At 38.5% G+C, this 72,089-nt stretch overlaps 1 pseudogene; it reads right to left on the minus strand.

Moving 5' to 3' along the window:
• Positions 1-13,843: 13,843 nt before the first annotated feature.
• On the minus strand, positions 13,844-54,309 carry LOC128578979 (N-lysine methyltransferase KMT5A-like; annotated as a pseudogene).
• Positions 54,310-72,089: the final 17,780 nt, after the last annotated feature.

Consider the following 72,089-nt stretch of genomic DNA (forward strand, 5'->3'; position numbering starts at 1 on the left):
CCATGTAAGGGGGGATGGGTGGAGTGTGAGTTCAGAATTGCAAGAAAAATATTTGCTCAATTTTATGCTGGGCTGGGTGGTGTCTAGGTTCCCAGGTGGGACTTCCCTGAAGAAGGAGACTGCTGTATAGCAGCTCTTTTCAGTGAGGTAAAATGGGAGGTCTTTTGTCCTCTGCTTGCTTCCAGAAAGCCTGCAGCAAGCCTCCTGCTTGGGGGAGGGCTCTCCCATTCTCTAGGTGATAGGCTTTGTGCTTGTAATTTGATTCCTTCCTTCCTTCCTTTCCTTCCTTCCGTTCCCTCCCTCCCTTCCTTCCTTCCTTTTTGAGAAAGAATCTCACTTTATTGGCCTTGGTAAAGGGCTCTGTCATCAGCAACCTCCAACTCCTGGGCTTAGGCAATTCTCTTGCCTCAGCCTCCTGGGTAGCTGGGATTACAGGAATCAACCACAATGCCTGGCTTTTTTTTTTTTGCAGTTTGACTAGGGCCAGAATCGAACATGCCACCCTCGGTGTATTTGTTTTTTTTTTTTTTTAATTTTTTTATTAAATCATAACTGTATACAATGATATGATTATGGGGCATCATACACTCACTTCATAAACCATTTGACACATTTTTATCACAGTGGTTGACATAGCCTTTCCGGCGTTATCTCAGTTACTGTGCCAAAACATTTATATTCTACATTTACCAAGTTTCGCAAATACCCCTGTAATATGCACCACAGGTGTGATCCCACCGATTCCCCTCCCTCTACCCACCCCCCCTTCCCACTTCCCCCTATTGTTAAGTTGTAGCTGGGTTATAGCTTTCATGTGAGAGTCCCAAATTAGTTTCATAGTAGGGCTGTGTACATTGGGTATTTTTTCTTCCATTCTTGGGATACTTTACTAAGAAGAATATGTTCCAGCTCCATCCATGTAAACATGAAAGAGGTAAAGTCTCCATCTTTCTTTAAGGCTGCATAGTATTCCATGGTATACATATACCACAATTTATTAATCCATTCGTGGATCGATGGGCACTTGGGCTTTTTCCATGACTTAGCAATTATGAATTGGGCTGCAGTAAACATTCTGGTACAAATATCTTTGTTATGTTGTGATTTTTGGTCTTCTGGGTATATGCCCAGCAGAGGAATTACAGGATTGAATGGCAGATCTATTTTTAGATCTCTGAGTGTTCTCCATATATCTTTCCAAAAGGAATGTAGGTAAGCAGAGCAAGCAGACAGCCCTCAGAATGGGAGAAGATATTTGCAGGGTATAACTCTGACAAAGGTTTAATAACCAGAATCCACAGAGAACTCAAACGCATCAGCAAGAAAAAAACAAGGGATCCCATCGCAGGCTGGGCAAGGGATTTGAAGAGAAACTTCTCTGAAGAAGACAGGAGCACGGCCTTCAGACATATGAAAAAATGCTCATCATCTTTAATCATCAGAGAAATGCAAATCAAAACTACTTTGAGATATCATCTAACTCCAATGAGACTAGCCTATATCACAAAATCTCAAGACCAGAGATGTTGGCGTGGATGCGGAGAAAAGGGAACACATCTGCACTGCTGGTGGGAATGCAAATTAATACATCCCTCGGTGTATTTGGTCGGTGCTCTACTCACTGAGCTACAGGCGCCACACTATAATTTGTTTTCTTAAGTGTTCTTCTTTGTAATCACAGCTTTCCAAACTTCTTTCTTGGCTCAGATCCACAGCTTTGGTTTCATAGAGTCTGATTCTGTCCAATTTTTCTCCATCTGGTGAGGAGCCTTGGCCATACATCCCTACCTTGTGCCCTTTAAGTGGGAGTCCCCATCGTTCTCCCCCATTTCCTTTACCAGGAAGTGAATGGAATTAATTTTTTTCTCCTAGATGGTATGTGTTAGATCATCTGCTGGCTTCATAATAAAATTAAGTACATTGGATACTTGTTTGTCCATTCCTGAGATACTGTACTAAGAAGAATGTAACTTCCTCCAGATTAATAGAAAAGATGTAAAAGCACTATCTTTTCTTACAGCTGAATAGTAATCCATGATTGATACACACACACACACATAAACTCACATATCAATCACAGTATTTCAATCCATTCCTGAGTTGCTGGGCATTTAGGTTGCTTCTAAATCATCTTGTAAATTGTAAATTGAGCTGTGTTAAACAATTTAGTGCAAATGTCTTTATGATAAAATGATTTCTTTTCTTCTGGGTAGATGCCGCATAGTGGGATTTGGGGGTCAAATGGTAGGTCTAATTTGTGTATTTTGAGGATTCTCCATAGGTTTTCCAAAGCAGTTAGCTTGCAGTCCTACCAACAGTATAAAAGTGTCCCTCTCTCCATCCATGCCAGCATCTGCAACTCCTGGACTTTGTGACATAGGTTGTTGTGGTAAGGGTTATGTGTTATCTCAGGGTGGTTTTGATTAGCATTTCTTTGATGATTATGAACAATGAGCATTTTTTCATATTTTTTAGCCATTTATCTGTCTTCCTCAGAGAAGGTTCTGTTCATGTCCTTTGCCCAGTGATAAACAAGATTGTTATCTCTTTTTTAGTTGATTAATAGGGGTTCTGTATCCATCCTGGTTATCAAGCTTTTGTCAGATTCATAATATTCAAGTATCTTTTCCCATTCTGAAAATTGTCTATTTCCTTTAATTCTTGTGTCCTAGGCTGTGCAAAAGCTTTTCAGTTTAATCAAGTCCCATTTGTGTAGTTTTTTTGCTGTGATTGCCACTAAAATCTTCCTCATAAAAAAATCTTTCCCCCGGCCAACATCCCTAAGAGGTTTCCCCACAATTTCCTTAGAGTTTATGTAACTTCATGTCTTAGATTTGAATCCTTTTTTTTTTTTTGGTTTTGTTTTTGACTTGTTTCTTTTTTTTTTTTATTGAATCATAACTGTATACATTGATATGATCATTGGGCATCATACACTCGCTTCATAGACCATTTGACACATATTATCACATAACATAGCTTTTCCGGCATTATCTCAGTTACTGTGCCAAAACATTTACATTACACATTTACCAAGTTTCACAAATACCATGCAAGATACACCACAGGTATAATCCCACCGATCCCGCTCCCTCTACCTGCCCCACCTTTCCAACTTCCCCCTATTATTAGGTGGTAACTTTGTTATAGCTTTCATGTGAGTGCCCCAAATTAGTTTCATAGTACGGCTGAGTACATTGGGTAATTTTTCTTCCATTCTTGAGATACTTTACTAAGAAGAATATGCTCCAGCTCCATCCATGTAAACATGAAAGAGGTAAAGTCTCCATCTTTCTTTAAGGCTGCATAGTATTCCATGGTGTACATATACCACAATTTATTAATCCATTCGTAGATCGATGGGCACTTGGGCTTTTCCATGACTTAGCTATTATGAATTGGGCTGCAATAAACATTCTGGTACAAATATCTTTGTTATGTTGTGATTTTTGGTCTTCTGGGTTTATGCCCAGCAGAGGAATTACAGGATTGAATGGCAGATCTATTTTTAGATCTCTGAGTGTTCTCCATATATCTTTCCAAAAGGAATGTATTAATTTGCATTCCCACCAGCAGTGCAGAAGTGTTCCCTTTTCTCCACATACACACCAACATCTCTGGTCTTGAGATTTTGTGATATAGCCTAGTCTCCCTGGAGTTGGATCATATCTCAAAGTAGTTTTGATTTGCATTTCTCTGATGATTAAAGATGATGAGCATTTTTTGATATGTCTGAAGGCCGTGCTCCTGTCTTCTTCAGAGAAGTTTCTCTTCAAATCCCTTGCCCAGCCTGCGATGGGATCCCTTGTTTTTTTCTTGCTGATGCGTTTGAGTTCTCTGTGGATACTGGTTATTAAACCTTTGTCAGAGATATACTCTGCAAATATCTTTTCCCATTCTGAGGGCTGTTTGTTTACTTTACTTAAAGTGTTCTTAGCTGTGCAGAAGCTTTTTAGGTTTATCAAGTCCCAGTAGTGTATTTTTGAAGCTGCTTCAATTGCCTGGGGGGTTCTCCTCATGAAATACTCACCCAGACCAATTTCTTCAAGGGTTTTCCCTGCATTCTCCTCTAGTATTTTTATAGTTTCATGTCTTAAGTTTAAATCTTTAATCCAATGAGAGTCTATCTTAGTTAATGGTGAAAGGTATGGGTCCAATTTCAGTCTTCTGCAGGTTGCCAGTCAGTTCTCCCAGCACCATTTGTTAAATAGGGAATCTTTTCCCCACTGAATGTTTTTAATTGGCTTGTCAAAGATCAAATAGCGGTAAGTAGCTGGATTCATCTTTTGGTTCTCTATTCTGTTCCAGATATCTACTTCTCAGTTTTTGTGCCAATACCATGCTGTTTTGATCACTATCGATTTGTAGTAAAGTCTGAAGTCTGGTAGTGTGATTCCTCATGTTTTGTTTTTATTTCTCAGTAATGTCTTGGCTATTCGAGTTTTTTTCTGATTCCATATAAAACGAAGTATTATTTTTTCAAGATCTTTAAAATATGACAGTGGAACTTTAATAGGGAGTGCGTTGAAATTATATATTGCTTTGGGTAGTATGGACATTTTGATAATGTTGATTCTTCCCAGCCATGAGCATGGTATATTTTTCTATTTGTTAACATTTTCAGCTATTTCATTTCTTAGAGTTTCATAGTTCTCTTTATAGAGATCTTTCACGTCTTTTGTCAGATAAATTCCCAAATATTTCATCTTCTTTGGCACTACTGTGAATGGGATAGAGTCCTTAACTGCTTTTTCAACTTGATTGTTGTTGGTGTATATAAAGGCTACCAATTTATGGATGTTGATTTGGTAACCTGAGACGCTGCTATATTCCTTGATCACTTCTAGGAGTTTTGTAGTAGAGTCCCTAGTGTTTTCCAGATACACAATCATATCATCTGTGAAGAGCGAATGTTTGATCTCTTCTGACCCTATATGCATACACTGGATCGCCTTTTCTTCCCTAATTGCGGTGGCTACAACTTCCATTACAATGTTGAAAAGCAATGAAGACAATGGGCAGCTTTGTCTGGTTCCTGATCTGAGTGGAAATGATTCCAATTTAACTCCATTCAATGTGATATTGGCTGTGGGTTTGCAGTAGATGGCCTCAATCAGTTTAAGAAAAGTCCTTTCTAGACCAATTATCTTGAGTGTTCTGATTATGAAGGGATGCTGGATGTTATGAAAAGCTTTTTCTGCGTCAATTGAGAGAATCATATGGTCTTTGTTTTTTACTTTGTTTATGTGCTGAATTACATTTATAGATTTACGTATATTGAACCAACCTTGAGACCCTGGGATACAACCGACTTGGTCATGATGTATAACTTGTTTGATGTGTTGCTGGATTCTGTTTGTTAGGATCTTGTTGAATACTTTTCCATCTATATTCATTAGTGATATTGGTCTATAATTTTCTTTTCTTGTTGGGTCTTATCCTGGTTTGGGGATCAGGGTGATGTTTGCTTTATAGAACGTGTTGGGTAGTCTTGCTTCTTTTTCTACATTTTGGAACAGGTTGAGTAATATAGGTACTAATTCCTCTTTAAATGTTTGGTAGAATTCAGACGTGAAACCATCTGGTCCAAGGCTTTTCTTTTTAGGGAGGTTTTGTACAGTTGATGCTATTTCTGAACTTGATATGGGTCTGTTCAACATTTCTACTTGATTCTGGTTAAGTCTTGGAAGGTGGCGTGCTTCCAAGTATCGGTCTATTTCCTTCAGATTTTCATATTTCTGAGAATAAAGTTTCTTGTAATATTCATTAAGGATTTTTTGGATTTCTGATGAATCTGTTGTTATTTTGTCTTTGCTGTTTCTGATTGATGATATTAGAGATTTTACTCTTTTTTTTCTGATTAGGTTGGCCAGAGGTTTATCTATTTTATTGATCTTTTCGAAAAACCAGCTTTTTGATTTATTGATCTGTTGTATTATTCTTTTTTTTAAAATTTCATTTAATTCTGCTCTACTTTTGGTGATTTCTTTCCTTCTACTGGGTTTGGAGTTGGAATGTTCTTCCTTTTCCGCTTGCTTGAGATGTCTCATTAAGTTTTTAGCTTCCTCTCTTTCAGTTCTCTTGAGGAAGGCTTGCATTACTATAAATTTCCCTCTAAGAACTGCCTTTGCTGTGTCCCAGAGGTTCTGATAGTTTGTGTCTTCATTGTCGTTTTGTTCCAAAAAATTGGCGATTTCTTTCTTAATCTCATCTCTGACCCAGCTATCAATCAGCGTAAGGTTATTTAACTTCCATGTTTTTGTATGAGTATGCAGATTCCTGTTGTTACTCAATTCAAGTTTTATTCCATGATGGTCCGAGAAGATGCATGGAATAATTTCTATTCCTTTAAATTTACTGAGGTTAGACTTGTGACCTAAAATGTGGTCAATTTTGGAATAAGTTCCATGGGCTGATGAGAAGTATGTGTATTCAGTTTTGTTGGGATGAAATGTTCTGTAGATGTCTGCTAAATCTAAATATTGGATGGTTAGGTTTAAATCTAAGATTTCTTTGCTCAGCTTCTTGCTGGAGGATCAATCCAACACTGCCAAATGAGTGTTGAAATCTCCGACGATTATGGAGCTGGAGGAAATAAAGTTGCTCGTGTCTGTTAGAGTTTCTCTTATACATTGAGGTACATTCTGGTTGTGTGCATAGATATTAATAATTGAGATCTCATCATAGTGAGTATTACCCTTAACAAATATGAAGTGACCATTCTTGTCCTTCCTTACTTTTGATGGTTTAAAGCCTACCGTATTTGAAAATAAAATTGCAACACCTGCTTTTTCTCATTACCATTTACCTGAAATATGGATGACCATCCTTTCACCCTGAGTCTGTATTTGTCTTTTAAGTTAAGATGAGACTCTTTTATCCAACAAATATCTGGCTTGAGTTTTTGTATCCAGTCAGCTAACCTATGCCTCTTTATAGGACAGTTTAAGCCATTCACATTCATGGGTAGTATTGATAAGTCTGGTGGAATTTTGGCTATTGAGTTTTTCAAAGGTCCAGTGGACATTTTTAATCCTTTCGCCAGTGTGGAAGTTGTAGTTTGAACCGAAATTTCTGAGTGAGTTTACTTTTATGGTGTAGGATTGGGTTGGTCATTGTGGAAGGTAGGTCTGAGAATATCCTGAGGAGCTGGTTTACTTATGGCAAATTTTTTCAACATATGAATGTCATTGAATTATTTAATTTCTCCATCATAGATGAAACTCAGTTTAGCTGGATACAAGATCCTGGGTTGAAAGTTATTTTGCTTTAGAAGACTAAATTTTGATGACCACCCTCTTCTGGCTTGAAAAATTTCAGCAGAGATATCTGCAGTTATTCTAATTTGTTTCCTTTGTACATAATAGTTTTCTTTTGCCACGCTGCTTTGAGAATCTTCTCTTTCATGTTAACATTAGTGAACTAATTATGATATGTCTTTGGGATGACTTATTGGGGTTGAATCGTGCTGGGGTTCTGAAGCTGTCTGCTATCTGAATTTCAGATTCTCTATGCATGTCTGGAAAATTTTCTTTCATAAATTCATTTAGAAGGGCCTCTGTGCCCTTCGAGGCCACTTCATCATTCTCAGAAATCCCAATAATTCATATATTGCTTTTTTTTAAAATTATCTGAGAGTTCTGTGAGTGAGTGATGAGCGTTTGTGCTCTCCATTTTTTTTCCTCTTTGAGAGATTGGGAGCATTCAAAGACTTTATCTTCAGTGTCAGAAATCCTTTCTTCTGCTTGCTCCATTCTGTTGCGGACGGATTCTACTGTATTTTTCACATCTTTCAGGGCTGTAAATTCTTGCTTCAGTGTGTCTAAGTCTTTGGTGTTTTTATCTTTAAATTCGTTAAATTATTGAGACAACTTTTGAATTTCTCCTCGAATTCCTAATGCCATTTTATTAATCTTGTCCGCAATCCAATTCTGAATTTGATTTCTGACATCTCAGCCAGTCGTTTATGAATGGGATCTTCAATCACATCTGCCGTATTTTTCTTGGGGGGGGGGGGTTGATCTATTCTGGTTATTCATGTTACCAGAGTTTTTCTGCTGATTCCGCCCCATGGTTATTTTACTCCCTTTGATTTTTCCCCTGGGGCTTTATCAATGGACCGTACAGTGTTGTGGCCTGAGAAACTGGGGCCTTGTCTTGTTTGGTGGGGCTAATTGGTTCTGTCTTGTTTTTAGCTGGTTTGTGTTCGATCCTATTGCAACGTCTTCTCTGGCTTGAAGTCTCGGCTCTGTGGAAAAATCAGCAATTAAATCACACCGCCCGCCCACCTCTGGCACCAGTTGGAAAAGGAGAATCAAACATTCCTACAACCGCACACCCAGGGCCCCGCCAGAAAAGTCCTTAGTCTATTAGCCCAGTTCAAAAGGTCAAAATCAACTGTCTCAATCGGCAGCTGTATCGGGTTGGATAGTTCAGGAGGTCTCTGGGAACTGGATCACAGGGGCCTGCTGACTCCTCTGACATTTTTCACCCCAGTGCAGCGTGGAGTCTGGAGGAGCCACCCAGCAAACAGAGCAGTCTCGGAAGGTTGACGTCTCCTTCACCACTTTGCCCCTCCATCAGACCCAGTCACTAGTATCTCTGCAGATGTCTAACCCAGTTGCCTGCAGTGAACAGACACTCCAGATGTTTGCACCTGCCTGAAATGCAAGGAAGTCTGCCAGGCCCCCGCAGTCTGCTGCTATCTAGCAGGAGGAGATGGGGCCTGACATCCTTGAGTGCTTGATGCAGGTGATGGGTAGGAGGTGTTCACTCAGGCTTAGCCCTGACCCTGATTGATGCTGCTAACAAAACAGAACAGACAACTTTGCTGGGTTCTGTCTCTGTTCCTGCCAAAATCACCTACAGAAGGCAGGCTGTTCTGAGTTCAAACGTCTTTGCTGCTGGAGGTTTGTGTCCTCTTTGCTGCTGGAGGTTTGCGTCCGATCACCTCTGTGGGTTGGCCCTGCCCTGTAAGCTTCCCTGGTTTGTGAGCAATGTCAGTAAACCCCCGCTCACCGGTGGCCTCCTCTGTTTGCCCAGGTAGACAGGGGATGTGGCCTCAGAATATCCAGAAGTGAACAGTTCTTCCTTTAAAGAAAAAACGGCTGTTGATCTGCCTCCGGGGAATTTCCGCTCTGGTGTGGGCACTCAACTGACCCTTTTCTCCTCTGTCTTGCCCCCCAGAGTCAGCACTGAGTGGGTGCAGTTTATGCTTTTTCCACACCCCTCAAGAGATCTCCCAAGAATCCGAACTCTTGGAGGACTGGCCCCCAGACCAGTTTTTTGCCTGGCCTTATTGTTGCCCAGGGAGGGCTGCTGCACCTCACTGCAGGGAAGTGCCGCCAAGGCTTGATTCCCCCTCAGCAGAGTGACCTCTCCTCGCTCACGTGTCTCAGAGTCAGGGCTGACCTGACGCAGCTCGGGCACTGTGCACTCCCCTCGAGAAATCATCCAAGTATCCGAACTCCTGGGGGATAGGCCTCCAGACCCTGAGTGAGAGTGGGGGGGAGTGCTGGGTGCTCAGTGAGGAAGCTAGAATTTTGTTCAGTTATGTGCCCGGCCGTATTGTTGCCCGGGGAGGGTTCCTGCTCCCCACAACAGGGAAGTGCCACCAAGGCTTGACTCCCCCTCAGCAGAGTGCCCTCTCCTCGCTCGCGTATCTCAGAGTCAGCTGTAACCTGACGCAGCTTGGGCACTGTGCACTCCCTTTGAGAAATCACCCAGGGATTCGAACTTCTGGGGGACAGGCTTCCAGACCCTGAGTGAGAGTGGTGGGGAGTGCTGGGTAATGAGCGGGGAACCTAGAGTTTTGTTCAGTTTTGTGCCCAGCCGTATTGTTGACCAGGGAGGGCTGTTGCACCCCACAGCAGGGAAGTGCCGCCAAGGCTTGACTCCCCTTCAGCAGAGTGCCCTCTCCTTGCTCACGTGTCTCAGAGTTGGCACTGACCTGACGCAGCTCGGGCACTGTGCACTCCCCTCGAGAAATTACCCAAGCATCCAAACTCCTGGGGGACAGGCCTCCAGACCCCAAGTGAGAGTGGGGAGTGCTGGGTGCTCAGCGGGGAAGCTAGAGTTTTATTCAGTTTTATGCCCAGCAGGAGAATGTCATGGCACCCCAGTAGGTGAGGTAGGTCCAGTTTTTAGAAGGTCTCTCCCATGGAGTGTAGAGGGAGGGCCTTTAATTTCTGTCCATTTGTTTAATTGTGGGGCTCTTGAGCCGGTCTCATGGGGAGGGTGACTCCCGTCCGCTTGTTGGTTGATTTTGTACCTTTTGTTTGCATCCTTGTGATCACAGCTTGCCTCAGCGGTGTTGATGTGCATTCTTCAACCTTCTCTCTTGGTGTGGCTCAAGTCCACCAGGATACTTAATAAATTCCTGTCCCTTAACTCTCCTTCTGGACGGGACCCTCTGTTGAAAGCTGGCTTCAGTCCGCCATCTTGTCTCTCCCCCTAGATTTGAATCTTTTATCCATCTTGAATCAATTTTTGTATATGGTGGAAGATGTTGGTCCAGTTTCAATCTTTTACATGTGATTATCCAGTTCTACCATCAACATTTGTTGAATGTCAGCTTTTTGCATTTGTTTGGTTTGTTAAAGATCAGATGGGTCTAAGAGATTGGTTTCATGTGTTTATCATTTTCTATTCTCATCCAAATGTCTATGTTCATATTTTTGTTCCAATACCACGCTGTTTTGATCACTGTCGACTTCTAATGTAATCTAAAGCAGTGTTTTTATGACTAAAAATTGCCTTGGCTATATGCTTTTATTTCTGGTTCTGTACAAAACAAACAGTTATTTTTTCTAGTTACACAAAGTATGATGTTGTTATTTTAATCAGGATTGCATTGAATCTGTAAATTGATTCGGGTGGTATAAACATTTTAACAATGTTGATTCTTCCAAGCCAAGATCATTGTATGTTCTTCCATTTGTTAGGTTTTATGAATTACTTAAGGTTTCATAAGTCTCCTTGTAGAGATCCTTCATCTTTTTTAAGGTATATTCACAGGTATTTCATTTTCTTTGAGTGTACTGTGATAGCAATTGAATCTTTGATTAGCTTCTTGACTAGGCTGTTATTGGCATATACAAAGGCTACAGATTTGTGAACACCGTTTTTATACCCTGAGTTGTTACTATATTTCTTGATTACTTCCATGAGTCTTGTTGTTGAGTCTCTGGGGTTTTCTAAGTATAAGATAATATTCTGGTCAATGAACAAGAATGTGATGTCCTCTTCCCTCAGTTGGGTACCCTTTATAACCTTCTCTTGCTGATTGAATTAGCTACAACTTCCTGCAGCAGTATGTTGAATTGTAGTGGCAATAGTAGTGAACAGAGGACATACTTGTTTGGTTCCTTTTCTAAGTAAAAAGGCTTTCAGTTTTACTCCATTTAGTAAATTAGTTGTGGGTTTGTCTTACATGTCATATTCAGCATAGCGTTGTTCTCCAATCAGTTTAAGAAATGTGCCACCTATACCTACATTCTTAAGTGTTCTTTTTTCCCCACTACAAAACTTTATTTCTAATTAGAATAGAATACCATCTCAGATCTCTTCTACAAAAATGAAAACAGCCCCCAATATAACACAGCCTCTTCACTCACTTCAAGACCTATATACATGGAAGTTGTTTTCTGTTTTTTTTCTTTCGTTCTTTTTAATTTTTTAGGTTTTTTTATTTATTACTATTATTTTTTAAAAAGAAATTCAGTGTTATTAAACCTTTGTCAGAGATATACCCTGCAAATATCTTCAGAATCCACAGAGAACTCAAACGCATCAGCAAGAAAAAAACAAGGGATCCCATCGCAGGCTGGGCAAGGGATTTGAAGAGAAACTTCTCTGAAGAAGACAGGCGCACGACCTTCAGACATATGAAAAAATGCTCATCATCTTTAATCATCAGAGAAATGCAAATCAAAACTACTTTGAGATATCATCTAACTCCAATGAGACTAGCCTATATCACAAAATCTCAAGACCAGAGATGTTGGCGTGGATGCGGAGAAAAGGGAACACTTCTGCACTGCTGGTGGGACTGCAAATTAATACATTCCTTTTGGAAAGATATATGGAGAACACTCAGAGATCTAAAAATAGATCTGCCATTCAATCCTGTAATTCCTCTGCTGGGCATATACCCAGAAGACCAAAAATCACAACATAACAAAGATATTTGTACCAGAATGTTTATTGCAGCCCAATTCATAATAGCTAAGTCATGGAAAAAGCCCAAGTGCCCATCGATCCACGAATGGATTAATAAATTGTGGTATATGTATACCATGGAATACTATGCAGCCTTAAAGAAAGATGGAGACTTTACCTCTTTCATGTTTACATGGATGGAGCTGGAACATATTCTTCTTAGTAAAGTATCCCAAGAATGGAAGAAAAAGTACCCAATGTACACAGCCCTACTATGAAACTAATTTGGGACTCTCACATGAAAACTATAACCCAGCTACAACTTAACAATAGGGGGAACTGGGAAAGGGGGGGTGGGTAGAGGGAGGGGAATCGGTGGGATCACACCTGTGGTGCATATTACAGGGGTATTTGCGAAACTTGGTAAATGTAGAATGTAAATGTTTTGGCAGAGTAACTGAGATAATGCCGGAAAGGCTATGTTAACCACTGTGATAAAAATGTGTCAAATGGTTTATGAAGTGAGTTTATGATGCCCCATAATCATATCATTGTATACAGTTATGATTTAATAAAAAAAAATAAAAATAAATAAATAAATATAAAAAAATAAATTGCAGCTGCTGCCGTCACCAAAAAAAAAAAAAAAAAAAGAAATTCAGTGTTCACAGTTCTATAAAGAATTAACCCAGTTTCAGGAAACCCTGCCCTGGCAAGGTAGGTAAGCAGTGCTTTCCCTGCCCACATCTGGTTTGATTTCCTCCCCTGATGCTTCAAGGTGCCCAGAAAGGCAGTAGCCTCTGGAAGAGTAAATCTCTGCATGGAAGATGCTTCAAGGCCACGTGGTCAGTAAGCTTTCAAGAAAGCAGAGGGGAAGACTAGCTTACTGTGAAACCTTAAAAATTATTTATTCATATACTTCAATGTGTGCCTGATGAGATATCAGGAGAACAATAGCTTGAAAACATGTTGTCCAGGCTTCAGGAGGCAGCGTCTTCCTCACACCCACCAATCATAGACGTTGGGAGTGTGGGGACAAAGTCCCGGCTCTTCCACTGGAGGCGTGAGACTTGCCCAGCCTCCTAGTTCATGTTTGACTCTTTCCTCTAAAACCTGTGCTGAGTCCTTGACTGCACACAGGGTTGCACAAATGTTCAACTTGTACACAAGAAAAGTACAAAAGCAACTGGAATATAGAAGTTTTCTTACTATATGGCCATCGGTTCAAGTCTACCTTGGAAACCTGTAACAGATATTTAAGTACTACAGTGAAAAGGCATCTTCATATGCTTTTGAAAAAACATCTGAAGTCATCTGTTAAGATTAAGTGTGTAAAAAAAAAACTCCCTGCACCCTGAGTTCCCCCCTCCCTTCTGTAATGGGTGGGGCCACACCCACGGTGCATCTTAGAATGGATAGAGGAGAAAGCTACTAAACACAGAATACAAATGTCTACATACAATAACTAAGAAAATCCCACGAAGGCTATGTTGACCAGTTTGATGAAAATATTTCAGATTGCATGTGAAACCAGCACATTGTACCCCTTGATTGCACAAATGCAAACAGCTAGGATTTAACAATAAAAAAAGAAAAGAAAAGAAAAGAGAAAAAATCAATTCCCTTTGAGGGCACTTTGTCCTTTGAAGAAGTGCTGAGGGAAGAAGGGCGATGGGCCAATCAGCTAATTCTGCAGCCACGGGTAGGCTTTGATGGAAGCCTTGCTGCAGTCGGCATAGTCATACAAGAGCTCCGGTCCAGCCTCGATGTTTCAGGTGGCGATGAGGATGAGGTGAGTTAACGCCTTCCCTGTTGTGCAGTTTGGTTTGTCAATTCCCACACTTGCTAGAATTGATCAGCCTTCCCAGGCGATTTGTCTCTCCAGTTACATCCACACAGTAGGTTTTGCTCAGATACTGGAAATAGTACATTTAACAGCCTATGGAGGGGTCTTGCACATACAGAGCCTCCCACTTCTTGGCATCAGTGATTTTGATGGGGTCCCCATGGTATTCTACCACAAAGTCACGCTAGGAGAAATGCTCGGTGGCTATCACACCCCTGCCTTTGCCATCAATGAGGTCAATCTTTATGCCTTCTTCTTTCTCACTTTTGATCAATTCATCTATTCTTTTTCTTTCTTCTGACTGCAGCTCAGCTTTGCTCTTCCTGGAGCTCCTTCAGACAGCTTAGAAATCTGTGAGCTTGCATTTCTGTTGTGTCTTTCCTTGAGCTTTCTCCCGAGGGGTCTGTTTGCCCTTGGTGGGCTTTTTCAGAGCTTGACTGGTAACTGCTGCATTGGTAGAATCACCAGACCAGGTTGGAGTTTTTGGAGGCTCTGCTGCTTCAGACTTTTGGTTTGACAAAGGTGCCAGGGGACCTTTTCTGACATCTTTGATCTGTTCTTCACACTTCGCAATATTCCATATTGCATTTCCAGGATTTATTTTCTCTTCTTGTCGCCTGTAGATTCCATCTAATGTTTTCCCCGGGCATTTGACATTGTGATGTGCAACTGAGTTTTCTTCCTGAAGGGGGTAAAGAACTCAAGAGAATTTGTTTGGTCTCCTGTAGGAATAGATCTTTGATTGCCCAGGAAATGCATTCTCCCTGTGGCTGTGGAGCCTGCACAGCCCCTCCGCTCCACCATCTCTAGGCCCCGGGTGGTCGCTGCCACCGCTGCAGCCTACACTGCACTGGGCTTCAACATCTTCCTGCCTGCAGCCCAGCTCGGACCATGAAGGCACACCCTGCGCCTTTGCCACTGCAGCCAAGCCACCACCGCTGCAGCTGCCACTGCAGAAGCCACCAGTGGCACCGCGGTGCCCTGGGAATGCAGGCGGCACCGCAAGGCACCCCCTTCCCTCAAGGCCTGCAAGGCAGGCCCTGACTCCCGTGCTCTGTGGCATCCCTTGGCCGCCTGGAACAGGCTCACAGGAATGGAGGCACTGGCGATGTGTCCTCAGTGGCCCTCCCGCCGGCTATCCGGCTCCCACCCCAGGACGATCTTAACTGTTCTACAGGGGTATTTGCAAAACTTGGTAAATGTGGAATGTAAAGGTTTTGGCACAGTAACTGAGATAACGCCGGAAAGGCTATGTTAACCACTGTGATAAAAATGTGTCAAATGGGCTATGAAGCGAGTGTATGATGCCCCATGATCATATCAATGTATACAGTTATGATTTAATAAAAAAAAAGAAAGAAAGAAAATGCTACTGAGTGTTTTCAAATTGGTTTTTTTTTTGCAGTTTTTGGCCAAGGCTCGGTTTGAACCTGCCACCTCTGGAATATGGGCCTGGCACCCTACTACTTTGAGCCACAGGCTCTGACCTATTATCCAATGTTTTTTTCTACATTTATTGGAAGAATCATGCGGGCTTTTTTTTAATTATTAAATCATAGCTGTGAACATTAATGTGGCCTTTGTTTTTGCTTCTGTTAATATTGTGAATTACATTTATGAATTTCCATATGTTAAACCAGCTTTACATACCTGGAATGAAACCTACTTGATTGTGGTATATAATTTTTTTAATGTGTTACTGTAATCTATTGGGTAAGAATTTACTGAGTAGTTTTGAATCAATATTCATTAGTGAAATGGGTCTGTAATTCTCCTTTTTAGTTGGGTCGTTTTCTGATTTTGGTATCAGGTTGATATTTGGTTCATAGAACATGTTAGGGAAAGTTCCTTTCTTCTCAATGTTTTGAAAAGGGTTCTGTAGCATAGGTACAAGTTTATCTTTGAGGGTTTTATATAGTTGTTGTGTGAAATCACCTAGTCTAGGACTTTTTTGTGTTGGAATATTTTTTATTGTTTCTTTATTGTTAGTGCTTGATCTGTTCAAGAGATCTATTTCTTCTTTGTTAAGTCTAGGGAGACAGTATGATTCCATTTTTTGGTCCATTTCCTTCTCATTGTCAAATCTGGGCATATAGTTTCTTGTACTATTCAGGGATAATTTTCTTATATCTCATTGGTATCTGGTGTTATTCCTCCTTTTTCACTTCTGATTGAGGTTACTAGAGCTTTTACTTTTCTATTTCTAGTAAATCTGACCAAACGTTTTTCTATTTTATTTATTTGCTCAAAAAAAATCAACTTTTTTTTTTGTTAATTTTCTGAGTGATTATTTTTTTTTTTAAGTTTCATTTCTGATCTAACTTTGGTTATTCTGGTAGATTTGGGATTGAATTGCTCTTCATTTTCCATTTCTAAGATGATTCATTAGATTGTTGATTTGCTCTTTTTCTGTGTTTTGGACGTATGCATTGAATATGACAAATGTCTCTCTTAGGACTGTTTTTGCAGTATCTCACAAGTTTTGGTAACTTGTAGCTCCATAGCTGTTATGTTTCAGGAGTTTATAATTTCCTCCTGTATTTCTTCCAGATGTTATTCAGCATAGGGTTGTTTAGTTTCTATGTCTTTGTGTGGGTATGATAATTTTTTTGGAGTTAAGTTTTATCTTTATTGCCCCGTGGTCTGAGAAGATACAAGGTACAATTTCAATTTCTAAAGTTTTGTTGAGGTTTGATGTGTGACCTACATTATGATGTATTTTACAATATGTTCCATGGGCTGATAAGAAGAATGTATATTCATTTGTTTGGAGATGGTGTGTTCTGTATATGTCTATTAAGCCCATTTGTTCTATGATTGCATTTAAGTGCCTTGTTTAGTTTCTGTTTAGATGATCTGTCCAGTTCAACCAGAGGGGTATTATAGTCACCAGCTATTATGGTGTTGTAGTGTATCATATAGCTCAGACCAATCAATGCCTGCTTCATAAATCTGGGAGCATTTAACTTGAGTGTGTAACTATTTAGAATTCGAAATGTCCTCTGGAGGTATTGTTCCCTTGATCAGCATGAAGTGACCATCTTTATCTTTCTTAATTTTAGTTGCTTTAAAGCCTTTGTATCTGAAAATATGGTTGTGACCCATCCTTTCTTCTGGTTTCCATTGGCCTAAAATATTGTTTTCCAACCCTTTACCTTGAGTCTTGTTTTGTTGTTCAAGGTTATATGTACCTCCTGGAGACAGCATATGGATGATTTGTGCTTTTCAATCCAATCATGTAGCCTGTGCCCCTTCAGTGGGAAATTTAATCCATTTACATTTATTGAGAAATTGGTAAGTGTGGTCGAGTTCTTTCATCTTATTTTGTGAAGGTCCATTGTTTAGTTTTATCCTTTGTGCCATTGTGGAAGCCAGGCTTTGTCTAGTTTGTGCTTGTTTGCTTTGATGATCCATTGTGAAGTTCGGTGTGCAGAATAAGCCTAAGTATTTCCTCTATAGCTGGTCTTGTTGTGGTGAATTTCCTCAGTATTTGCATATCAGTAAAATATTTTATTTCTCCATTAATTTGGAAGCTTAGTTTAGCAAGATACAGAATTCTGGGCTGAAGATTATTTTGTTTAAAACGAATAAATGTGGCTGACCATTCTCTTCTGGCTTAGAAAGTTTCAGCTGAAAAATCAACTATCACCCTGCTGGATCTTGCCCTTTAGGTCAATTGGCACTTAATCTGGATGCTTGCAGAATTTTCTCTTCTGTCTTGACTTTGGACAGGTTCATTGCAATGTTTCTTGGAGATACTCTCTTTGTGTTGAGATTGAGCAGAGTTTGATATCCCTCATAAAGGACTGTTTCAGAATCTTTAGTGATACTTGGAAAGTTTTCATTTATGATATCCTCCACACATAAGGCTTCCATTCCTTTGGAACATTTTTGTCCTCTGCAGGAATACTTGTAACTTGTATGTTTGAATGCTTCATGAAGTCTATAATTCTCTGAGCAAATATTCTGCTTTCTCTGTCTTCTTTTGTGCCTCTTTAACTGGATGGGTTAGCTCAAGAGCTGTATCCTATAGCTCTCACATTCTTTCTCCTCCATGGTCTAATGTGTTATTGGTACTTTCTACTTCATCTTTAAGTTCCATGATTGATTCCTTTAAGTCCTTAAGCTTTGCCATATCCTTTCTATATTCTTTATATCTTTTGTCCTTTTTTTTGGTTCTGTTTTTCCACGTGCTCATCAATTCTTTTTTATTTTTGCCATTCATATTTTAACTTCCCTTTCTTTCATTTCCATTAATTCTTTCTTTGTGGAATGCCCTGTGTTTTCTACCTCATGTTCCTTTGGATGATGCAGTTGCTGTATTCTGGTTTTTTGTGTTGACAAAATTTTCCTGTTTGTTCCTCCTAATGTTTTCTTCTCATTCACTTCTTCCTCCTAATTTTTTTCCTGTTATCTGTCTCTTTCACTTTAAATTCCTTGTCTAGGCTCAGCACCTGTGGCTTAAGTGGCTAAGGCTTCAGCCACAGTTGCTAGCTAAGAAAAGAAATGAGCTGGTGGGTTTGAATTCAGTCCGGGCTCACCAAAAAACAATGATGGCTGCAATTCAAAAAATAGCCAGGCACTGTGGCAGGCACCTGTAGTCCCAGCTACTTCGGAGGCAGAGGCAGGAGAATCGCTTGAGCCCAGGAGTTGGAGATTGCTGTGAGCTGTGATGCCACAACACTCTACCCAGGACAAAATATTGAGGCTCTGTCTCAATAAATAAATAAATAAATAAATAAATAAATAAATAAATAAATAACTTGTCCCAGAGTTTAGATGTTGAAGTGGCCTTTGGTATAAGGACAAGAGGAACATGAGGAAAAATGTAAGAGGGAGAAAGGAAAGAAAAAGAAAAAAATAAAGAAGGGGGAATGGAAGAAAAAAATTAAAGAAAAGGAGAGAAAAAGGACAGTAAGAGATTCAGAGAGTGACAGGAGAAATCATGGTGGTTGTTGGAGTCCTTTAACCATACCTACAGCTCCAAGAACGTGGTGGGCTGGTCTGTGTGGGTTACTTGAAGTCAAGAGCTCCTTACCAGTCTGCACAAAAGCAAGACCCCCCACCTGTGCTAAATATAAAGAAACCCAGAGTATGTTACAAGAAGGACTTACGAATACCTTCTTTCCAAAGGCTGAAGCTGGAACAGTACTCAAGGCTATGAGTTAGTGGCCTCCTTGAGTCAGATAAATACCACGACCCCCCCTCCCCCGGGAAGACCAATGCCATAATCTTGTGCGAACATACTGACTTGCCCCTGTCCATTTGCCACAAGTCCAATCAATCACTGTCTCCGAACCAGCTGCTGCCACCACCCCAAAAATCCTGTTTTCTTTCTTTTGATCATTATTTTTGAGACAGAATCTTACTCTGTTACCTGGGCTAGAGTGCAGTGGCATCATCATAGCTCACTGCAGCCTCAAGTTCCTGGGCTCAAACAATCCTGCCTGAGCATACTGACAGGTGCACACCAACATTTTCAGTAGAGTTTTTTTCTTTTCTTCTTTTACTTCTTCTTATTTTACTTTGTTTCATTTTAGTAGAGATAGGGTCTCTCTGTGTTGCTCAGGCAGGCCTCAAACTCCTGGTTTCAAGTGTTAAAGATAGCTGACCATTCTCCTCTGCTACCCGAAATGATAGGATTAGTGTCATGGACCACCAAATTCCTTCCTACCCTCCAAAAGTGAGAGGATTATAGGCATGGACCAGCATTCTTAGCTAATAAATTTTTAATTTAAATGTTATTCATGAACAAATAAGTGTAAAAATGAAAATAAACATTACAAATTAAAATGAGATCCCACTTCATACCCATTAGGATGGGTATTTAAGAAAACAACAACAACAACAACAAAAAATATATGGGCAGGTGTAGTGGCTCACACGTGAAATCCTACTGAGGTGGGAGGATCCCTTGAGCTCACACATTAAAGTCCAGTATGGGAAATAGTGAGACCATATCTGTACAATAACTAAAAAAATTAGCCACATATGGTGATACACGCCTGTAGTTTCAGCTACTTGGAAATCTCAGGCAGGATGATCATTTGAGCCCTAGAGTTGGAGGCTTCAATGAACTATGATGATGCCACTACACTCTACCCCAGGCAACAGAGTGAGATCTTATCTCATAGAACTGACCAAACAAACAAAAACAGAAAGTAATTTTTAGCAAGGGTGTAGAGATATTGGAACCTTAGTACATTGCCAATAGGGATGTAAACGGTGCAGCAGCTATAGAAAAAAAAGTTTGGCAGTCTCTCAGAAGTTAACATAGACTTATCTTATGACCCCGCAATTCTACTCCTAGGCATTTTCCCAGAAGAATTGAAAGCAGGGACTCAAATAGGTACTTGTCCAACAATCTTCATAGCAGCATTATGTATAATATAATAGCCAAAAGGCAGAAACAACTGAAGTTTTCACCAGCAGATGTATGGATTAAAAAATGTGCTACATACATACAATACATGAATCAGCCATTAAAAAGAAATTCTGATACATACCATAATATGGATGAATTCTGAGGACATTATGCTAAGAGAAATCAGGCTGACACAAAAGGAAAAATGTTATATCCTTCCATTTAAAATAGGGAACTCCATAGAAACAGAAAATAGAGCTTGTCAGGGCTGGAGAAGGGGAACACGGGGAGTTATTGTTTAAGGGGTATAGAGTTTCTGCTTGGGACAATAAAACATTTTGGAAATGAATAATGTGGTCATGGCTGCACAACACCTTGAATAAATTAATACCACTGAATTATGCATTTAAAATAGTTGTGATACATTTTATGTTATGTTTATTTTACTATAATAAAAACATGTGCAAATACTTTTCTTTTATAAATATGAAAAATTTTATGGGCAAGGCTAAAGGCCCCTTTGACCACTTCCACTACCTTAATCCCCAGTTCCCTTTCTTCAGTGCTTATGTGTTTATTTCTCTTGAACTTTTTACTCTGTATTTACCTGAATTCATGTATGCTTCTTAAAATGACATGTACCTCAGCTACATCCAAGAGCATATGTCTTTTAGTATGGAGATTTGAAACCATCATTTGAGTAAAAATGTTGTAATCAAAAAAATTCCTGCCTTATTAATGGACTTCTGGGGGGGTGTGTGGACGTTGATAGACAGGCTGTTTAAAAGGCTGTTTTTTCTTTCCTTTTTCCATTTTTCTTACATGGTATGGTCAGGGCCTGCAGACCTGCTTTTGTTTATGCTAAAGCTAGCCAGCTCAAGTTTCTCCCCAGACCTAGGGAACAATTGGGTCCTCCTGCTAGATTTCAGGTATAATCTCCCAGTTTCAGGGCACATCTGTCTTTTCTGCTAGATTGCTTTAGCAGGCAGTCCCTTAGTTTAGATAACAGTTTATAAATCATTTTCTCATCCTTTTTACTGTTTCCATCTAAGCTTCTAACTTGTCGAGCTGTCAGGTAGATATCTAAATGTTTGCAAAAACTTTGTTTTATCCCCTATGTTCAGAGATAACACATCCTGCTTTGAGAAAATTAAAGCAGTTCAGAATGGTTGCAAAGCAGAATGTATAACCTTTTCACACTTTGATAGCATCTTTCTAGACAGCTCTGAAGGGTTAATCACAATTGTGCAAAAGTATAATTTTACGCAAATGGGATTATACTATGCATCATAATTGGCTTTATTAATATGTCCTTATAGTTTTCTGTGTCAGTGAATATGCATCTATATTACCAATTTTATCTGCGCACAGTGGCTCTGCCTATAATCCTAGTACTCTGGGAGGCTGAGGCTGGTGGATTGCTTGAACTCAGGAATTCAAGAACAGCCTGAGCAAGAGTGAGAACCCATCTCTACCAGTTATTTAACTGCTTTTGTATGATGGATATTTGTTTGTTTATAAGGTTTTATTTGTGGCATACAGAAAACAGAAAATAGAAAAACTAGCTGGGTGTTGTGGCAGCCACTTATAGTCCCAGATGCTTGGGAGGCTGAGGAAAGAGTATTGCTTGAGCCCAGGAGTTTGAGGGTGCTGTGAGCTATGATTACACCACAGCAATCTACCCAGGTGACAGAGTGAGACTGTCTTAAATATATATCTATATAAAATCAATTTTACTGGCTCATGTTTTTAAAATAGTATGAAATTTTCTCTTCTTATTATGTAGAAAAGTATAAAGAACGAAACAAAATATTGTACCACATTCTCCCATTCCTGATACCCCTAATCGAGCAATTTATACAATTAAAAGCAACACATCTGTGAAATTAGAAAATTCTTGCTACAAAAAAGTTAGAAACTGAAAAGTTGAAAGCCACTCTCCCTTAGCTAGTTCTTCTCAAGGCTGAATACCTTTATTTGTTTCCTGGAAATGTTTGAAAATATATAAAACTATGGCATATACTTATTGCTTTTCAATTTCTGTTTCTCGCTTGAAAAGATTACAATTATTACAATTGTAATAATTAATTAATTACAATTAATTACTATATACAATTATTTACTTTGCTTTTCTCATTTTATGTATCTTGGGGATCATTCTCTAAATGCAGTATAAATATATCTTTTTCTTTTTAACAGCTTGGATTAAAAAATCACTTGTGAGGATGTACCACCAGTTATTTAACTGCTTTTCTACAATGGATGTTTGGTTGTTTATAAGATTTTATTTGTAGCATATTTTCTTTTTACTATTACCAATTATGTTATTGCCTGCATGTCTATAGGGAAATCTTTAAGCACTGGGAACTGGTTTAAAGGACATATGTGTTTTATATATTGATAGAAACACTAAATTGTCATCCAGAAATGTTGCACTAAAAAACATTTGAACAAAAGTTTTTGAGAATGCTTGTTTGCCAGAATTCCTCAAGCACTGGTCATCAAGCTTTTTAGTAATTACTAATCAAATAATTTGAGATTGTATTTTGTCTTGATTTGCATTTGCTTCATTATGTGTGGAGTTACTTTTAAAATGTCCGTTGGCCATTTGAGTTTTTTTCTCTAAACTATCTGTTCATATACAATGACTTTTCCGCCTCCTCTGCTGTTCATCTTTTCCAATAGCTAACAGTAGAATGTCTATGGATAATTAACACTGATTAATTAAAGTATTACATTGCTTGGTTAGTTTATTACAGTAGGCATTAAATAATGAACATATTTACAGTATTATCCTATACCTGTAGGCATATATCTTTGTACTCTGGACTGAATGCCTCTTTAAAATTTGAATTCTAGAAGTGGAATTGCTTATTTAAAGTTCAATTTTTTGTCCAAATATTCAAAATGGCATTTTTTGATGGGGAAATTATTCAAGTGTGGGAGCAGGAGAAAAAAAAAAAAGAGGAACTAAAGAGTTAATCTTAATTACAACATCAATCAGTTCTTAAGTAGAATTCAACTAGCAGGCTAATTGATGATGTTATTATCCTAATGGCTTTCATCAATAAGCTTATTAAAATCCTAACTCTCCTTCTCTATTTGAGTACCCAGAACTTCTGGGAATCTGCAAATTCTAGGGTGAAAAAAATGAAATTTATCATTTTTGAGTGAATAGGGGTATTAAAAATGATTATAAGCACATTCTGTAATATTTTATAGTCACAGAGTTTCAGCATTGGATTTATATTTCTGTTTACAGTTGTCTGAGTTGGTGCACAGCATTTGAAGGAACATTTGGCACTATGGTAATTCACAAATTTTAATTAAATGAGGACAAGTAGTAGGAGAATTGAGTCAAATTCCTCTGGGGGCCAATGGACTCCTGGTCAAGTGGTGCTCCAAAGAGACTGTTCAAAGCAATTCATCACATTAGAACAATGTATGAAATAATTTAGGAAGGGAGGAATTGCACAAATCCTGTCTTTATCTCAAACAACTTGTTTATTTGCAGTAAGTATAGTAGGAAATATAGAGTGCCATACTTTTACATGTTTTTTATTTGAGTTATGGTTGGGATAGGATACTAATTGAGGCCAAACTGCATTAATGGCCATAATGCATAACTTAGTTTTTTAGAAATTATCAGCTGACACTGTATTAAAATAGGCATTCCAGGATTTCTTGGGGGGAGTAGTTTTATCTGCTACAAGTACAAGTAGTATGTTGTCTGCCTTGAGTTAGCAAAGTACTGAGGTTACTTAACATCAGTTTTCTACACAATTATCTGAATATTTTTTGCATTCATATTATTGATAAACAAAGTCAAACACACAAAATTGATGTGCTCTTATTTTTGTTATAATAGGCATTTGAGTAATGATATATAGAACATTAATCTTGTGAAAACAGACATCCAAGTCAAAAATGTAAAACTCAAATCTTCTGTTGTCCTAGGTATCATTGTACGCATATGCTGCTTTACATACTTGTAACAATATTGTGGCTAGAGTATTGTGGTTTATACATTTCACTTAATGTATAACGTAAATACTTTCTGATTTTTATAATCTGTTTTTATTTTTGTGTCCCTTTGTGCTTTTGACTTATACATTTTTCCTTGACCAAACAGGTTTGTCCAATCTGCTGCCTGTAGGCTGCATGTTAATTTTGTGAGGACTTTTTTTGCTTGTATGTGGTGTCTGATGTCATGAAAAGTATGCACAGATTATTTATTTATTTATTTATTTATTTTTTTGCTAATCAGCTTTTGTTAGTGTTTGTGTATTTACTGTATGGCCCAAGACAACTCTTAGTTTTAGTTATGTGCAACAGGAAACAAAAAGGGTTGGGCACCCAGAAATGTTGTTTGCCTAGTCATGTAAGCCATTCTTTCTCCATATAAGCATTTCCAATGATAAATAGATACATGCCTACATGCACGCACGCACACACACACAAAAACACACACATAAAGATATATAAAAGATTGTGAATTTGTCATTTGCTTTTACTAAAGTGAGATAACGAACTATATATATATATTTCTCAGCTATAGTAATTTTGCTTAAGTCACCATGGCAGCCACCAGATCAATACCCTCAGATTTTTAAATGTAATTTTTTGATAACCTAATTTTTAGGTGACAGTTATTTCTACCATATTGGTACATATTTATTTACCCTTCCTCCAATTCCGCATATTCAAGTTGCTTTCAAGTTTTTTGTCATTACAAATAGTGTCACAATATGTATTCTCATACATTCATCCATAGATTGTTAAAATAAAACTCACTAGATCAAAGGATATGTGTATTTTTGTTTTTAGTGTATAAGGCCATATTACTTTAAAAGGTTGTGGGTCATATCACCTAATATAAATGAGTGGATTTTATTTGAATCATGATTCAAACAAAATATACAAATGTGTATGGAATTTATAAGACAATTGGGCATTTGAACACTAAGTAGACCTTTCACTAAATTAAAGAATTTTTATGGTTTTGTAGATGAAGTAATGGTAAATATACATACTAAAATATCTATGGATAAAATAATTTGCTTCTAATTTGCTTCAGAAAGATACTCAAGGGAAAGAAGTGGATGCAAACATGGATGAAATGAGAATGGCTATGAATTCATTGTTGTTGAAACTATTATGGAAGTCCAATTGTGTATCCATTGTCTTATACTATTTTTTTTCTTTTTTGAGACGAAGTCCCACTATGGCATCCTCCAGAGAGTGCTGTGAAATCACAGCTCACAGCAACCTCCAGCTCTTGGGCTTAGGGGATTCTCTTGTCTCAGCCTCCCAAATAGGTGGGACTACAGGCACCCACCACAAGGCCTGGCTATATTTAGTTGCAATTGTCCTTCTTTAACTAGCCTAGGCTTGGTTAGAACCTGCCACTCTTGGGTTACATAGCTGGCACCGTAATCACTGTGCTATGGGTGCTGAGCCAGTCTTCTTTCACATATGTTGGAAATACTCCATAATAATAACATTAAAAACTTGTAACAATTCATTCTCTGTCTTCAGTGTATGAGAAACATCATTTCCTTACATTTCCCTTAGCAATGGGTATTACCATTTTTTAAATTTTTGCCAATCTACTGTAAGTCGAAGGGTATTTATTGCTGGAATTTGCATTTTCCTTACTGCTATGGTGGTAAATCATCTTGAGATAGAATGAAGCTTCCTTTTTAGCAGGTAGCAACCAGTTCATGGTATTCTCAAATGGACATAAAGAATACTTTCTAGAATATAAATAAGATGCAGACAAGGCCACTTTGTGACTATGTTTGAAATAAGATAGAGATAAAACCATTTTGCAACCATGGAAATAATAAAACATCCCTAACTTCTGAGTAACCTGAGTGACTACTGTTCCTTTACCAATGACAACTTTAGTCTTTGTTTAATCCTATATTTGATATAAAAGTTGATAGGTTATGTAGCCATTTAATTTCCCCAATTTATTGAAAATCTCAGTCCTCAACTGATCCTCACTTGTTTAATTTTTTCTTGGGATAATCTAGCACAAGCCCAAATCCTGTGAGAAGCTCCTTTCAGCTTCTTTTTCCTGAGGGAGTTTCTCTAGAGTAGTCATTTTTAACTAGTGTGCCAGGAGATTATCTTCGGTATGCTGTGAAAATTTTAAAAAATCATTAATTAAATTATTTTTGAAAGAAGTTCAAAGCACAGTAAGTATAATCTTTCTTTCTTTCTTTCCTTTTTTTTTTGAGACAGAGTCTCACCATGTCACCCTTGGTAAAGTGCTCACAACAACCTCCAACTCTTGGGCTTAAGTGATTCTATTGCCTCAGCCTCCTATGTAGCTATGCCTACAGGCACCTGCCGCAATGCTTGGCTATTTTTTGTTGTAGTTTTCATTATTGTTTAGCAGCCCTGGGCCCGGTTTGAACCCACCAGCTCCAGTGTATGTGGCCAATGCCCTAACCACTGAACAACGGGCAACAAGCCCATAATCTTTTTTCTCCCTCTTGTTTTTCATCAACATAATTTAAGAATTTTAACTATCGGTTCAAGTGTGATGTGAGATAAAAAGTGTTGAAAAACACTGCTCTAGAGTATTTTCTACCTTGCTGCAGCAAGATAAATGAACCAACTTTTTTTATTATAGAAATGCTCCTGGTGGAATTTGGTCAGTGGACTTTAAAACAATCTTTTTAAAATGGATTGTCTGTTAGAGTTTCTTCTTATTTGGAACATTTTTCCAGTTCAGTGGGTAGTTCTGAAAATTACCCTTTTATCTGAGAGTTATTTTCATTTTTTACCACATCTATTCTTCTCTAGGAGCTATGTATACTGCGTAGTAAGAAGAACTAAAAGATAAAGATTCTCATTCAGTTTACATCACTTCAGGTTTGATGACATTAGCCAGCATTTTCAGGATTTTATCAATTCACCAAGGAGGCTTTAGGGCAGATAGGCTAGAGATAGATATTGAGCCAAGCTAGACCTCTCTATTTGCGTCAGACCTCTCTGGTTCTTTCTTGGCCACCATTCTAGTTTGGCTGATTTCAATAATATCTGTGGACACATGTGTGCACATGTATGTGTATGTATATGAATTTCAGTGTTTACAACTTATTGCTCGTTTCTTATGTATTGAGGGAGAAAATTGTTCTAATGTAATTTCATTTCATCATCTTACCTTTTAAGAAACAGAGGGACTTGTGACTGCTTCTTTCCTTCTACAATCCCTTGTATCCTTTCTTTCTAATTTGGGCCCAGCAAGCTGGCTCCCGCAAAGAAGGGTGATGAGAAGAAGGGCAGTTCTGCTATCAATGAGGTTGTGCTCTAGGAATACACAGTCAACATTTACAAGCACCTCTATGGAGTGGGCTTCAAGAAGTGTAGACCTCAGGCACTCAGAGAGATCCAGAAATTTGCCATGAAGAAGATGAAAACTCCAGATGTGTACATAGATACCAGGCTCAGCAAAACTGGGCCAAAGGAATAGCAATATCCCATACCACACCCATGTCCAGTTGTCCAATTAGTAATGAGGATGAAGATTCATCAAAGAAGCTCTACACTTTGGTTACGTATGTACCTGTTACCACTTTCGAAAATCTATAGATAGTCATGTGAATGAGAATTAACCAGTGATGGTCAGATACTATCAAATACATTTATAAAACCAGACAAAGAAATATAGTAACTCAGGCAAGATGTGGGGGGCTGTGTGCTCTATCCTGTTTTGTCTTCAAAGCATCCCTCGAGAGAGCTGCACATTGTTATAGAGACAGAGGCTTTGTGAAATTATGTAGGCAAACATAAATGAGCAAACATGACTTCTTACATTTGCTACCTTGTCTCACAACCATAATCTAGGTTTGAAATATTTTGATCACTCTTTTTTTTTTTTTTTTTGCAGTTTTTTGGCTGGAGCTGGGTTTGAACCTGCCACCTCCAGCATATGGGGCCGGCGCCCTACTCCTTTGAAAGATACCTTGTGTTCATTTGTCGTCAATCCCTGTTTCTACACTTACAATTTGGCAGCTACTAGTCTGCTTTCTGTCTCTAGATTTAAGGCCTTATCTGGACATTTCATATATATGAAATAATTCAATATTATTAATAATACACGATGTTTTGCATTGGGTTTCTTTCATTAAACAAAATGTTTTAGAAGTTCATCCATGTTATAGCATGTATAAGTAGTAAAAACTATTCCTTTGTATGGATAGACCATATTTTACTTCTCTGTTTAGCAGATGATGAATATTTTGTTCTTTCTATTTTTTGGCTGTACTGAATAGTGCTGCTGTGAACATTCCTATGTAAGTCTATCTGGACATGTCATCTCATTTCTCTTCATTACTTATGAATGGAATGGCTATATAATATGGTGAATTTATGATTAACCATTTAAGAAGCCACCAAACTGTCTTCCAAAGTGGCTATAGCATTTTATGTTTGCATCAGCAATGCTGAGGTGTAATTTACCTACCACGAACTCACAAACATGTTTATTTTTTCTGTAAAGGGCCAGATAGTAAATATTTTAGAATCTGTAGTCCACTACGGTCTCTGTAGCAACTCCCCAAATTTGCTATGATACTTTGAAAGCATAGACCGTACATAAACAAATGGGAGTGGCTGTGTTGTGGTAAAACTTTATTTATAAAAATAATGGCCCAGTAATCTGCCACCCCCTTAACTGCTTATAGCCATTCTAGTAGGTGTGTGATGGTATCTCATTATAGTTTTAATTTGCATGTCTCTGACAACTAATGATGTGAAGCATCTGCTAAGATGCTTATTAGACATTCATACATATTCCTTAGTGAAAGGAAGATATTTGTTCAAATATTTTTTTCACATTTTAATTGAATTATCTTCTTATCATTGAATTATGACAGCTCTTCATAGATCTAGATAGAAGTCATTTAACAGATATGCACATATGTGAGTTGTGTTTTTCCCCACAACCTGTGGCTTTTCTTTTCATTTCCTACATAGTGTCTTTGTAATAAACAATCTTTTTTAATGTTGATGCAGAATAATTTATGAAAGTTTTCTTTTATGGATTAGGGTTTTTGAATTCTATCTAAGGACTCTTTGTCTAATCCTAGGTCACATGAATTTTCTTCTAGGTTTTCTTTCAAAACATTTGTAGTTATCCCTTACTTATAGGTCTATGATTCATTTAGAGCAATTTTATTTATTTATTAAATTATAACCATGTGCATTTATGCAATTATGGGGCATCATACACTGGTTTTATATACAATTTGATATATTTTCATCACATTGGTTAACATAGCCTTCCTGGTTTTTTCTTAGGTATTGTGTTAAGACATTTATATTCTACATTTAGTAAGTTTTGCAAATACCCTTGTAACATGCACCGTAGGTGTGGTCCCACCAATTACCTTTCCACCACTCATCTCATCTTTCCCCTTTCCCCATATCCTGAGGCTATAATTGGGTTACAGTTTTCATATGAAAGCTATAAATTAGTTTCACAGTAGGGCTGAGTACACTGGATACATTTTTTTCCATTTTTGATTTACTTTGCTAAGAGTAATTTTCCTCTGAATTTCCCCTATGACCCAGGTATCATTCAGCATAAGATTATCTAGCTTCCAAGACTTTGTATGAGTATGGAGATTCCTGTTGTTGTTGAGTTCAACTTTAATTCTGTGATGGTCAGAGAAGGTATAAGGAATAATTTATATTCTTTTAAATTTTCTGAGGTTAGACTTGTGACCTAAGATGTGATCAATTTTGGAGGAAGTTCGATGGGCTGATGAGAAGAATGTGTATTCAGTTTTATTCATATGAAATGTTCTCTAGATGTCTCTTCAGTCAAGTTGTACTATGGTCAGGTTTAAGTCCAAAATATCTTTACTTAGTTTAATCATGGAGAATCTGTCCACCACTGCCAAAGTGGTATTAAAATCTCCAACTATTATGGTGCAGGAAGAGTCTGTTCGGGTCTGTTAGGGTCCTTTACAAATTGAGGAGCATTCTGGTTGGGTGCATAAGTGTTAATAGTTGAAATTTCTTATGTTGGGTGTTTCCCTTGAGAAATATGAAGTACCCATCCTTATCTTTCCTTACTATTGTTGGTTTAAGCCTATTGTATCTGTGAATAGAAATGCAGCCCCTGCTTTTTTACTGTTTTCCTTTTGCCTGAATTATAGATGTCCATCCCTTCTTCCTGAGTCTATTTTTATTTTTTATGGTAAGGTGCACCTCTTCTATGCAGCAAATATCTGGTCTGGGTTTATGTATCTAGTAAGCCAATCTATGCCTCTACAGAGGACAATTTAAGCAATTCACATTAATTGAGAGAACTAAAAAGCATGATAGTGTTTTTGGTGTGATGTTTATCAAATGTCTAGTGCTTATTTTTAGTCCTTACACTCCTGTGGAAAAGTTAGGTTTTATTCAAAATTTCTGGGTGAGTTTATTTTGCCCCAGGACCATTTGGCTGGTCATGATGGAAATGGGACTGAGAATATCCTGGAGAGCTTGTTTCATTGTGGCAAATTTCTTCAACATCTGTATGTCATCAAAGTATTTGATTTCTCCATCATAGTTGAAGCTTATTTATCTGGATACAGGATCCTGGACTGGAAGTTATTTTGTTTTAGGAGATTGAAGGTTAAAGACCAACTTCTTCTGACTTGGAAAATTTTGGCTGAGAGATCAGCAGTAATTCTGATATTTCTCCCTTTATATGTAATGCTTTTCTTATGCCTGGTTGCTTGCAGAATTTTCTCCTTAGTCGTAACTTTGGTGAAGTTAATTACAATGTGCCTAGAAATGCTTTTTTTTTTTTTTTGATCTATAAACTACATATATTATTTATACTTTTCTTTTTTGTTTTTTTGACACATTTTTATCACAGTGGTTAACATAGCCTTTCTGGCGTTATCTCAGTTACTGTGCCAAAACATTTACATTCTACATTTACCAAGTTTCACAAACACCCCTGTAAGATGCACCACAGGTGTGATCCCACCAATCCCCCTCCCTCTACCCACTCTCCCCTTTCCCACTTCCCCCTATTGTTAAGTTGTAGCTGGGTTATAGCTTTCATGTGAGAGTCCCAAATTAGTTTCATAGTTAGGGCTGTGTACATTGGGTACTTTTTCTTCCATTATTGGGATAATTTACTAAGAATATGTTCCAGCTCCATCCATGTAAACATGAAAGAGGTAAAGTCTCCATCTTTCTTTAAGGCTGCATAGTATTCCATGGTATAAATATACCACAATTTATTAATCCATTCGTGAATCGATGGGCACTTGGGCTTTTTCCATGACTTAGCTATTATGAATTGGGCTGCAATAAACATTCTGGTAGAAATATCTTTGTTATGTTGTGATTAAAAGCTTATGCACAGCTAAGAACACAGTAAGCAGAGCAAGCAGACAGCCCTCAGAATGGGAGAAGATATTTGCAGGGTATATCTCTGACAAAGGTTTAATAACCAGAATCCACAGAGAACTCAAATGCATCAGCAAGAAAAAAACAAGGGATCCCATCGCAGGCTGGGCAAGGGATTTGAAGAGAAACTTCTCTGAAGAAGACAGGCGCAAGGCCTTCAGACATATGAAAAAATGCTCATCATCTTTAATCATCCGAGAAATGCAAATCAAAACTACTTTGAGATATCATCTAACTCCAAAGAGACTAGCCTATATCACAAAATCTCAAGACCAGAGATGTTGGCGTGGATGTGGAGAAAAGGGAACACTTCTGCACTGCTGGTGGGAATGCAAATTAATACATTCCTTTTGGAAAGATATATGGAGAACACTCAGAGATCTAAAAATAGATCTGCCATTCAATCCTGTAATTCCTCTGCTTTTTCTTTTAATTGAGACATACTGGGGTTCTGAAACTCTCTGCAACCTGAATTTCAGTATCCCTTGCAATGCCTGGGAAATTCTCGTCCATAATCTCTTAGAGTAAAGCATCTGTGCTTTCTAGGACCATCCTATTCTCCTTAAGGAAATATTATAAAATGAATGTTTGTTCTTTGGAATATTCCACAACACTCTCAGGGAAAGATCAGTTTTGCTCTCCATCTGTCTGCATCTTTGAATGTTTGGGTTGGTTCAAAAGTTTTGTCTTTGATTTTAAAAAATCTTCTATTATGGAGGTATTCTACTGACTTTTGGAGCTCCTTGAATAACTTTTTCATTTCACTGAGGTCTGCTATCTGATTTCTCATTACATCCACATCCTTGATAAATTTGTCTTTGAATTCATTTACGTCTTGAGACAACTTTTGTACAACATTTTAGATTTCTATATCCATCTGTTCCTCCAATTTATTCATCTTATTTTCAATCCAAATTCTGAATTATACTTCTAAAATTTTGACCATTTGTTTATAAATAACATCTTCTGACGTATACCTTTTGTCATTCCTTCGGGGAGTTGATTTTCTCTGATTATTCATGTTGCCAGAGTTGTTCCTCTGGTCCTGCTTCATGCTTAATTTCTGTATTGGGGTATTAAAACTGGAAGGGTGTGATTGAATTTGGGGTTCCACGAATGTTGTTCACTAGCCCTTTACCAAAGAGCAGTGATTAGTGCCTGTGGTTTTTCCTTAGCTTTACAAACGTCCCTTTCAGACCTGAAGCTAGAGACACTGAGAAGCAAATTGGTGTGATAGAACTAGCCGGCTCCTACTTGTCATCTTCTATGCTACTGAGTCACAAGAGAAGGATAAAATCTCAGCTAGGGGGATGTACCAGAACCTAAGATCCCTCACCCCTCTCCAGCACGTATTGCAACCTATTTTAGGAGGGGTCAGTCCCTCTCAGTTCAACACAACCTCTGTTCAATTTTGGATGATCTCTGTGTGGACTGCCCAAGTCAATAGTTCCAAAAGCAATTATCCCAGGCAGTACAAAACACTACTGAACTGTGACAGTTCGATTAGTAATCAGTAACCTGGCGGTAGGGTTCCACAGGCAATTTGGACCCAGAAACCCAAAATGCTGGAGTTTGGCTCTCTCTGGTGGTCAAGGGGATGGGAAGGTTCACCCAGGCCAATAGTCAGGCCAGAGGAATTGGTGCCTCCTTCCCTGCCCTATGCTGTAGTCTTGCCCTGTCACTGGTAGCCCCACAGGACTATGGCTCTGGCCCCTTCAGTGGGTGGAAGCAACAGGGCTAATGGTCTGCCTGAGAAAAGGAAGATCAGTGTCTGCTCTGTGTAATCTGGTGTAATCTTCCACCAGAGTAACCTCATGGGTCTGAAGCCTGGTTCCCTGGTTCCCTCTAGTGTTAAGTAGCTTCTCTGCCCAAGGCTGGTGCCACTGCTGCAAGTAATCTCATGGATTTTCTGCCTCTGTCTCCACTGGGTTCTTTGGTGGGCTGGGTGTAACTAGAGCTCAGAGGAGGATACATCTCTGTCCCAGCCCCACTCTGGTCTGGTGCTGCTGTTGTGTGTATTCTCGCAGAGTTTGCAGTTTCTGTCTCCAGGGAACTCTGCAGTGGGCTGGGTGTAATTAGCGCTCAGAGAGGGTGTCTCTGTCCCAGTCCCACCCAAGGCTGGTGCTGCCACTGTGTATTCTAACAGAGTTTGGGACCCTGTCCCAGCTATGCTCCACTGTGGACCGGGTATATATTGATTTCACAAACCTGGGACTCTGCCTCAGCCCCAGCCCACTGCGTGGTGAGTACCAAAAATGCATGGGCACTCTCATTTTGGTCTGGCTTCATCCTGCCCAGGCAGGTACCACCGCAGGCATACACCCAGTTTACAGAGCTTGTGTTTTTGTGCCAGTTCTTCTCGACATGAGGCTCCCTTCAGGGTAGAGGCCTGGCTCCCTCTGATCGCAAAAAAAAAAAAAAAATAAGGAAGTGTTTCTCCAAAGTATGACCCAGGGTGTGAGCCCTGTTGTCACTGCCACTGCCACTGCCACTGCCAAAATATTCAATAATTTCCTAGCAAACAAAATCCAGCAACACATTGAAAAAAGGATACACCATAACCAAGTTGGATTTATCCCAAAGTCTCTAGTTTGGTTCAATATATATAAATCTATAAATATAATACATCACATAAACAGAATAAAAAATGAAGACCATATGATTCTCTCAAATGATCCAGAAAAAGCTTTTGATAATATCCAACTTCCTTTCATGATCAGAACACTTAAGAAAATAGGTACAGAATGGACATTTCATAAACCAATAGAGGCCATCTACAATGAACCCAAAGCCAATATCGCATTGAATGCAGTAAAATTGAAAACATTTCCACTCAGGTTAAGAACCAGGCAAGGATGCCCATTGTCTCCACTGCTATTTAACATTGTAATGGAAACCTGAGCCATCGCAATCATGCAAGAGAAGTCAATCAAGGGTATCCAGATAGGGTCAGAGGAGATCAAACTTTCACTCTTTGCAGATGATATGATTTTATACCTGGAAAACCCCAAGGATTCAACAACAAAACTCTTAGAAGTGATCAAGGAACACAGCAGCATCTCAGGATAAAAAATCAACACTCACAAATCAGTAGCTTATATATATGTCAACAATAGTCAAGCCGTAAAAACAGTCCCGGACTCTATCCCTTTTACAGTAGTGCCAAAGCAGATGAAATATCTGCGAATTTACCTAACAAAAGACATGAAATATCTCTATAAGTAGAATGGTGACATTATGAGAAAAGAAATAGCTGAAGATGTTAACAAATGGAAAAACATACCATACTCATGTCTGGGAAGAATCAACATTGTTAAAATGTTCATAGTACCCAAAGCAATATACAAATTCAATGCAATCCCTATTAAAGCAACTCTGTCACACTTTTAAGAACTGGAAAAAATAGTACTTTATTTTATGTGGTATAAAAAAACCCTCAAATAGCCAAGACACTATTCAGAAATAGAAACAAATCAGGAGGAATTGGGCTACGTAAATCTATAGTGATCAAAACAGCATGGTACTGGCACAAAAATAGAGAGGTAGATGTATGGAACAGAATTGAAGACCAAGAGGTGATCCCAGACATTGATCATCATTTGATCTTTGGTAAGCCTATCAAAAACATAAACTGGGGGAAAGATTCCCTGTTTAACAAATGGTGCTGGGTGAACTGGCTGGAGACTTGTAGAAGAATGAAACTGGACCCATACCATTTGCCGTTATAAAAAATTGATTCTCACTGGATAAGAGATTTAAACTTAATGAAGATTCTTGTAGAGAGTTCAGAGGAAACACTTGAAGAAAATGGCCTGGTAGAACACTTTATGAGGAGGACCCCCCTGGGCAATTGCAGCATCACCAAATATATATTACTGGGATCTGATCAAACTAAAAAGCTTCTTCACAGCCAAGAGCACAGTAAGTAAGGCAAGCAGACAGTCCTCAGAACGGGAGAAGATATTTGCAGGTTATGTCTCTGACAAAGGGTTGATAACCAGAATCCACAGAGAACTTAAACTTATGAATAAGAAAAGAACAAGTAATCCCATTTCATTGTGGGCAAGAGACTTCAACAGAAGCTTCTCTGCAGAAGACAGGTGCATGGCCTACAGACACATGAAAAAGTGCTCATCACTGTTAATCATCAGAGAAATGCAAATCAAAACCACTTTGAAATATCATCTAACTCCTGTAAGAGTTTCCCAAATAACAAAATCCCAAAACTACAGATGTTGGCATGGATATGGAGAGAATCGAACACTTCTGCATTGCTGCTTGGAATGCAAGCTAATATGTCCCTTCTGCAAAGAAGTTTGGAGAACACTTAGGAAACTCAATATAGACCTGCCATTCTATCATGTAATTCCTCTGTTAGGTATGTATCCAGATGTCCAAAGGTCACTTTTCAAAAAAGACATTTGCACAAGGATGTTTATTACAGCCAAATTGATAATCACCAACTTATGGAAACAGCCCAAGTGCCCACTGACCCATGAATGGATCAACAAATTGTGGTAAATGTATACCATGGAATATTATACATTTTACAGCCATAAAAATGGAGATTTAACCTCTTTTATGTTTACATGGATGGAGCTGGATCATATTTTTAATAAAGTATCTGAAGAGGGGACATTTCTAAAACTAATAGAGGACATCTACAGCAAACCCACAGACAACATCGTATTGAATGGAGTTAAACTTAAATCATTTCCACTTAGATCAGGAACCAGGCAAGGTTGTCCATTGTCTCCATTGCTCTTTAACATTGTAATGGAAGTTTTAGCCATTGCAAATAGGGAAGAAAAGGCGATCAAGGGTATCCACATAGGGTCAGAAGAGATCAAACTTTCACTCTTCACAGATGATATGATCGTATACCTGGAAAACACTAGGGATTCTACTACAAAACTTTTAGAAGTGATCAAGGAATACAGAATTGTCTCCGGCTACAAAATCAACACCCATAAATCTGTAGCCTTTATATATACCAACAATAACCAAGCCAAAAAAACAGTCAAGGAGTCTATTCCTTTCACAGTAGTGCCAAAGAAGATGAAATATTTGGGAGTATACCTGACAAAGGATGTGAAAGATCTCTACAAAGAGAACTATGAAACTCTAAGAAAAGAAATAGTTGAAGATGTTAACAGATGGAAAAACATACCATGCTCATGGCTGGGAAGAATCAACATTGTTAAAATGTCCCTACTCCCCAAAGCAATATATAATTTGAATGCAATTCCTATTAAAGCTCCATTGTCATATTTTAAAGATCTTGAAAAAATAATACTTCGTATTATATGGAATCAGAAAAAAACTAGAATAGACAAGATATTACTCAGAAACAAAAACAAAACAGGAGGAATCACGCTACCAGACCTGAGACTATACTATAAATCAATAGTGATCAAAACAGCATGGTACTGGCACAAAAACAGAGAAGTAGATGTCTGGAACAGAATAGAGAACCAAGAGGTGAATCCAGCTACTTACCGTTATTTGATTTTGACAAGCCAATTAAAAACATTCATTGGGTAAGATGCCGGCCCCATATACCAAGGGTGGCAGGTTCAAACCCGGCCCTGGCCAAACTGCAACCAAAAAATAGCCGGGCGTTGTGGTAGGCGCCTGTAGTCCCAGCTACTCGGGAGGTTGAGGCAAGAGAATCACTTGACCCCAGGAGTTGGAGGTTGCTGTGTGCTGTGTGATGCCACGGCACTCTACCAAGGGCCATAAAGTGAGTCTCTGTCTCTACAAAAAACAAACAAACAAACAGACAAACAAACAAAAAACAGTCAGTGGGGAAAAGATTCCCTATTTAACAAATGGTGCTGGGCGAACTGGTTGGCAACCTGTAGAAGATTGAAACTGGACACACACCTTTCACCATTAACTAATATAAACTCTCACTGGATTAAAGATTTAAAATTAAGACATGAAATTATAAAAATACTTGAAGAAAGTGCAGGGAAAACTCTTGAAGGAATTGGCCTAGGTGAATATTTTATGAGGAGGACTCCCCAGGCAATTGAAGCAGATTCAAAAATACACTACTGGGACCTGATCAAACTAAAAAGCTTCTGCACAGCCAAGAACATAGTAAGTATAGCAAGCAAACAGCCCTCAGAATGGGAGAAAATATTTGCAGGTTATACCTCCGATAAAGGTTTAATACCCATAATCCACAGAGAACTCAAACTTATTAGTAAGAAAAGAACACATGACCGCATCTCAGGGTGGGCAAAGGAATTGAAGAGAAACTTCTCCAAAGAAGAGAGACGCGCAATCTACAAACACATGAAAAAAAGCTCATCATCCTTAATCATCAGAGAAATGAAAATCAAAACTACCTTGAGATATCACCTAACCCCAGTAAGAGTAGCCCACATAACAAAATCCCAAAACCAGAGATGTTGGCGTGGATATGCAGGAAAGGGCACACTTCTACACTGCTAGTGGGAATGCACAATAATACGTCCCTTCTGGAAGGATGTTTGGAGAATACTTAGAGACCTAAAAATAGACATGCCATTCGATCCTATAATTCTTTTACTAGGTTTATACCCAGAAGACCAAAAGTCACAATATAACAAAGACATCTGTACCAGAATGTTTATTGTAGCCCAATTCATAATTGCTAAGTCATGGAAGAAGCCCAAGTGCCCATCCACCCACGAATGGACTAGCAAATTGTGGTACATGTATACCATGGAATATTATGCAGCCTTAAAGAAAGATGGAGATTTTACCTTTTTATGTTTACATGGATGGAGCTGGAACATATTCTTCTTAGCAAAGTATCTCAGAAATGGAAGAAAAAGTATCCAATGTACTCAGCCTTATTATGAAGCTAAATTATAGCTTTCGCTTGAAGGCTATAACCCAACTATAGCACAAGACTATGAGGAAAGGGCCAAGGAAGGGAAAGGGAGGGGGGAGGTTAGAATGAAAGGAGGTAATATGTGGGGCCACACCTATGGGGCATCTTAGAATGGGTACAGGCGAACCTTACTAAATGCAGAATACAAATGTCTACATACAATAACTAAGAAAATGCCATGAAGTCTACGTTGAATAGTTTGATGAGAGTATCTCAGATTGTATATGAAACCAGCACATTGTACCCCTTGATTGCACTAATGTACACAGCTGTGATTTAACAAAAAAAAATTTTTTAAAGGAAAAAAAATAGGGCCTTTTTCACTTGGACTGGTTTCTTTAAAAATAAGTAACATACAATTTAGCCTAAGTATATTTAATTGCTTAGATAATGGGAGTAGTTTTTACAGTGATACATAAAGTAAACGATACTGGGACAGATCATAATTTTTTTTAAAAAAACCATCATAGTTTATGACAGTCACTGCCTCTACAATAACTCTATGAGCTAAAAACTCAACCTAAACTCTTTAAATCAGATGAATTCAGTACCCTACAATAAAGCAATGCTAAAGAAAGTATTAAGCTATTTCTAACTTGTATACCACACCTTTTCCACCCTGACCCAACAATGTTGTGGTGTAAGTTATAACACTGCTTCAATTAGGGCTCACAATTAGAGTCACTACCATGACTTCCTACCAGGTCTTTAGGACATTTTTGATCTGCTGCCTCACTTTTTCTATCTCCATTCCCCAATGTAAACCTACGTTCTACTATACACATAAGATTTCATGACAACTGTATATTCCAAGGCATTCCATTCTAAAGAGGTTTTAAGCAGTATGTGCCACTGATAGCTTGTCTGCCACAGCAATTTAGAATTATAGACTGTTTTTCTGCCAAGGCAGAAATACGGTTAAGAGGTGAGGGACCAGAATAAAGCAGCACGAAAAAGGTCAGTATTCTGAAATCTCCAACACCAACTTAAAAGAGTTAAATGTATATTTGGTTTTATATTTAAAATAAAATATTTCCTGATTTATAAGCACAAAAATGTTTTTAATTAGGGGAAAGAAAAGCAAATCTCACTGAAGAGGCAAATACAAAACTGCTTAATCTATCTATGTTTTTCCCTTATATAAGATATGTAAAGGAAAATGACTGTTTCTGCTATAAGAAATTTAGGACTATTTTAAGATTGCAAGAATTCTACATCAAAAACTGAACTTAAATTTCCAAGTCAGTGGGTGATTCTTATCCTTTTTTGGGAAAGACCTATTTTTTAGAGCACAAAACGTGTAGGCCCTTTGCCCTGAATATATATTTACCCCCTAAAATCTGCAGTATTACTTCAAAATATTCACAGAACTTCTCCTAATCATGGATGTTTGTTTTAAGAAATGACCTCTTCAGTAGCACCCATAGCTCAGTTGTTAGGGTGCTAGCCACATACACTGAGGCTGGTGGGTTTGAACCCATCCTGGGCTTCCTAAACAACAATGACAACTGCAACAAAAAAATAGACAGGCATTGTGGAAGGTGCCTGTAGTCCCAGTTACTTGGGAGGCTGAGGCCAGAGAATAGCTTAAGCCCAAGAGCCTGAGGTTGCTGTGAGCTGTGATACCACAGCACTCTACCCAGGGTGACAGCCTGAGACTCAAAAAAAAATAAAAATAAATAAATAAAGTAAAATAAATAAATTACCTCTTTCTAACAGATTTTAAGCTGCATTCAAGAGCAAGTCTTCTTCAGAATGTGCTTAGAATTGGGAACTAGGGCTGCACACATGGCTTAGTGAATAGGGCACTGGCCCCATATATCGAGGGTGGTGGGTTCAAACCCAGCCCCTGCCAAACTGAAACAAAAAAAAAAAATAGCTTGTGTTGTGGTAGGCATCTGTACTTCCAGCTACTCGGGAGGCTGAGGCAAGAGAATCGCCCAAGCTCAAGAGGTGGAGGTTGCTGTGAGCTGCGATGTCAGGGCACTCTACCGAGGACAAAAAAGTAAGACTCTGTCTCAAAAAAAAAAAAAAAAAATAAATAAATAAATAAAAGAATTGGACACTAAAACCTTAAAATCGAAGAACCAATGATCTCACAATTTAAAGTCCATATAACTTCCAGAATTAATTTATAAGAAAATTTGTGAAACATGAGTTCCCACCTTCAAAATTCATTTACATCATAAGTCCCTCATCCTAGTAATTCTAGCCCTTCTCAACTGCTACCCTTCTCTTCTCTCAGTTCATCCTCTATGACAGACCATTCTCCTGTCATTGACATTGAGATGATTCTCATTTTCATTTAATAAATATGTGCTGACCATCCACATTGTTATGGAATAGAGAAAAAGACAGACATGATCCATGTCTTCACAGGGCTTACCATGTTGTTCCCTTCTATATCAACTAAAACGCAATTTGGATCATTAAAAAATACCATTACCCTCTTATACATCTGTATTTTGTACCCTGAGTGTGAAACCTTAATAAGACAAACTATAGTATTGTCTTTATTGATACCTTCCCGCATACCTGCCTCAACAAAACTAAATGCAGTGCTGGGCGCAAAACATTCCTTTAACAATGGCTAATTATGAGGTGTTTAAAACTTATTATATACATAATACTTGTGCATTGTGGCAAAACTGGAAAATTCAGAAATTAAAAGACAAAAAAATTCTAATTACTTTTGAATTCAAAAACCCATCAGTTTTTTTTTTTTTTTTTTTTTTTTTGAGACAGTCTTCTTATGTCGCCCTCGGTAGAGTGCCATGGTGTCACAGCTCCAGTAACCTCCAACTCGTGTCCTTAAGTGATTCTGTTGCCTTAGCCTTCCAAGTAGCTGGGACTACAAGTGCCCACCACAACGCCGGCTATTTTGTTGTTGTAGTTGTCATTGTTGTTTGGCAGCCCCAGGCCAGGTCTGAACCCGCCAGCTCCGGTGTATGTGGCTGGCGCCCTAGCCACCATCACATTTTCAGACTGGATAATTCAAGATATCTCATTTTCTATAAAAATTCTTAATCATAATGATTTATGTATTTGCTTTTGATTTAATCCTTTCTTCTCTTAATCACTTTTGAAGATTCAGTTTGGAAAGGACCCAAGTAACCACCACTCACTAGGTACGTGTAAATTTAAATGATTTAACTGGAATCTCACCTGCATAACAGGAATAAGGCAAACTTTACAAAGATAACTGCAAGGAGCCAAGGAAAATTTATGTAGAAAAACTATTAACTACTACAGAGTATTTGTAATTATGCCTCTACCATCTATTAGGACTTCATAATGACTAACTCAAAGTGTGAGACTACATGTTTCCTTCTATGCTCAAAGGATTTTCAGTGTTTTCTGCTGCCTCCTGGCTAATATCTAAGTATACAACAAAAGCAATAGGCAGGGGAAACTCTTGGACTGTAAGTGTGAATGGAATTATGAAAGAATTTAAAAGAACAATCCCCCAGTAGGGTAGTACATGGAGAGAGTCAAATCCTTCGAGGATTTCTGAAGGGGCAACAGTGCTATAAAAGTTGTCATTCAAAAGAAAAAGGAAAGAAAAAATATTTGCAACATGCAAACATTAATAATAGCTAAGGATTATGCAAAAAGAACTCGAACATTAAATTTATGTTTTTTTAACTAAATTTTTATTGTAACAATGGCATAATTAATTTTGCAATGTAAAAACCATAAAATGTTATTTGTGCAAATTCTTTTTTTTTTTTTTATTGTTGGGGATTCATTGAGGGTACAATAAGCCAGTTACACTGATTGCAATTGTTAGGTAAAGTCCCTCTTGCAATCATGTCTTGCCCCCATAAAGTGTGACACACACTAAGGCCCCACCCTCCTCCCTCCATCCCTCTGATTTCCCCCCCCATAAACTTAATTGTCATTAATTGTCCTCATATCAAGATTGAGTACATAGGATTCATACTTCTCTATTTTTGTGATGCTTTACTAAGAATAATGTCTTCCACTTCCATCCAGGTCAATACGAAGGATGTAAAGTCTCCATTTTTTTTAATAGCTGAATAGTATTCCATGGTATACATATACCACAGCTTGTTAATCCATTCCTGGGTTGGTGGGCATTTAGGCTGTTTCCACATTTTGGCAATGGTAAATTGAGCTGCAATAAACAGTCTACTACAAGTGTCCTTATGATAAAAGGATTTTTTTCCCTCTGGGTAGATGCCCAGTAATGGGATTGCAGGATCGAATGGGAGGTCTAGGTTGAGTGCTTTGAGGTTTCTCCATACATCCTTCCAGAAAGGTTGTACTAGTTTGCAGTCCCACCAGCAGTGTAAAAGTGTTCCATTCTCTCCACATCCACGCCAGCATCTGCAGTTTTGAGATTTTGTGATGTGGGCCATTCTCACTGGGGTTAGATGATATCTCAGGGTTGTTTTGATTTGCATTTCTCTAATATATAGAGATGATGAACATTTTTTCATGTGTTTGTTAGCCATTCGTCTGTCATCATTAGAGAAAGTTCTATTCATGTCTCTTGCCCATTGATATAAGGGATTGTTGGCTTTTTTCATGTGGATTAATTTGAGTTCTCTATAGATCCTAGTTATCAAGATTTTGTCTGATTGAAAATATGCAAATATCCTTTCCCATTGTGTAGGTTGTCTCTTTGCTTTGGTTATTGTGTCCTTAGCTGTACAGAAACTTTTCAGTTTAATGAAGTCCCATTTGTTTATTTTTGTTGTTGTTGCAATTGCCATGGCAGTCTTCTTCATAAAGTCTTCCACCAGGCCAATATCTTCCAGTGTTTTTCCTATGCTTTCTTTGAGTATTTTTATTGTTTCATGCCTTAAATTTAAGTCCTTTATCCATCTTGAATCAATTTTTGTGAGTGGGGAAAGGTGTGGGTCCAGTTTCAATCTTTTACATGTAGACATCCAGTTCTCCCAACACCATTTATTGAATAGGGAGTCTTTCCCCCAAGGTAAGTTCTTGTTTGGTTTATCAAAGATTAGGTGGTTGTAAGATGTTAGTTTCATTTCTTGGTGTTCAATTCGATTCCAAGTGTCTATGTCTCTGTTTTTGTGCCAGTACCATGCTGTCTTGAGCACTATGGCTTTGTAGTACAGACTAAAATCTGGTATGCTGATGCCCCCAGCTTTATTTTTGTTACTAAGAACTGCCTTAGCTATACGGGGTTTTTTCCGGTTCCATACAAAACGCAGAATCATTTTTTCCAAATCTTGAAAGTACGATGTAGGTACTTTGATAGGAATGGCATTGAATAGGTAGATAGCTTTGGGAAGTATAGACATTTTAACAATGTTGATTCTTCCCATCCATGAGCATGGTATGTTCTCCCATTTGTTAATATCCTCTGCTATTTTCTTTCTGAGGATTTCATAGTTTTCTTTATAGAGGTCCTTCACCTCCTTCGTTAGGTATATTCCTAGGTATTTCATTTTCTTTGAAACTATGGTGAAGGGAGTTGTGTCCTTAATTAGCTTCTCATCTTGACTGTTATTGGTGTATACAAAGGCTACTGACATGTGGACATTGATTTTATATCCTGAAACATTGCTGTATTTTTTGATGACTTCTAGGAGTCTTGTGGTTGAGTCTTTGGGGTTCTCTAAGTATAAGATCATGTCGTCAGCAAAGAGGGAGAGTTTGACCTCCTCTGCTCTTACTTGGATTCCCTTCATTTCCTTGTCTTGCCTAATTGTATTGGCTAGAACTTCCAGCACTACGTTGAATAGTAAAGGTGACAGTGGACAACCTTGTCTGGTTCCAGTTCTAAGAGAAAAAGCTTTCAGTTTTACTCCATTCAGTAAAATATTGGCTGTGGGTTTGTCATAGATAGCTTCAATCAGTTTTAGAAATGTGCCACCTATGCCTATACTCTTCAGAGTTCTAATTAGAAAAGTATGCTGGATTTTATCAAATGCTTTTTCTGCATCTATTGAGAGGATCATGTGATCTTTATTTTTGCCTCTGTTAATATGGTGGATAACATTTATAGACTTTCGTATGTTAAACCAGCCTTGCATCCCTGGGATGAAGCCTACTTGATCATGATGAATGACTTTTTTGATGATAAGCTGTAATGTATTGGCTAGGATTTTGTTGAGAATTTTTCCGTCTATGTTCATGAGTGAGATTGGTCTGAAATTCTCCTTTTTGTTTGGGTCTTTTCCTGGTTTTGGTATCAGGGTGATGTTTGCTTCATAGAATGTGTTGGGGAAGATTCCTTCTTCCTCAGTTTTTTGGAATAATTTCTGCAGTACAGGAATAAGCTCTTCCTTGAAGGTTTGATAGAATTCTGGAGTGAAGCCATCTGGAACAGGGCATTTTTTGGTTGGAAGCTTTTTTATTGTGTCTTTCATCTCAGTGCTTGAAATTGGTCTGTTCAGAAGGTCTATTTCATCCTGGCTAAGTCTAGGCAGAGGGTGTGATTCCAAATATTGATCCATTTCCTTCACATTGTCAAATTTCTGGGCATAGAGTTTCTGGTAGTATTCAGAGATGATCTCTTGTATCTCTGTGGGATCAGTTGTTATTTCCCCTTTATCGTTTCTGATTGAGGTTATTAGAGATTTAACTTTTCTATTTCTTGTTAGTCTGGCCAATGGTTTATCTATTTTATTTATTTTTTCAAAAAACCAACTCCTTGTTTCATTAATTTTCTGAATGATTCTTTTGTTTTCAATTTCATTGATCTCTGATTTGATTTTGGATATTTCTTTACTTCTACTGAGTTTAGGCTTAGATTGTTCTTCTTTTTCCAATTCCATAGATTTCTGGTGAGATTATTGATGTGCTCTCTTTCTGTTTTTCGAATGTAGGCATCTAAAGCGATGAATTTTCCTCTCAAAACTGCTTTTGCCGTATCCCACAGGTTTTGGTAGCTTGTGTCTTCATTGTTTTTATGCGCAAGGAAGTTAATGATTTCCTGTTTTATTTCTTCCTTCACCATCTGTTATTTAACAGAAGATTGTTTAATTTCCATGCCTTTGGGTGGGCTTGAGCATTTTTGTTAGAGTTGAATTCCACCTTTAGTGCCTTATGGTCTGAAAAGATACAAGGTAAAATTTCAATTCTTTTGATTCTGTTGATATTTGTTTTGTGTCCCAGGATATGATCAATTTTGGAGAATGTTCCATGGGGTGATGAGAAGAATGTATATTCTTTATCTTTGGGGTGGAGTGTTCTATATACGTCTATCAAGCATAGTTGTTCTAGGGTCTCATTTAAATCTCTTACATCTTTGTTTAATTTCTGTTTAGAGGATCTGTCCAGCTATGTAAGAGGTGTGTTAAAGTCCCCTGTTATGATGGTATTATCAGATATCATATTGCTCAGACTGAGTAAGGTCTGTTTCAAGAATCTGGGAGCATTTAAATTGGGTGCATAACTATTTAGAATTGAAAAGTCTTCTTGTTGTATTTTTCCCTTGACCAATATAAAGTCACCATCTTTGTCTTTTTTGACTTTAGTTGCTTTAAATCCACATGTATCTGAAAGTAAGATTGCAACTCCTCTTTTCTTCTGAATTCCATTTGCCTGAAAAATTGTCTTCCAACCATTGTCTCGGAGCTTTAATTTGTCTTTTGAAGCCAGGTGTGTTTCTTGCAGACAGCAAATGGATGGCTTGTGTTTTTTAATCCAGTCAGCCAATCTATGTATCTTCAGTGGGGAATTCAAGCCATTAAAATTTATGGAGATAATTGATAAGTGTGGTAGTATTCTATTTGTCTTATTTTGTAAGGGTCCATTGCTTAGTTTTGTCTTTTGCATCAGTGTGGAGGTTAGGTTCTGTCCTTTGATTTCTGAGTTCTTACTTTGCTGCTGATCCATTGTGGTGGTCAGTGTGCAGAACAGGTTGAAGTATTTCCTGTAGAGCTGGTCTTGTTGTGGCGAATTTCCTCAATCTTTGTATATCCGTAAATGATTTGATTTCTCCGTCAATTTTGAAGCTTAGCTTAGCAGGGTACAGAATTCTGGGCTGAAAATTGTTCTGTTTAAGTAGATTAAAGATAGATGACCATTGTCTTCTTGCTTGGAAAGTTTCATTAGAGAAGTCTGCGGTCACTCTGATGGATTTGCCCCTGTAGGTCAACTTGTGCTTACTCCTGGCAGCTTGCAGGATCTTTTCTTTTGTCTTGACTTTGGACAGGTTCATCACAATGTGTCTTGGAGAAGCTCGGTTAGAGTTGAGGCGACCTGGGGTCCGATAGCCCTCTGAAAGCAGTGTGTTAGAATCTTTGGTGATATTTGGGAAATTTTCTTTTATAATTTTCTCTAGTATGGCTTCCATTCCTCTGGGGCATTCTTCTTCCCCTTCTGGAATTCCTATAACTCGTATGTTGGAACGCTTCATAAAGTCCCATAATTCTGACAGTGAACGTTCTGCTTTCTCTCTCTTCTTTTCTGCCTCTTTTACTGTCTGAGTTATCTCAAGAACTTTGTCTTCTACCTCTGAAATTCTTTCTTCTGCATGGTCTAACCTGTTGCTGATACTTTCCATTGTATCTTTAAGTTCCCTAATTGACTGTTTCAGTTCCTTCAGGTCTGCTATATCCTTTTTATATTCTCCATATCATTCATTTCTAATTTGATTCTGTTTTTGGATTTCCTTTTGGTTATTTTCCACTTTATTAGCAATTTCCTTCATTGTTTCCATCATTTCTTTCATTGTTTTCAACATGTGTATTCTAAATTCCCTTTCTGTCATTCCTAACATTTCTATACTGGTGGAATCATCTGCAGTAGCTACCTCATGGTCCCTTGGTGGGGTTGTTCTAGACTGGTTCTTCATGTTGCCTGTAGTTTTCTGCTGATTCTTCCTCATGAGTGGTTTCTTTTATCTGTTTCCTTGCCCTAATTTTCCTTTCACTTCCTCTTGCTGTTTAAGTTCTTGTGCCTGTGGACTAAGGGTTACAGGACCAGAAAGGTGAGAAGGTTGAAGAGCAAAAAAAGGGGATGAAAGAAAGGAGGACCGAGTGATAAGAAAAAAAGAAAGATAGAGAAAGGAGAGGGGGTGGGTATAAGGAATATTGACATAAAGAAGAGAGGCACAGAAAGAGGGAGACAGGGCAATATAGGTGTACAGTAGGGTACTTTGACACAACCTTAAAAAAAACCCCACCTTCTGGGGGTGCCCAGTTGCGTGGTTCCCTTGAGGTCAGCAGCACTTTGCTAACTTGATCAGACACAGTACCCCACCTCCACCAAGTAGAGAGGAAAGACAAAAATGCTATAAATCAAACCAAAAGAAGCAAACAGAAAACTTTACGGGGATAAAATTGGGTGAAAAACCAAATTATATCGGTGGAAACACTAGCAAAAATGAAGTTGAAGTTATTAAAAAAGGCAGCAATGGGAAATTATAATTAAACTAGGAAAATTGAGAAAGAAAAAGGGATCTGTGTGGAAAAGATTGAAATTAAATAAACAAAAGAACATCAGCAACGTCAAAATAAAGAAACAAAAAAAACAACCAAACAAAAAAAAAAAAATAAAAAATACAGAACCAAAAACAAAACAGTTTGTATATGTTATTGAATATTGTCTGGGCAACACGTGGTCTTCTGGGGTATGAGATGTTCGTCACAGTTCTGATACAACTGGAGGCTGCTGATTTCTCAAACCCCAGCAGGTAGACACCCTAAATCTCTCTTCAGCCTACTTAAAAGGCACTTTGAACTTGTAAACTTGCTGAGCAGAAGCTTTCCCAGCTTTCTCGCTGGAATCGCTGCTGAAGTGGCTATCCACTTACTCAGTGTGCCAAAACCGGTCTCACTCTGCCCCCGAGGGTTAGGGCTGCAAGGCGGCTCAAACCCCACCCTTAGGCTACTTGGTTGCTGGGTTACCAGCTCCCACCCGTTTGTAGCTTTGCGACCCTGAGGGTGGAGCTTGCCGGGGCAGATCACTGACAATGGATCCGTGTGACCCACCGCCAAACACTATTATCTCCGTCTGGCTCAGCGGCTCAGACTGGGGCCCTAGACAACGGCCAAAGTTCTCTGCACTCCCGCTCAGGCCTTCCCCAAGGCAGTTCAACTCAGTGCCAAGTCCAAGGACATCAAAATAGTTCACAGGTAAGGCCTTTCTGGTTTGCAGTCTCGCTGCTACTGAACTTACAGTTGTGGGCGGGTTTAGACGGATTGAACACACGCGACCACTTGCCGGTTTTCCACTGTTTTAGTCCTCCTCTTGGGGTCCAGAAGTCTCTCGCTGACTCCCTGTATCTTCATAGGAGTGATGATAGGCAGTTCCCGCCAGCCCGAGATGCCTGGAGTCCTATCTCCCCAGACTCACGGTGCCCAGATGCAAGGAAGCTGTTACTCGGCTGCCATCTTGCTCCGCCTCCCCCTTTGTTTTTTTTTTTTAAACAAAGAGCTTTTATTTTTTTGGCGGGGGCTAGGGTTGAACCCACCACCTCCGGCATATGGGACTGGCGCCCTACTCCTTGAGCCACAGGCGCCACCCTGTTTAAATTCTTGATTGCTGCTTTTAGATATTTTGAGTAAGAAGAAACAAAGAGAAAAAAATGACCAAAGGATATGAAGTGTCAATTCATAGAATAGAAAATGCAAATAATTATTTCCCCATATATTAGCAAATGACTCAAATTCCTATAGCTATAGTCAAATACCTTCATATGAAGATTAAAGGTAAAAGCCCTAAAATGTGAAATAAATTTGGCAAAATTTAAATTTAATTAACACAAATATGTAAGTTTATCTATGTAAGCACAGATCTCTTTTGACTGGGGGTTTCTGAAGCACTAAAACTTTAAGACCTGAAAAAGTAGGAGTAGAAGGAGTCATGTGGGAAAAAAAATGACAAAAGAAAGGAAGAATGATGAGTAAGAAAATTTGCTGTCAATAATTCTTGTTTACTTTCAATAACATGAGGACAAATATAATAGAAACATGATAAAGAGGTATTTTTTTGTTCCTGTTCAGCTGCAGTTTAAAGAACACTCTTCTTTATTCTTGAGGTTTTCTGGGTTTTTTTTGTTTTGTTTTCAGACAGAGTCTCACTATGTCACCTACGGTAGAGTACCATTGCGTCACAGCTCACAGCAACCTCAAACTCTTGGGCTTAAGCAATTCTCTTGCCTCAGCCCCCCAAGTAGCTGGTACTACAGGCGCGTGCCACAATGCCCAGCTACCTTCTTGAGATGTTTTCATAAATACTGGAAGACAAGGATAATTTCTGAAGGCTGAACTACTGGGTTGATCTTGAGAAAAAATTTCTGAATATAATCAACTTAATGTTTACATAATATATAAATTTAAAATTAGTTCTTGAATAATAAGGTCTAGCATTGGAAATATTCTGATGACAATTTTTAAAGTATTTTCTTAACCAGATATGTAACACGCTCTTATCATATATTAAAATGATATGCATTAAAGTATCTAACAGTACCTAGTGTACAGAAGCTCAACTAAAGTTCTCTTCCTTGATCACCAAGTCACTTCCAAGTAATGAAAATTAAATTCTGGTAGAAAGGATTTATTCTAAATGAAAGGTTGCAAGATGTAAATATAGAACACTGGAATTCACGTCAAAGTTTTATTATTAATTCTGATATTCTTGTGCAAATTATGATAGAAAATATTCTGTGAAATTTTAACTTCTTCATGTCACTGTCTTTACCATCATTCCCCATTACTACTAATTAGTAAGGCTGTATGAAGAATGTTTTTAATGTTTATTTCTACCTTACTTTGTTACAGAAGAGGTAAACAGAACAGAAATATAGTTGTGTACTAATATTAGTCATATTTTCCTTAATTATGGACTAAATGCAAAGCAATATCCAGAAATGTAAACTACTACATATTGTGAAACAATTTTAATGCAATAAATAGATGTTAAGGAATTGACCAAAGAAAACACAATTTTTAGAATTTTTACAAGCCAAAGACAAAAAAGTGACTTCTAGCCTAAAAGTTTGTGGCTTCATAATTTACCTCCTTTATGTGCCTCAATTTGGAAGCATTTCCACGTTTAAACTAAATTTTCTAAGAATTTCAGTTTGAATTCAAATTTCTTAGAATTTTAGGGGGTCTCACTAATCAGAAAAGCTGGTCTTGGATGCTATTTTCTAACCTGAACAAACTCAAACTTTCCATTGCTGGGATCTATTCCTTTATAAATTCCTAAATCACTTTGGTTAGTTATCTTTTTTTCTTTAGCCCCTATAATTAAAGTATGTCTCTTTAGGGTGGTGCCTGTGGCTCAAGGAGTAGCGCGCCGGTCCCACATGCCGGAAGTGGCGGGTTCAAACCCAGCCCTGGCCAAAAACCACAAAAAAAAAAAAAAAGTCTCTTTATTTATTTATTTATTTATTTGCAGTTTTTGGCAGGGCTGAGTTTGAACCCGCCATGTCCAGCATACGGGGTAAGCACCCTACTCCTTTGAGCCACAGGCACCACCCTAAGTATGTGTCTTTAGAACAATGAAATGAATATCAAAGTGAAGTTATGTCAGCATAGCCTCTTATAATATTAACAACTACAGTTCTTTAGCTGCTGAGAATAATTTGCTTTTGATGATATAAAAACAACAATAACGCAACAAATATATAAGCATATCATAAAAAAGGCTTGCTGGTCTATTTTCTATGACTCTCGTAAGATCTTTTCCTTTTATTTTTTGACCACCCATATGAAGTAGAATAGCTGGCATGCAAAAATTTTTATGAAGTCTGAAATTTAAGAAACACTGCCTTAAAACTTTTTAAAACCAGCTGTTTAGCTTAACACAGCAGTGGTTAAGAAGAGAAATGACATCTGTTACTTATTTAGCTGTATGAATAAGTTGATATCTACACATCACATAAGCCTATGTCTCCTATGTTCAAAGCCTATGTCTCCTTTGCCATGTCATAATAATTCGATCTGTTTTACAGGATTGTTAAAAAATAATTTCTAAAATAATTCACTTAAAACAGAGTACTGCATATTCTAAGTACTCAGCAAGCATCTATGATTATCATGACCTTTGTTTTTAAAGATAAACTCTGACAATCAATACAATACTACAATATTGATATATTGATTTCTAGCATTATCAATTTAAAGCCGTAAAAGATTTTAAAACAGCAAAAGCAAACACAACCCCTATTTTACATTTCCATATATTTTAGATCTACCAGATGACCTTAATATGAACTATTCAAAGCTTAATTTATAAAGGAAATTACCTCCTGCTATTGCCATATCTGGAAACTAGCAAGAGACAAATTAACATTGCTACCAAGGTACTGTCACTATTACTTTCAAAAAAGCCACTGTCCGTTAAAGAAGCAGAGTATGCATAAGTATATACTAGAATGTTTTCAAATGCTAGATGAAGAAACTTCATATTCTCCAGGGGAAGTCAGGCTCTAACTGCAATATTTAAAATGTTCATAAGCAGCTTTACTCAAATTAGAACTAAGTAGGGATCAGAAAATGTATCTATAGGGAGTTATCTGCTAAAATAGCAGAGGCCGAAAACAATAAAGCTAGGGCTAAGCAAAAACTTGGGAATCAACACACCTTGTTATAAGAATTGTATTTTTAAAATATCACTACTTTTTAATCTACATAAAAGTTACAGTTTACAGTGTGATTTCTTATTTGTTCCAACCAACAACACTATAAATTATGTAGGAAAATTACTTTTGTCGATAAAGGCAGCAAGGTTATGAAAGTTAACGTGTTGTGTCAAAAACTACTGTTAGGAAGTGACAAATCAAGAATTTAAAACCTGGCCTTCTCGCTTATACTGATATTTCAGAGTTCCTTCCACAACTCCATAAAGCTACTTCTAAGGAAAGGGACAAATAAGCATCTTCCTAAAAAGAAATCACTAGGCTAAATTACAGACTGCTTTAGCTGCATACTAGCTGAAAGTGATATCACCTTATCAGGCCTTTATTTTCTCATCTGTAAAATGAGGGAAATGGATTAGCAAACAAGAGGCCCCTGCCACCCTAAGGAGAAATCTACAAGATTGCACCCATTACAGCACACAGGCTACTTTGCGTGTTATTGTTAGCAAAAAATTCCAAGTCAGACAATAGTGTTAATAGCTCTCCTAAGCAATCTACTGTAATTAATTATCAAACAAATTCTTCACGCCTGACAGATGTTACCTCAATATCATTAAGTTTATACACAGAAAACAGTCTAAACCTCATAGGGACTATAATGGAAACGACTAATCTCACTAACCATTCTTTTTAGTTTGAAAAAGTGCTCTTAAAACATAACAGTTTAAAGAAAATTTATGGGTCAACTAATACCAAAAAAAACCAAATATTTTTACAATTATTCTTCACAATGTGTTCCAACAAAGGGTTTTCCAAATATCTCAACTACCAGTTCTCCAGTCTACCTCAGAAGAATGTTACGTTTCCGACCGACTTCTATAGAAAAATGAGTAACATCGACAACTTAATAAAAACATCTTCCTTTCAAATTCATTCCACAAGTTGGACACCGCTCCAAATAAACTGAGGCTTTTTTCCTCAGATAATAAAGAACCAATACCAGAGACTGCATAATATATTTTTAGCTACCAAGTTCTTTCCTAATTTAAAGATTTTTGCTCTCTTTACTTCTGCTCAAATATTCTTCATGGAATGACGTGTGTATGGAATACACCAGATATTTCTCTTTTCCCAGCTCTGCTTAGTTCATTAAACCAGTCCAACAAAAACTAATTCTTAACAACTGCTATAAAAACTATATGGGATAGAGAATATTAAAGGTATCCTATAGTTTAATTTTCATTCCATGAATACAATCAACATTCTGGTTCTCCGTCATCTTAACATCTTGCCTGTCTCTAAAATAGAACACATAACTTGAAATGGTTAAGCCTGCCCTAAGTCAAGCTGCCGGTAGAGCTTTAGAAATTTCGTCAGTGCTTGCGTCAACAATACAAGATGCTTACCAGGTAAAACTTTTCTTCCCCTGTCTGTAATCTCCCAGGAAACATTTATAATCTTTAAATGTTTTGTTTTTAACCCAAATTAAAGATTTTTCTCAAAAAAATTAATATAAGGATTTCATTTTAGACAGTCAACCCTATCTCATTTTGCTTTTATGTCATTTGGCACCAATAGAATACATGCCTTCCTAGTTCTCAGCTAATCTCCAGGAAAACCTTTGTATGATTTCAGAAACTGAAACAGATCAGTGCCCAAGATTTTAAAAGACCTATTTCACTCATTAGCCTTCCTTCATAATTTAAAATAAAAAAAGGAATACATGCCGGAGAAAACATGTTCATTCCAACTTTAATATTAGAGATAATCCCAAAGAGTTACATATCACTGGATCTACAAAACCTTTCACTCGAGTTCACAGTTCAGCCATGGTTGCCCAGTGGAAATTCCAAACCTGGTGAATACAATGCTTTAAATGTTTCCTACGATTTCAACTAGTGCAATATTGTTAACTTCCCATCCTAAACAGTTTCCTACTGTTATTATTAAAACAGTTGTCAGCTTCTGGGCTTTGGTAACCTCTTTGTACAACCATTTATTCAACATTCAACGCTTTGGGATCCTCAAAGACGGGTCATTCCACATCACTCCTGAAAATGAAATCTCGGTACCTGCCACGCTCCGATCATCACTTGCAGTGGAAAAACCACAGGGAGAGCTGATTGCCCAACGCAGCAATGTTAACTCACAACTGCATTTAAGACAGCATGGCTGCTCTCCTTTTGAAGTGAAGACTACTAAAGCAACAATTTCTTCTTGCTTTCATAGGCCTCTCCCTGGACCCTGGCTACCTCCGACACTCCTGACCCGAGCACCGCAGCTGAGTCTCAGGGTCTTCACCTGCACCTAGACTGGCGGCGGGAGCGCGCCCCCGCCTGGCCGGTCGGGCCGCAGCACGCAGACGGCGCCCTCCCGCATGCACACGTCCTCCAGCCACGCCATGTTCCGGGAGGCGGCAGCAGCCCATCCCTGGCGAGAGGCGCTGCCCCCACCCAGCTGGCAGCTACCACCTGAGCAGCGGCTCCTGGAGACGCCGGGAAGATCCGCGTAGGGGGCCACTAACAGCCTGTTACTGTCAGGCTGGCGGTGCCTCCGCATGAGGCTGGCGGGGTGGCGCGTCCAGTGCCCGACAGGTGGCTAAAGTGAGCCCCCTACCTTCCTCCGGGGAGCAGCGCAGAACTGCGGGGGGGGGTCTCCTCCCAGGCACAGGGGACAGGCTGGAAACTGCATGCCTCCTTCCTTCTCTCCTGTCGCCACAGACCCCCTCGCCCGCACGGACCAAGGCACGGCCAACTGAGCAGGGTTTACCTCCTGAACGAGTGCCTCGGCATGGCCGTCTCTGTCGTCCTCTTCCTGGGCTGCAACCGCCACTAAGCCGACCGACTGGGCTTAAAAACATCTCCAGGCTCAGTCCGTCACTCACCACAGCCTCATAGCTCCAGGACAGCGCCGCTGGGCTATGGGCTGTTGCGTGGGCACGTGACTCCTGCGGACACGTGACTCCCCCGGCACAGGACGGGGGCGTGACCACCCCTCCTCCTGGCACCCACCCCTCCCGCTGCTCTAAGGAGAAGCATTTTGAGCAGCAGGGCGGGGGAGGAGGAATGTACCAAGTGAGCGGTGGGGTGTGGAAAAGCCTGAACTCCTCCCTTCGCACTGCTCAGTTTACCCGCTCCCCCAGGCTATCACTGCTTCTCCTCTGTTGTCACTCACCGTGAAAAGGATGAGACAGCCCAGGTGCCACTGACACTGTGGAGCAAACGAGTTCTGCAGTTGTTTTTGCGGCTACCATAGCAGTGGCTGTAACTGGAGACTCCTCGAAATGGCGGTGATGAAGAGGCTCCAGGTAGGGTACTAACACATACTACTTACAGGGGGTGAGTACGAGTTTGGGGCGGCGCCTGTGTCTCAGTCGGTAGGGCGCTGGCCCCATATACCGAGGGTTGCGGGTTCAAACCCGCCCCTGGCAAAAACTGCAACCAAAAATAGCTGGGCGTTGTGGCGGGCGCCTGTAGTCCCAGCTACTCGGGAGGCTGAGGCAAGGGACTCGCTTAAGCCCAGGAGTTGGAGGTTGCTGTGAGCTGTGTGAGGCCACGGCACTCTACCGAGGGCCATAAAGTTAGACTCTGTCTCTACAAAAAAAAAAAAAAAAAGAGTTTGAGTTTGGCCACAGGAAAGACGATGCAAGGACCACAGCTTGGGGCTGAGGCGAGGGTTTCTACCCCACCAAGTAGCTCCTGCCAGCAGGCTGCCCGCTGTAGGCTGAGGCAGGGTGGCAGCGTGCTCCTCCCCTCCACCTGCACCTGCGCCTAGAACAAATTGTCCCAGGCGCCAGGTGGGGCCCGGTATCCGCGCAATGACATGCACCTGTCCAAGGGGATCGCAGGACACCTCTCAGTAACATCTTCTGATGGCCTTTTTGAAAGAGAAATTTCAGTGTGATTTTCCAGATGTGGTATACTGAGCGTTTAAGAGGGAACTGCCCAGGTACACTGAAAGCTTGCATAAGGAAAGCCTTGCATGAAAGCTTCATGTGCGACAGACATGGAGAGGGCAGGATTCTGGGCCTAGTTGTTTGCATCAACCATTTTGGGTAGCATATGATTAAGTGGCAAATGCGAGGTGGCACGTGTGTTGACTTGGCTGTCTGATTCAGAGGTGGCCCTTTCAGGTGAGGTGAATGTGATACTCAGGTAAGGTGTGACTTCCACTAGACTTCTAACAATCTGATTCGATTCTGTGAGTGGGGAGACCAAGAGGAGGGCATTCTAGCAGAATGGAGCTTGATTTAGAAAATGTAAAGAAATGACACTGGGGAAGAAATTGAAATTATCTTTTATTTATAAATATTAGTGGTCTATTTTTTGATACTTCAAAAAAATAAGAAAAAGTTAACTGATGACTCCATACTGAATCTCAGAGTCAAAGCATTCTATAATAGACATACTCTTACTTGACATCTCTTGTTACTTTCCTTGCATTGTTGTTATTATTATTATTGCTTTAATATTTCAATGTAGCAATTTTCTGATTCCTTTCCTGAATGTATTTATATTTGTTCGTTCTTTACGAAGTTTTTGTTTCTAGTCCTTATTTTAAACATTGTTATTGTTATTAAATTTGAAGCCTTTTTAGTTTTGTGAAGACAAAAAAATGGAAACCTAATAAACACATATATATGTAAAAATTTAAAAAATATATGAAATGAATTTTACTACATACCTGGTGGGTGGCAGGTATGTAGGAAAATTTAAGCAGTAGTTATGTTAAAGAGTTGAGATTTGATGATGTAGACATTGAGGAGCCATCAAATAAATTGCTTTTGCTTATTTTCTGCAGGTGCAGCCACATGATGAATGAGAGAATTTGAGAAGATTATCATGGCCCGGTGATGTCTGACAATTCTGAGGTGTGATTCAAAGACTGGAGGAGGTACCAAACATTTTTCATTTATATGAGGTGATACAGAGTGATTTTAGGACACTGTGTTTTGATGAATGATGAAACTCCAATGGAGACAGTTTACTGTTAGGTCTCCGTTTTATGGTCTGCTGGTTCCCAGAATTATGACTCCTGGTTCCCAGGATTATTTTTTATGGTCTGCTGGTTCCCAGGATTATGAATGAGTACTGGGACTAAGTTGAGCTGATGATGGAGTGATCACAGGTACAAAGCAATGCTAGTTTATTATAGCAAAAAGAAAGAAGCTATATGAAGTAAAAGCAAAGAGGAAAACTACACAGGATGAAACAATGTGAAAATATGTCCCAGAAAAGGGGGAACGAGTCAGTCTCCATGAGTTGAGAAAGACCCCAAAATCTAGTCTGAGCCCACTGCCTTTGATGTGCTCACTAGTTTATCCCACCTCCCTCCTGGGAGGACTGGTTATCACTCCTGGCCTATGGGGCGATTGACAGTTTGGGGTTATAGAACAGATTACATAACAGTTTGGTTATACCTGTTACCGTAGAATGTTTCCCTTTCTACCCATACCTCTTTCCCAGAATCCTTCACAAAAGCCCCACCCATGCTATGCTAATTAGATAGTAATGATCCCTAGGTCAGTTAAAGGTCACTAGGAACTCCTCACTGGGTATGTTCTCACCAGGGAACAGTTCCTAGCTGTAATCTGGTTCCTAGCAACAATTTGGTTCCCACTCTCTTTCCTTAGCCACTTCCTTCCCACATGTCTACACTCTGCTAGACCTAACTTTATTTCTTTGGCTGTTGGTGCTGCCTGTGTTATACGGAGCAAACTATGAGAGGGTTTGTTATCAGGATGATGGCTCTGTAAGCAATAGTCTCTTTGTCATTGATCATGGCCAGATGTGGAGTCTCTTAGTCACTCTGGGCCCAGAGGAGCTGATGGTGGCCAGGCCTTGTTATTTACTAAGCATGCTGCATATATCACACACGTGAGGAACTGAGGTGCAGGGGTGCTCAGGAGACTTCTTTCAGCTCACACAGTGGTGGTGCTGAGGGGCAGTCCCAGGTCGGTCTGGTTCCGAGGCTGAGCCTCTGTGTGCCCATTACTAAAGCATCCTTGATGGCCATGTCCGTTTGATTCTGCTTTACTGAAAAATGTTAGGAAGCCAATGGATGCAAAGATTTAAAATAGGTTTTTGGAGAGATTTTCTGAGGCTGTGTGGAATATAGCTAACTATAGCTGTATTAACTAACCAGAGGGTGAGTTATGGTGGAGAGAGTTACATTTCATTGCTTTTCTTGAGCCACAACTGTATCCTGTCACCTGTTAAAAGCTGACCTAAATCAATTTAATCATGTGCAACTCCTGAGCAGGTGAAGTTTAGCTACTCCCTAACAGCCTTGCAATTTACCAGTTTTTAAAATATGTGCATTTAAATTTTTTAAACTGTGGTAAAATGCTTATAACATAAATTAACCATCTCAACCAGTTAAGTATACACTTTAATATTGTTAAGTATGTTCCCATTGTTGTGTAGCTGATCCTCAGAAACATTATAATTTTTGTATAACTGAAATTCCATACCAGTTAAATTGCAACAACTCCCCATTCCTTCTACCCTAAAGCCCTGGCAACTGCCGTTCTACTGTCTAACTCTATGCCATTGACCACACTAGATAGGTCACATAAGTGGGCTTGTACAGTATTTGTCTTTTTGTAAGTGGCTTGTTTCATTTCATACACTGTATCAACCTTCATCCTTGTAGCATGTGTCAGAATATCCTTCTGTTTTTTAAAGGTTAAGTAATTTCCCATTATATGTCTATCTTGTAAAATATCCGTTCATTCATGGACAGGCACTTGGGTTGCTTGCTCCTGTCGATGAGTATACAAATATCTCATCAAGATCTTGTTTTCTTACTTATTGTGTTAAGACATTTATAGTCTACATTTAATAAGTTTCACATGTACCCTTGTAAGATGCACCATAGGTATAATCCCACCAATCACCCTCCCTCCACCCATCCTTCCCTCCCCCTCCCCTCCCTCTCCCCTTTCTCATGTTCTTAGGTTATAACTGGGTTATAGCTTTCATATGAAAGCCATAAATTGGTTTCATAGTAGGGCTGAGTACATTGCATACTTTTTCTTCCATTCTTGAGGTACTTTACTAAGAAGAATATGTTCCAGCTCCATCCATGTAAACATGAAAGTGGTAAAGTTTCCATCTTTCTTTAATATTTCACAATAACTAAGAAAATGCCAGGAAGGCTATGTTAACCAATGTGATGAAAATATGTTTAATGGTATATAAAACCAGTGTATGTTGCCTCATGATTGCATTAATGTACACAGCTATGATTTAATAATAATAAAAAAGAAGGATCCTCTATCTTCATTAAAGTAAATAAAATAATAATAATAACTTTAAAGTGTTGTTACGAGGAATGAGTTAATATGAATAAAAAAAGAATTTGTTGAATAATAAAGTGCTAAAAAAACTTTTTTTTTTTGTTTTGCACTAGAATGTTTATTGCAGCTCAATTCATAATTGCCAAGAAAAAAACTTTTAAAAAAGATCTTGTTTTCAATTATGTTGGTTACATAATCAGAAGTACAATGCTGGATCAAATGGCAGTTCTATATATTTATTTATTTATTTTGAGACAGAGTCTCACTGTGTTGCCCTCAGTAGAGTACCATAGCATCACAGCTCACAGCAACTTCAAACTCTTGGGCTTAAGCAATTCTCTTGCCTCAGCCTCTCTAATAGCTGGCACTAAAGGCACCCACCACAATGCCCGTCTATTTTTTGTTGCAGTTGTCATTGTTGCTTTAGCTGGCCTGGGTGGGGTTCAGCCTTAGGGTATGTGGCCAGCGCCCTACCCTCTGAGCTACGGGTGCCACCCGGTAATTCTATTTTTAATATTTTAAGAACTGCCATATATTTTCCATAGCAGCTGTAGTATTTTCTGTTACCAATAGTAATGAACAACGCTCACCATTTCTCTACATTCTTACTAGCATGTATTTCCATTTTAAAGTAGCCGTCCTAATGGATGTGAGGTGTTATCTGGTAGTTTTGACTCATATTTCTGTGACACTGAGTGTGTTTTCATCTGCTTGTTGGCCATTCGTGTGTCTTCTTTGGAACAACATCTATTTACATCCTTTGCCCATTGTAAAATCAAGTTATTTAGTTTTGGTTGACTTATAGAAGTCCTTTATGTGTATTCTGGGTATTAAATCCTTAATAGACACGGCACGCCAGTGTTTTCTCACATTCTATAAGTTGCCTTTCACTTTGTTGATTGTGTTCTGTGCACAGAAGTTTTAAATTTTGATTTAGCTTAGTTTATTGGTTTTTACTTTTGTTGCTTGTGCCTCATTACAAACATATTGCCAAAATCAGTGTCATGAAGCTTTTCCTTATGTTTTCTTCTAAGAGTTTTATAGTTTTAGTTCTTACGTTTGGATTTTTGATCCATTTTCAATTTGTATAGATAATGTAACGATTTACTGGGTTTTAATGAAAGCAAATCTCAAATGAAATTCTGTCAAAAATACAGACATTCACTAAACACACAAAAGTAGCAGGGGCAAGAGTCCACGCAAGCTTTCTGGAGGGGTCATAACGTGTCCACTTTCCTACTTGAGTAGATGCTTGACCACAGTTTGTGGGAAAGTTTCATGTGTTACAGACACGAAGAAGGCAGGATTCTGTGCCTAGTTGTTTGCAACAGGAAAAGAGACATGCTCCTAAACTTGTGGTTGGATGTAGCACTGACAGGGTTATGCCTTAACCTCATCCCTTGATTGACTCTTCACCTTTTCAAATATAGGAATGTTCTCTCATGTTATAGACCGTCTACTTACATTGAATTCCTTCCGGGTTCTCCAATGAGACCGAATGCCTGACATTTATCTTGTTAATTAAATAAGCCACTAATGTCACCAATGAAAAGCCATTTCTGATATTCAGTATGCTAAACAGAGAAGCCTCTGGTGTTGATCAAGATATGAATGAACAGCTGAAAGATATGTGAGTAACTAGAATGCTTGGCTGGGTCTGAAATGTGGCCCTCGCGACGTGATCCTAGCTGACTCTGGGAATCTGAACACCCAATTATGGCCAATGAGTGTTGCTAAAAGTAAAGCTTAGACTAACTGATCTAAATGTTGCATCCTATAGTAAATACATTATAGGAATAGCAACATCTGTCTATTGGTTTGACTCATTTTCTTTCTAGTCTTAATGATCATAGCATGTTTTTTCGTTTTCTGTCTTGCCCATACTGTTCTTCTCTGTGTGTTACTTTCTGTTGATCAGAGATATTAGGGAAAGATACCCAAGCAGGGAAAATGCTGCAAACACGGGGCATGAATATATTGACATATCTATCTTAAAGTGATCAAACTTGTTATTCCTAAATCCTAATGAGATTTCTGAGGTGTTTATAGGTCTTTAAGTGGGCTCCTTTGTGAAATGTACATTTTAATTCCTGGCTGTAGAGATCTTTATAAACTACCTTCTCAGTCTGTTCAGATTGTAGTTTTGCATCTGGCAAAGCTTCTGTTGGCCAGAAGAGTTTTATCTAGTACTTTTATTCTTGGCAGGTTGGCTTACTTTTTTATGGTGTCACTCCCGGTTTCCAACCTGGACCCCAGATAAGTCCGTTTCCTGGGCTTTTTGTTGTTGAAAGCACGGCCGCTACTATTGCCAATTGGTGCCCAAGTACGTGACATTCCCACAGGTGTATAAACAATTCTTAAAAGAACGTCTATTCAAATGAGTTTATGATGGTAGCTCAGAGTGTTCTCTGATTGTCTGGATCACCTGACCTTATAATTCCCTGTAGTCCTACATAGCGCCTCTCCCTCCAAAGAAAGAGACACAGATTTGGGTGTTGCCTGTGGCTCAAAGGAGTAGGACGCTGGCCCCATATACCAGAGGTGGCAGGTTCAAACCCACCCTGGCCAAAAACTGCAAAAAAAAAAAAAGACAGAGAGACTTAGATTTTACTATAGAAAAAAATGGTGACAGTAGGGTTAAAAAAAAAAAAAGACTGAAAGTAATGTGTATCTTAGTAATCTACATTGAATACTATAAAATACTATTTTAATTAACCAGTTTGTAGAAAACATTTCAAATTGTACATAAAACCAGCACATTGTACCCCATGATTGCATTAATGTACGCAGCTGTGCTTTAATAAAAAATGTCTTATATAAAAGCTTATGTGCAATGTAAAATAGTTCACTGGTAAACTAATTTACACACTAACTTTATGGCCACCCTGTATGTGATTTACACAGGAATGATTTTGCAATATGTTAGTCAAGGTTTATTTTTCCATCATTGAATTTATAGCATTTAAACTTTTTTTTTTTTAATCTAGCAAGATCAACTTTACACATGCGCTGCCATCAGTCAACCCACACACTCTCTGGATTACTCCGAGGGGCAGTTTCCCAGGCGAGTCCCATCTGTGTGGCCATCGTCTAAGCCTCCTGAAAAAGAACAGAGGCCAATGGATACCGGAGCAGGTAGGAGACCAGGATAGGGAATGTTCTGCAAGTGCGTAACATGATGGGTCTTTAAAACACTGCTTGCTGGGTAGTGAGTCTGTTTCTCTTCTAAGTATTTTTTAGAGTATAATCTTCAGATAAACCAATTAAAATCACATCGCTAAGAAGCTTGTTAAGCCAAAGATTCTTTTGCCCCACTTTAGGCTTGCTGAGTGAGAATTTTAGGGAAGAACATTGGAATTCTCCAACAATTATGATATCTACTAAAGTTGGAGAACTACTACCACCAGATTTCCAGTGGGAGCCACTGCTGGAGGCAGGAGCTCTACATCCTGCTTGGATTAAGAGAGCCACAAAGTGGGGACATTTCTATCTGTCGCCTTTGAAGGAGTTATGGCCACCATACCATGTCCGTTTGAATCTCTTCACTTTAATGTAGAGGATTTTTTCTTGCTTTTTTTTTTGGGGGGTGGGGAGGGAGGTTGATGCTTTTTTTTGTTTGTTTTTAACTAGTTTTGCAGTTTTGGGCCAGGGCAGGGTTTGAACTGCTACCTCCAGTATATGGGGCTGGCGCCCTACTCCTTTGAGCCACAGGCACCGCCCCTTTTCTTAATCCTTTATCTTCAGAGATAACCTAGTGAGGCAAGTTAGAGAGTTTTATTAAATATCATTTTTTTTTGTGTGTGTGGTTTTTGGCCGGGGCTAGGTTTGAACCCACCACCTCCAGCATAAGGGACTGGCACCCTACTCCTTGAGCCAAAGGTGCCGCCCTTTTTTTCTTTCCTTTATTTTTTTTTAAATCTCAGTTTTATTTATTTCATTTTTTTTCTTTTCTTTTTTTTATATTTATTTATTTTTATTAAACCATAGCTATGTACATTAGTATGATCATGGGGCACCATACACTTGGTTCATAGATCGTTTGACACATTTTCATCACATTAGTTAACATAGCTTTTGTAGCATTTTCTTAGTTAATTTTGCTAAGACCTTTACATTCCACATTTACTAGGATTCACATATAACCTTGTAAGATGCACCGCTTTTAAATAAACTTTTTTTACTAGTATAGCATTCACATATAATCTGTTTTCAATTTTAATTTGGGGTTCTTCTTTTCTATTCTGTTCTCTTTTTTTGTGTGTGCAGTTTTTGGCTGGGGCTGGGTTTGAACCTGTCACTTCTGGCATATGGGGCTGGCACCCTACTCCTTTGAGCCACAGGCACCGCCCTTCTTTTCTTGTTTTCTTTTTTTTTTGTTGTTGTTGTTGCAGTTTTTGGCCAGGGCCGTGTTTGAACCCGCCACTTCTGGCATATGGGGCTGGCATCCTACTCCTTAAGCCACAGGCACTGCCCATCTTCTATTCATTTCTTTCATTGTCTTAAAGTATTTTGAATTGCTGACTGGGAAGATAGCATGCGATAAGTATCAGCTTTATATGCAGCAGTTCAGGTGATCTCCAAGCTCAACGCTAGGAAAACACTTTCTTGTACAGAATAGTCATGTTTATGTTACAACACTTTAGGGACTTTGGTTGCTTTATCCCTTGTTTTTCCCTCATTTTGATGTTGTAAATCCCCAACTTCTTCTCGATTGATTGACCAGGAATAAATATTGACTTTTCTGATGGTGGGAAAAAAGTAAATAAAAGGACATCATTACTATTCATAGGATCTCCCCACCCATCTCCATATTTTCATAAATGGTAGCATAAGTAGTAAAGTTAAAAATTTTGATGTTTCTTTCTGATTGGTTCATAGAGAGAAAGAGCGTCATTGAAATCTTAATTTGGATTTATAGTAAAAGTGGATAACATTGAACCCTGGAGCTCAGGCTCTGCCACCTATGAGCTTTGTAATCTTAGACAAATTTCCTAACTACTGTACTCAGTTTTCTCATTTGTGAAATGGTGATGAGCCCTGGTTTCTACCGCACAGGCCTACCTTAAGGATTTTATGACATTATGTAAAGCATCAGAACTCAGAACGCAATACCTGGCTCCCTGTATTTACTGTTATTATAATTATCTTTATTTCACATTATCTTCCTCATGATCTCCCTTCAAAACTAACAATCCAAGTGGATTTTATTCCAGGCTCCTGTCTGGAGTCCAGCTATGGTAGCCTAGCCTCCTATTTTTATTCCAGTCTCTAGAGCAGCAGTTCTCAACCTTTGGGTCATGACCCAAAGGACCCTTTCACAGGGGTTGCCTAATATCAGATATTTACAACACGATTCATAACAGTAGCAAAAATTACAGTGATGAAGTAGCAATGAAAATAATTTTATGGTTGGAGGTCATTCAATATGAGGAACTGTATTAAAGGGTTGCAGCATTAGGAAGTTTGAGGACCACTGCTCTAGAGAGATATACTTATGCCTTTCTTCTTTCTGTCAATGTGCTGAAATGGGACCTGCACTCGACCTTGAATCTCCCTTTAATGCCCAGTATTTTTCAATCACTGCCAAGTGTTCACTGGGTGGGCTGTACTCACCATAAACGTTCTATGTAAGACTCTGAGTTGATCAAAACACAGAGAACAATTGATCTAAGACCAAGGCAGAGTGCCTTAAAGCAAAGATTTTTAGAGATGAGGGACTTCTAACATCATAGCACCTGCAAATAAAACAAGTGAGTGAAAGTACTTTTAGTTTTCAAAGGAAAAGCACAGAACTAAATGCATTAATCCTATTATATACATTGTTCTATTTGATCCTACTATATACGTTGTTATATTTGTTTATGTTAAAGATCATTTATTGGCAGGAAATACCCAGATGTAGGTATAGAATTAGTCAATTACATGGTGATCCCTTTTAAGAGTTCATATCCTGTGTTTTGCATTGTAGATGAGGGTGATAATTCCATGTGTTTTGTTCTCTACTATATCTTCTTCACCTTTTCTAACTGAAACATTTATATTATATTTATATTTAATATTTATATTATATAATAATATATATTTATATATATAATTTTAATATTTATATTATATTCTAAAATTTTAGGGTACTCTAAAAAATATTATGAAACATCTTATGTTACTAGTTTCTGGAGGGGCACTGATTAAAAGTGTATTGAAAGTGATAATCTGAATCTTAGTTTGGTAAACAATGGTTGTTGGGATTGATACCAGGCAAGTTGTCACCTAGGTTTTTTTTTTTTTCTTTATGATGTGATGTAGCTTGCAAAATGCTAGAGCAAGTAATTTTTAATGCAGTAACTTGTATCCTTTTAAAATATGCATTCATGAAGAGGATGATGAGGGTAGGTAGAAAATAATTTCACTTGAGACTTGTCTTTCTTCAGTTGCCTTATTATTAACCCCAACAGTCATGGAGTATTCCTTGGTTCAAAGTGATCTAATGGTGCTTTCTTTTTTTTCTTTTTTTTTTTGAATTTACTTCTAGACTTTCTATTTTATTTCATTGATTTACATGTGTTTGCCCATTTATGTGCTAGTACCATAATATGTTAACTATAGAGACTTTATAGCTTGTTTTCCTTGCTATTCTTGCATTTTCCCTTTATACGAACTTTAATAACAACTTATCTAATGCCTTAAAATAGCCTTTTGGCATTTTTATTGAGATTTCATAATGATGAAATTTATAAATTTATAAATTAATGTAGGGAGAGCTGACAACTTTACTAATGGTGCTTTCTAACCATTTCCTGCTATGACTCCGTGACATTCCTTTGTAAAGACATTTCCATAGGGCAGTCTCATTCCTAGAGAGCCAAACCACACTCTCTTCTAGTCAGTCAAGAGTGAGAATGTCAAAATGACAGGGAGCATCTTGTCTAGATTCTCGTGTTCTATATCAACTGCAAAGTTTTATAATTAATAATAGCAGTAAACTATTTGCAGTACACTTAACTGATGGCTACTTCACATTGTGTTTAACATGGTTAAAATGTGGCGTATGCAACGCATGGCTCCTTTCAATTTTAAGTTAAAGAGTTTGATGATTTTTTTTCTTTTTGAAGAAGAGAGACTTACAGATTCAACTTAGAAAACGGAGAAAACCTCATACATTTTAACTAACATATCCTTTATTTCACTTCCACGCTTACCTGAATATGAAAGAAATATTGAAAGGAAGACATTTTGATGACATTCAAGACATTCAGTGCAATACAACAATAGCTCTGATGGCCATTCTAGAAAAAGAGATCCTAAATTGCTTTGATGAGTAAACTAGGTAGTGGCATCAGTTCATAGCTTCCCAGGGGCAGTATTTTGAAGGTGACCACAGTGATATTCAGCAATGAAGTAGGTAATACTTTTTCTAGGATGTGATTGCAAACTTAATTGTCAGACCTCATATGTCTCCATTTTCATCTCTGATATTTACTTGGGTCTTCTTTTTTTCTTAGTCTTGCTAAAGGCATGTCTATTTTGTTTATCTTTCCAGAATACTTTTTTGTTTCATTGATTTATTTTCTTATTTTATTTTGTTTTTTGGTTCCAGTTTCATTTGTTTCTGTTCTGAATTTATTTCTTTAATTCTGACTTTGGGTTTGGTTTGCTCTTATCCTTCTAGTTCTCTGAGATGCATCATTTAGTTGTTTATTGAAGCTCTTCTACTCTTTTGATGCAGGCACTAATGGTTATGAACTTTTCTCTTATTTCTGCTTTTACTGTATCTCATAGGTTTCGATGTTATATTTTTGTTTTATAATAATTCATGTCAAGACATTTTAAAATTTCCTTCTTAATCTCATTATTTGGGAGCATATTGTTTACTTTCTGTGTTTGTATCTTTCCAATGTTCCTCTTGTTACTGATTTCTGGTTTTATTCCATTTTTGTCAAAGGAAGTACTTGGTATGATTTTAGTTTTTCTGAAACTTTTTGAGACTTGTTTTGTGGTCTATCATATGGTCTATCCTTGAGAATGATCCGTGAGCTGAAAAGAATGTGAATTCTGCATGTGTTAGTTGAAATGTTCTGTAAATATTTCTTAGGTCTATTTGGTCTGTAGTGCATATTAAGTCCAATGTTTCACTATTGATTTGCTGTTTCAATGATCTGTCCAATGCTGGAAGTGAGGTGTTGAGGTCGCTGGCAGTTATTCTATTGGGTCTATCTCTTTCTTTAGTTCTCATAAAATTTGTCTGGGTGCTCCAGTGTGGGGTGCATATATATTTAAAATTTTTATATCCTCTGGCTGAATTCAAACCTTTTTTATAATATAATGACCTCTTTTTCCCTTTTTACAAGTTTTATCTCTAAATCTCTTTTATCTGATGAAAGCATAGCTATCGTCTTTTTTGGTTTACATTTGCATGGAATATCTTTTCCATTTTTTAATTTTAAGTCTAGGTATGTCTTTGGAAGTGAATTGTTTCTTCCAGACAACATCTTTGGCTCTCTCTCTCTTTTTTTTTTTTAAATCTATTCAGCAACTCTGTCTTTTGATTGGAGAATTTAGTCCATCTATATTCAATGTTATTACTTGTAAATAAGGACATACTACTGCCATATGGTTATTTGATTTCTACTTTTTTGTGGTCCTTCCTTCCTTCCTGACTTCCTTTTAAAAGTGATTTTTCTCTGGTAGTGTTTTAACTTCTTGTTTTTCATTTTCTGTGTATTTATTGTAGGTCTTTTAATTTGAATTACCATGACTTGCAAGAAACATTTTATAACCAATTATTTTATATATGACAACTCTTCTTACAAACAAATAAATGAACAAAAGAGAAATCTAACAAAAATTTTCCCCTTTAACTCCATCTCTCCAACTTTTTTTTTTTTTTGTAGAGACAGAGTCTCACTGTACCGCCCTCGGGTAGAGTGCCATGACATCACACGGCTCACAGTAACCTCTAACTTTTGGGCTTACGCAATTCTCTTGCCTCAGCCTCCCAAGCAGCTGGGACTACAGGCACCCGCCACAACGCCCAGCTATTTTTTTGTTGCAGTTTGGCCGGGGCTGGGTTTGAACCCACCACCCTCGGCATATGGGGCCGGGGCCCTACTCACTGAGCCACAGGCGCTGCCCTCATCTCTCCAACTTTTAAAACTTTTTTTGTTTCATCCATATCTTTTTATATTATTTATCTCTCAAAAGTTATTTTTGATAAGTATGTCTTTTCATCTTCCTGTGGAAGATACAAGTGGTTTGTACACTGCAATTATGCCGTTATAGTAAGAGAATATTCTGTATTTGTGCCCATACTGTTACAAGTAAGTTCTATACCTTCAGAATATGTCTTATTGTATGTTTATGTTATTTTTTGTTGTTGTTGTTTTTCATATTGAAGAATTCCTTTTAGAATTTCTCATAGGAGAGGTCTGGTGTTAATGAAATCCCTCAGGTTTTATTTAGGAAAGTCTTTATTTCTCCTTTATTTTTGAAGGATACAGATGCCTGTGCAGGATATTATATTCCTGGGTCAAGGCTTTTTTTCTTCAGCATTTCGCATAAGTCATGCCTTTCTTTCCTGGCCTGTAGGGTTTCCACTGAGAAGTCTTCTGCCAGACACATTGTTTTTCTTTCTTCCTGCTTCCTTTTCGACAGTGGTTCTCAACCTTCCTAATGCCACGACCCTATAATACAGTTCCTATGGGTCGCGACCCACAGGTTGAGAACTGCTGCTTAGGATCTTTTGTTTATTCCATGACTTTTGGGACATTGATTATTATTTTTTATTTTTTTATTTATTTATTTTTATTAAATCATAGCTGTGTACATTAGTATGATCATGGGGCACCATATACTTGGTTCATAGATCGTTTGACACATTTTCATCATACTAGTTAACATAGCTTTTGTAGCATTTTCTTAATTGCTTTGAGGTAGCCTTGTTTAGGCTAGATCTGCTTGGTGTTTTGTGACCTTCTTATACTTGAATATTGTTATCTTTCTCTAGGCTTGGAAAATTCTCTGTTGTAATGTCTTTGAATAAACTTTCTACTGCAGTTTCCTTCTACCGCCTCTTTAAGGTCAGTCATTCTTAGATTTGTTCTATTTCCTATATCTTGTAGGTGTACTTCAATCTTTTATTTGTTTCTTTTTTCTTATCTGACTATACCTTTTCAAATAGACTGTCTTCAAGCACAGGGATTCTTCTTTCTGGTCAGTTCTGCTGTTTGAGAGGCTCTGACAAATTCTTCAGCTCACGAATTTCTGCAGGATTTTTCTTCTTCCTTTTCTTCTTCTGCTTCTTCTTATTTTTTTTCAGACTTGGTTAAATATCTCTGATAGGCTTTTGAATTCTTTCTCTATGCTATCCTGAAGTTCACTGAGCTTCTTCAGGACAGGTATTTTGAGTTTTTTATTTAAAAAGGCCACCCCTTTCCATCCTCTGGGTTGGTCGCTAGCACCTTCTTTAGCTCATTTGGTGAGGTCGTGTCTCCTGGCTGTTCTTGATGCTTATGGATATTCATCGATATCTGGGCAGTGAAGAGTTACGTCCTTATTTTAGTCTTCACAGTCTGAGCTTGTTTTAATCCATCCTTTTCGTGAAGGCTTTCCACATTCTCAAATGAAATTGAGTGTTGTGGTCCAAGTCTCTGGTCACTGCTGGTGTATTAGCACTGAGGGTGCCCCAAGTCCAGTAATACTGTGACTCTTACAGATTTCTGGTGGACTACCTTGGTAAGAGACGAGGCACAGTCTCTCACTCTCTATGTTGGGCTGCTAGAATTGGGGGAGAAGTGACGTGGGTACTCCTGGAAGGGCTACCAGTAACTAGTCACACCCGAAACCAGCTTAATCTTACCCAAAGCCAGTGATGGCTTTTTTCCAGGCCACCTATGATGTTTATTTTTTGCAGTTTTTGGCCAGGGCTGGGTTTGAACCCGCTACCTCTGATACATGCAGCCAGTACCCCACTCCTTTGAGCCACAGGTGCTGCGTCTGATATTTATTCAGAGTTTATTCATCTGACTTAGCAGATGATGAATCCAACCAGGGAGGGAGTATGTTTCCTTGTGGCCCAGGGAGGTTCAGAAATGCCTTTCAGAAACTAAGGCCTAGAATCAAGGACCTCAGGAGTCTGCTTGGTAGTTTAATTTCCTGTGGCTGAGATGGTACCTGAGTTGCAAAACAAAGTTCTTTGATATTTTCACTTTCCCTCCCTCAAGTAGAAGACTCTCCTGAAACATTTTGCCTGTGGTTGGGGGAGGGGTGACACAGGTACTGGCCGGTTCACTGCTGGTGTCTCACGGGTCACATGCACATCAATCCATTGGCTCCAAGACAGCACAGCCACAGGAATTGCCCAAGGACTGCAACCTTTTGTCCTAAATGCCTTACACATTTAGTCTAGGCACCAGACTGGTCTTTACTGGTGGTGGGGCTAGGGAGAACTCAGGCTTCAGGGTGGAGAATTTTCCTGTAGCTGGCCTGGTCTAAATTCTCCCTCCATGGGCAGTAACACAATTCTGCCCTGTGCTTTCTTTCTCTGTGCCAGAGTGGCCCTGAGTTTCAACACAAAGCTGTGCAATGACTTCACTCCCCCTTCCCATGGCACACAGCTTCTCTCTCCCCAGTGCACCAGCGCAGCATGGCTAGGGAATGAGGGAGGGGTGGCACAGGCGGTGCAGGACTGTCTGTTCTGCCTTCTTCTGTGCTTCTTTCCTCGATGTCAGATAAACCGGGTAGTACGATCGCTTACTTGATTTGGGATTCTTCCAAAGATGCTTGGTTGTGTGGGCACTTGTTAAACGAGGTGTTCATGCAGAGGGACAAGCTCTGGAGCTTTCTCTTCAGCCATCTTGCTGTGCCTCCTAAAACTTTATTTTGTAGGGTGGTTTTTTTCTTAAATGATATGAGTTATATTTTATAAGAACCAAAAAGTAATTGTCCATAGAGGGATACAAAGAACTAGAATTTATTACCACCCTATTGCATAGGCATTCCTTTACTGACTTATCTTATGCAATCCTTACGCTAATCCTTCAAAGTGACTATTGTAATCCACCTTTAACTATAAAGAAAATGTTTATAGGTATTAAAAGTAACTTGTCTAAGTTCACAAATTAGAGTCAAGATTGGAGTGTAGTCTTTTTGATTTTATGCCTCTTTAATGATAAACACTTATGGTTTATATTCATAATCACCTTATGGCTATTTAGTACAGTCTCATGCCCAGATCATCAGATGGATGAGATGAGAAATTTAACTTGAAAATTATTCTATTGTATTTAAACTTTACCATTTATGAGAGATGTAAAGGTACATTATAGAAGCTCATAGGTATATGAGTTTAGTTTACCTATACATTTGTCCTAAATTGTGTTAATTTCACTACATACTAAATGAATGCTTTGTTCCTTTTAACAGAAGTTCAGTCTTGATTTTCATGTAAATCACCTTGCCTTTTCCTTCTGAGTTGCTAGATTGCAGCTCTGTATCTCTGTTAATTACCACAGCAGAAGGAAACCAGAAGCTTTCAGCCAGTTTGCTCTGTTTGCAGGATGAACAAAAGAGGTTTTG

The sequence above is a fragment of the Nycticebus coucang genome, chromosome Y, assembly GCF_027406575.1.
Source record: "Nycticebus coucang isolate mNycCou1 chromosome Y, mNycCou1.pri, whole genome shotgun sequence".
Classification (NCBI taxonomy): Eukaryota; Metazoa; Chordata; class Mammalia; order Primates; family Lorisidae; genus Nycticebus; species Nycticebus coucang.